This window comes from Diospyros lotus, chromosome 8 (assembly GCF_014633365.1).
Source record: "Diospyros lotus cultivar Yz01 chromosome 8, ASM1463336v1, whole genome shotgun sequence".
Classification (NCBI taxonomy): Eukaryota; Viridiplantae; Streptophyta; class Magnoliopsida; order Ericales; family Ebenaceae; genus Diospyros; species Diospyros lotus.
The window spans coordinates 25,577,398-25,649,486 of record NC_068345.1 but is presented as its reverse complement, the minus strand read 5'-3'; the positions used below and the strand labels follow the sequence as shown (position 1 = coordinate 25,649,486).

The following is a 72,089-nucleotide window of genomic DNA, read 5'->3' as shown; positions in this document are numbered from 1 at the left end:
CCACCCCAAGTCTAATTTTGGACTGTGTCCCTACAATATTCAAACATTCCAAGTGAGAGCAGCGGTGCCAAAGGGAACGGAATTCCTGAGGATTGACGGTAACTTGTAGGTGGATCGTAGTATGTATTTTGGATTATGATGTACTTCTATTCCGATGATGTAATGTTAAACGATGGTACGATTTTAAGGATATGTATAAGATGATTTCGGTTATGTACCATATCAGGTTTCGATCTAGCTTCCACATTTATGATGATATTACCTGTCTTAGCTTGATGATTTTAAGTTTGATGTGCTGAGAAGGTAATCGGGATTGTTGGGGAAGTTATGGATTTAAGTGTTGTGTAGTGGAAGTACATGTCTAGGAAAGTTCATGCTAAGGAAAGACTTGGTACTTAAGTGTGTCCATCTGTGACCCACCTCTTTTTCCTGGGAGCTTACCTGATGCACTATTCACGTACAGACGTTATTTCAGTATCATTCGTGGAAAAAAAATATATAGCCCCGAAATCCTTGAGTTGTTCATTTATTTATTATAACGCCACTTCGGGAAAGTGGGGCATTACAATAGTGGCTAGCACTCCCCCCACAGCTTGCGCGACCTGCTCACAGGCCACATGCGCCACGCTCTACCCGTGCACCCTCCGCAGCTAATATCTTGTGCTACAATCACGTAAGCAACCACGAGCCCCCCCCCCCCCCCCCCGAGTGCCTCAGGCAGTGGTTTGGCTCTTCCCTAGGGCGCACAATGAGTAATTAGGCTGACCCGTCTGTAGCCCAGTGTGTTTTGTGCCCTCGAGTGAGGCCCGACCAAATTGTTTGCCACTTTTTGGGCTTTTTCGATCCAATCTGTGATTGTATGACACCTATAGGCCGTGATTGAAATAAGTCAAGGTCGTTAATTGGTCGTTTTATTGATCATTGGGTTGCTAGTGTATGTTTAACATGCATTGGTTAATCCAAGGTCTGTTAAGCCTTGTTAGTTGGATTAATGAATAGGGCCCAAGCCCAAATACAATTTAAACAATTTTGTTTTCAAAAATTATGCAAATTTCAATTTATTGAAAATGAATCAATGAGATTGATTGCATGGGTTTATGATATGGATCGAGTCGACCATTTATTTTATGTTGGGACTGAATACTTGTAAATTTGGTTTTTAAAATAAGGCATGCGTGTCCTACCTCTCTTATACTCTGATGTACATTCTCTTTCCATCTCACTCCCCCCGAATGTAACTCAAGGTTTCTGATTCTATGTAATATATGTAGAATAGAATAGAGTAGTGATAGTTGTAGCTTGTATGAAGACCAAGAGATGGAGCCAAGTTGAAGACAAGATTCAGAGACCAACGAAGGCTTGAAGAATATGCTTGAGAAGCAGGTTATGATTTGTTGTTGCCAAAAATACAATAATTAAATTTTATGATGTGGGACCTACTTGAGATCGGTGTCTAGCGAAAAGTTATCGCAAGGGAGTTCGTCACAAGGATGCTCGCCACAAGGATCTCGCCTCAAGGATCATGCAATGAGGATGTTCACCGTAAGAGAAGTCACCACAAGGATATTACCTTGTTGATAATCAAAAATGGGTTAGAAGGCTCAAGGGAATCCTTGCCCGCGATGACCCTACAACGCCTAAGTCAATATCGGATGAAGATAATTGTTCACAAAAACATTAAAAATAAGGTCAATGTGTTAAAATTTTATCAAATTCGGAAGTCCATTCATTGTCCTGTAGTTGGGTATTTATAAGGCGCGATTCTCAAGGATGCTTGATACTAACATGTGTGGCTTGTTGAATGGGAGTCTTGGTCTCACTGAGAAGAGGCTCTTGTCCCGAGGTCCATGGCACCGCAAGGCCTCTTGTCGTGAGGCCCCTTACGGCAAGACCCTGGCTGTGAGGCCCCTTGTGGCAATGCCTTTACAACGAGGCCACTTGCGGCAAGGCCCATTTGTTGCGAGGTCTCTTGTAGCAAGGCCCCTGCTGCGAGGCCTCTTACGGCAAGGTCTTTATCACGAGGCCTTTTGCCGCAAAGCCTCTTACTGTGAGACCTTCTGTCGCAAGGCTCTTTTCATAAGGCTTAGAGCACACTATTGCAAGTCTTAATATTTTATTTTTTCTTTAAAAATCCATATTTTTCTCCCTCCCGATTCTCATGGCACAAGAATTGCCCCCCCCCCCCCCCCCCACTCTTCTGTTCTGTCTTTAGGAAAAAATTGAAAAGTAGGAAAATTTCATCCGAATTGGGGGTGGCGTAAAGGCACACAATCGCTAAGTTAGTTATTACCCCCGAGGTAATTTTTTCATCCCCCATCAGGCTTCCGGCACTCTCCTATAAATTCCCCTTACCTCAATAATTTACTGTGCTTTTACCCCAAACCTAGAGTCTCTTTACTGCAAGAAACTTCCAAGTACTTTCCTACCACAAGGCTTTTCCTTTGGTGTTGCCTCAAACCTTCTACTCATAGCACTTGCCGTTAGGATATTTCTTAGTTCCTGAGTCTTGCTACAAGTATCCTAGCATTTGTTGCGAGTATCCTAGCATTTGCTGCAAGGGTTCCTAGATTTCTAACCTTTGCTGCGACCCTCCTTGCCTTCATTATTGCATTCTGAGTCTTGCTGCAAGGCTCTTACCACAAGGATTCTTGCTGCAAGCTATATGCCTTTATCCATCTAGCCTTCGTGCACTCTGCCGCTAGCCTTCTCACCTTAAGCTTCGTCGTCGCGAGCTTCTTACCGCTAACCCCTTCACCGCAAGCTTCTTGCCTCTAGCCCCTTTGCCGCTAGCTTTTTGCCGCTATCTTTTTCGTTTTTTTTTCCTTTTTTACTTCTTTTTTTCCTTTCTTCTTTGGGAAACATGTCTCTTTAGTGCCAAATTCTTAGGGTTATCTTTTCTTCTTTTGAGTCTCGTATCTTTCCTATTTTGGCTTTCTTCTAGTCTTCTAGTAATCATGTCATCTAGGGGTGTATATTTTCATACCCAGGATCTTGAGGGATATGCCTGTTGATTTCTTATGGGCAGGCATTCCACACTAATAGCCGATGAGCTTGCTCAATTGTGAGCAACTATCATATCCCCTCCTCTTATTATGCCAGATTACATGAGCTGGGTGAATCCTGTGCTACTATCGTTTCGGAGGGGTGCATGGAAATTCACAAAATAAAATTTTCGCTCCACCCCTTTGGTGCAGAATTTCTTCATCAAAGCGATCTGGCTTTAGCCCAATTGCATCCCAATGGCTGGGTTCAGTTGGTGGGTTTTTTTGTTTTATGCCAAAACAGAGGGGTGTCCCCCACCGTCTACCTTCTTTTCTATTTTTATCGCTTCTGACTAGGACAGTCCCGCTATTACTTGCACGCACTTTATAGGGAGCCCGTCGAGGATTGTGAATCCTCCACCGGGAAGGTGGTACTCTCCTCGAGGTTGGCATTTGGATGGTAGAGTAGTGGCTGCACTCTCACCCTACAATTAAAACACAATAAAAACACATTAAAACTTTTATATTTTTTTCTTTATTTTGGTGAGAGGTTTATACTCGTCAGTGTACGAGTGCAGTTGTAATCCAAATTTAAATTTATATTTTCTGGATGAGTCTAGGTCGTCCACTAAAAGATTTATTTATGGCAAAAGAAAAAGAATGTCACACACACGCACACGCATTTGAATTGGCAATAAGATTTTTTATGATTTTTTAAACAACAGATACTAGGAAATAAAGCAAGACAGAGGTTGAAATAAATACTGGACGTGAGAATATAAAATTGAATAGCACTTGAGTTAAGACAATTTCAGCACCAACCCGTTGATTCCCAAATTTTAGCAGACAAGGTTAGTAACATTAATTTAATTTCAAATATGAGGGTTTGTTACTAAATGCAATTAGAGATGATGATAGTTCTAGTTTAAGCAATCCCCATACATGATATGTGAGATTCTAATTTAAGCAACTACCATAAATCCAATTACAATTAATATACAAAACAACGAAATTAATCATCCGGGTTTGGGTATGATAGCGTTTCCAGTTCTAGTAACTCCCATGCGTGACATGAAAACTCTAAGTTAGGCTTACGCTCCAATCCAAACCTAGTGATTTCCTAATAATTAAAACACACTCATACTGAAATTTAAATTAATATTACTCATTTAAAGCACAACTTTCTTTAGGAATCATTGGCGTTGGACATTGTCCTTGCCTTAACCCAAGATTAGATTTAGCTACTCATTTTCATTTAAAAGCTAATTAACAAGAATTTAAATTGCGTAATTTAAATAACAGAATTTAAATGACAAGAATTAAAATAGTATAAACTAACCGGCCATTTAGGCGGTGGATAATTAAAAGACAAAAATTAAAATTGCAGAAATTTAAAGACATAAATTAACCGGCCATTTAGGCGATGGATAATAAAGTAACAATAAATGACATAAGAATTTAAAAGAAGAAAGAAAGGAAGTATGATTACAAGAGAAAACAAGAGAGAGAATAAGAGCAATTCTCTAAGAGAAACTCTAAAAACAAAACTAAACTTTGATTCAAGTAATAACAATCTCCTCACAAATGCACCCAAGTAAGCTATTTATAGCCCACAAGATGCAATACAAACCACACAATTATTCAACTAAACATAATTATATCTAATGGGCACTCACAAAACATTCACCTAACTAATGGAAGAAAATTAGGTAAAAGACAAAAAATACCAAAGACTTTAGGTGGTGGACTACTCATAAGAATACAAAAGACTTTAGGTGGTAAATCACTTATAAAAAAAAAATACAAAACAAAGAAAAGTCTTCTACAAGTTAGGCTTTTGTTGGGCCATTGGTTGGTCTTAGGCCTTTGGTTGGATTTCATTTGATAGTTGGGCCAAGTGCACTTGAAACATCCTCTAGACTCCATAATTGGCCTTTGAATTTGAGCAATAAAAATGGGTAATCCAATGTCTTCGATTACGCCCCTAATTAATTGTAGAAACCAACTTCCTTGCTTCATCCTGAAATAATATGTAATACGAATAATTATTTACTTTAAACATAAATATAAAGCCAAAATAGGGATATAATTCATTAGGATATAGGAAATATTGACCCTTATCAAGTAGCTAAGCCGATTCTTTTCACGTCCATTCCTGACCTCCTTGAGAAATATAAAGATGAGTGGCGTTGACTCTTGCGTGGCAGTCCAGTAAACCTCCTTGACCTTCTCTTTGAGGACCGGTTGAGGAGGTTTTGCTGGGTACTCCATCCAAGAGAATCATCAAGGCGCAAGGGTCCTTTGACGTTTCCTCTGCGGCCCCCAATTCCTTCAAAAATCAACGTCCTAGCAGAATGAGAGGTCATCCCTCCACAGGAACGGTCTCTTTTTGAGGGTTTGGATCCCCTTGACTGCGTCTTCTTCTTCTTCTTCTTTAACTTGCATGCAATCTTCCTTTGTTATTTTCCCCATTTCATTTTTGCAGGTTCTAATTTGGAAAAAAAAATTGTTTATACATATGAGGCAAATGAAGATGTCTACTCATTAAAAAGTTTTTAAGGCGGCGACTCAAGCTAGACCACCACCTTTTTCTACAAGCCAACCAAAATTCCACCTCCTCCTCCTGAGGTTCATGCTCCCTAGCCCGAAGAGGGTAAAGGAAAAATGAGTGGGGCAGTCCATCGTAGAAAGAATAGAAGCTGTCAATCCCCCGCAGAGGTGGATCCTACTGCCCCCTAATCGTTAGTTAATCACCAATCTTCTACCCCCTCTTTCTCCTGTCGCTAAGCCTGCTCTCGCATTTAGTTCGTCTGGTGAACAAACTGCTTCAACTGCCATGAGTGGGGATGGTCATGACGGGATTGCCTGAGGCACTGTACGGTGCAGACGAGCCCATCATGGTGGAGCTAACAGAGGCACAACCTCAAACTGCCCGGAAGCGCAAGAGGTTTGAGGTTATGTCCCGTCTTGACCAAGCTACTGAGTTCGAGGCCCAAGGATGAAGGGATAAGTCAAAGGGACAATCCAAAGTGTATGAAGAGGCGGCTTCCTATTTCTCGAAGGCTCGGGAGAGTAACATTCATCTAACGAGAGCTCTCGTAACAGCTGAAGAACAAGTGGTGCAGACTCAACAAGAACTTGTACGAGCCCAAGCAAATGTTCCACGTGTGGAAGATGAAAGGCAATGGGACATTGAGGAAGCCGTTCAATCCTACCGCCTCTCCAATGACTATTTTCGACGCAAAGATGCTTATGAGAGTTGCTATGCTAAATATGGCTTTTATCTTGGCCGCTACCTTTTGGAATATCGACGCCTGGAAAAGTCATTTTCGGAGATGGTGTTCTCGGAAACTACTTCAATTAATCCCCTTGATTGGAGAACATATGAGCCCAATTCCCTTAGTCCTGACGAGATGGTAAGGGTTACCTTGGAGGATGACCTGGCCAACCTTTCTAGTCCTTGGAGCCCTTACGAGCTCATTCCTGAGGAATCTTTGGGGATGATCGAGGCCCTTCAACAAATCAAGGACGGGTTGGATAGACCGCTAAGAGACATGCCAGAGGAAGCCCCCTCGAGCCTGCTGCCAGAGCATCTAAAACACCTTTCTACCCCTCAAGATGCCCAAGATGACTGATGCGTTACCCTACTTTTTATGGATTCTGAATTTTAGGGGGATGCTTATCATGCCCATTTTGTATAACAAACTTGTATTTCTTTTTTGGCAAATTTGTTCGTCATATGTTCATTTTTTTTTTTTTTTTATCAATACATCATCCAGACGCGACTTATTCCTTATCTTTTTACCTGATTACGCAATGGAACAATATCATGAGGTTGCATGGCCAAATGCTCATTCTCATGCCTTCATCTCTGTAGTTGGAGTGCACGACTTGGGTTTACCAAATGACATAGCCCTTAAGCTTTTCCTGGAACCCAAGTTAGTTTAAGGGTTTGGCATCGGATCAGCCTAGGAGTCCGAGTTAGACTGGGAGCTTAGCACCAGACCAAGTTAGTTACCGTGCATAGCATTAGATTATACTAGGAAATTTGGGTTCATCATAAGACTTGGTTTTGGATCCACTTCTGGGATCTGGGTTAGCCCAAGGGCATGGCATTGGACTCCTACGGGGGATCCAAGTTAGTCTGAGGTCACAACATTAGATCATCTTAAGAGTTGATTACCTCGTTATGGCTTTACGTTATGATTCACCTGCTTGAGTCGTTCACCTTAGGGAATCTGAGTTTGCCCAAGGGCTTGGGCGTTGGGTCAACTGAGGAGTTGGGTCTAGCTTGAGGGCATAGCACCGGACTCGATCGAGGGATTCGGGTGAGCCTGTAGACATAGGCGTCAAAATACCCAAAGATCCTACGCCGGTCCTAGGTCATAGGCACCAGATTATCTTTAGGCGACTAGACCTTCAAGGACGGAGTTCATCCTTTAATTTCCCCTTTCCTTTTTATTTTTATTTTTTTGGGGCCGAGGGTCCGACCCGGGATTCCTGTAGGATGTTTGAGTTTTCGAGAGGCCTAGGCACATGATCAGTCAAGGAGTCAAGTCCAGCTTGGGGCATAGCGCCAGACTCAATCAAGGGATCTAAGTTAGCCTGCGGGCATAAGCGTCGAAGCATCCAGTGATTTCGGGATGGGCCGTGGAACACTGGTTGTTGCATCATTCATGTCCGTCTTTTAAGGTTGGTCTATCTCAAGGAATTTAGGTTTGGCCTACTGCCTGGTATGAGATTCCTATCAGGTGTCCAAGTTTGTCGGGAGGTCTTGGCACCAGATCAATCAAGGAGTCAGGACTACCCAAAATGTGTTACATCGAACTTAAGCGAAGGATCTGGGTGAGCCTGTGGGCATAGCCACCGAACTTAGCGACGAAATCCGTGACTGACAAACCGTTGCTAAAAAATAAAAGAAATTAAAAAAAAATTAAATTTAGCGACGGGTAATACACCCGTTGCTAAAAAATAAAAGAAATTATTTGTAAAACGCTAACAAATAAAAGACAAAAAAAATCAAACTAAAATTAAAATTTAGCAACGAGGGTACCCCCCATCACTAAAAAATAAAAAGAAATAAAAAAAATTAAATTTAGTGACGGGTATACCAGTCGCTAAAAATAATTAAAATAAAAAAAAAACAAATTTAGCAAGCTAAAAAATAAAAGAAAATAAAAAAATTAAATTTAGCGATGGGGCCTAAAAATAATTAAAAAAATAAAAAAACAAATTTAGCGACGAGGCTAAGCCCGTCACTAAAAAATAATTAAAAAATAAAAAAACAAATTTAGCGACGGGGCTGATCCCGTTGCTAAAACGAAAAGAAAATTAAAAAAACAAATTTAGCGAACTAAAAAATAAAAGAAAATAAAAAATAAATAAATTTACCGATGGGGTCTGTCCGTCGCTAAAAATAATTAAAAAAATAAATTTATCGACGCCGGCTGATCCCATCACTAAGAAAAAAGAAAATCAAAAAAATTCAAAAAAACAAATTTAGTGAGCTAAAAAATAAAAGAAAATAAAAAAAATTAAATTTAGCGACGGGGTCTGCCTATCGCTAAAAATAATTTAAAAAAATAAAAAACAAATTTAGCGACGGGGTGTCACCAAAAAGAAAAGAAAATAAAAAAACAAATTTAGAGAGCTAAAAATAAAAGAAAATAAAAATAAATAAATTTAGCGATGGGATTTGCCTGTCGCTAAAAATAATTAAAAAAATAAAAAACAAATTTAGCGACGGGGATTAGCCCGTCACTAAAAAATAATTAAAAAAATAAAAAAACAAATTTAGCGACAGGGCTGATCCCGTCGTTAAGAAGAAAAGAAAATCAAAAAAAATCAAAAAAACAAATTTAGTGAGCTAAAAAATAAAAAAAATTAAATTTAGCGATAGGATCTGTAACGGCCCGGCTTCTGGAGCCTTCTCGTGCACAAAGAGGATCCGTGAGAGGGTCATTAATAAAATGATACCAAACAATAACACAATTCTTATTTAGATCATAATCTTTTTTATTATAACATCTCATAATCATCTTTACAAAAATCATTCATCACTTGGGCCCACATGGGCTTACATAACATACGTCAATCTAAAAAACGTAAACATTAACCTTAACAAGACACAATAACACCTAGGATCTAGTTTCCGTAGAGCTCTGCACTTGCTACCATGACATGACGGCCTGGACCCAAACCCCGTTGAACGTACCTGCTATCACAGGCGTTTCTCTTACCTGGAATGATGTAAAACAAACGTGAGTCGCGAGACTCAGCAAGCTCATGAATGGAAGACTATAGGTTAAAGATTGGACTCTTCCCATGACACCCCATGCAATTCATGCCAATGCAACCATGCCATGCCATGTCATGAGCCATAAGTGCCTTACTTCTAAATGCATAACATAAAATTAACTGCACATAAGGAACCAGGGGCCCACATAAGTCACACATTGGCACCCAGGTCCCGTATACAAACCTGTTATAGCCTAACATAGGCTACCATTTCATCATTCTCTTGGACCCGCCTTTTCCTAACATGGTCAACCTTTCCTAACATTCAACATTTAGCTTTTCCTAATACTCGTTACATGCTCTTCCTGATACCCATCATACCCTCATATGTTCTTCCTGTCATACATCACATAATCATATACCTCCACGATCTTGGTCTTCCATCGGGCCAACCCCGAGCTAATATCTAAGCCGAGCCGAAGCTCATCGAGTCGGTACTCTCGACACTTGGCATGGTACTCCCACCCAGAATAACAGTAACAATAGAACCATGCAATGCAACGCATAAAAAATGCAATAGCTTTTGTAGCATAAACGTGATGAAAATGCGCCCATAAACCAAGCATCAGGCCCTGCTACGCCCACATAGGAATACACACATGCGGCATGCTCTAAATGCAGATGCTCACCTAAGATACCTAAGTTGGCTCTTAGACCAACCGGGTCATGCAAATGCTCACACATCCCATCACACAGAAAACATATCCCCACGTGAATGCAACCCAGCCCCCTGTAGCACACACATCATGATATGCACAAGCCAAGGCGGGAATCTGGAGTAACAGCTCTTCTGACCCGTCTAACGCTTATCGTAACAACCGATGACTGACGCCCATACATCCAACCATCAACTGCCACGACCCACGGTCTACAGTCAGTGGCTCTGTACCCATACCTTTAGATACACTTACTGACACTATTAACTTTATATCTTCTAGACTTAACATTATTTCTCCATAACTCTTCACGTACATAACCACATAACATCAGTATACCATTCTCATTCCTTCTCATTCATAGAAAATCATCTCAACATACATAATAGACTCTTAACATATTCTCATAATCCTGACCATAGCTAATTTTCTAATAACCTAACCCCAACGGGTTCGGCATCATTCCTAAGGGAAGCGGAACGATACAAAGCTCTGTGATGGTCAAAATGAAAGACACCATGACATCCTTACTTAGGTTATTCCATTAACAATAAACTCATTAATAAAATATAAGTCATAGGGTGATTACCAAGCGGAGTATTATTATTAATACGTGGAACCGAGTTACGGTGAAAGAGGGAATAAAATATGAAAAACTATGATGACTTTCACGGAAATTAAAGAACATGAGGAGAGGGTTAGGAGCTTGCCTGAAAATGGTTGATTTCGGCCTCTTTTGAGCTCCTGTTGCAAAGTAAAACGTTCTATAAAAAATAACAAGTTCACGACTCAAATTAATTGAGTTTAATCGCACAATCCACAAAATCTAACTGTGAAAAATCCATAATTTAAATATATAACACTTCTAGTAATTTAAACCACTTACTATAATATTTTAAACATCGAATATCGAATAGCCTCAAACAATCACTTAATTTCCTAACTTTTCTTCTCTTTTCTTCCAAATTCCTCCATTTTCTTCACTGTGCACGCGCTGCTTCTTCTCCCATTTTTCCCTCTGAAATCGCTGCTTGAAGAAGGCGGAAATTAGCCTTTAAATTGCCCAAAATAAAGGGCAGAAGCGCGTCCACATGGCAGCCGCTGGGTCGCGCACGTGGCCACCGCCTTTGGGTCCGAAACGACGTCGTTTCGGTGGTCCCCCCCCCCCCATTGGCTAATTAAAATCAACAAAATCCCCCAGTACGCGCACCCCATAGATCGAACTCGCGACCTCGCCCGCGCCCACAAGCCCGCATGCCACCCACGCCAGCCAGCTCCTTCATCCTATATATGCTCTAAATTAATTTTAAAGTGACTCTCAGTCACTTCCAAAAATTTACACTTAAACCCACAACTTCCCTTAATTACTCATACGCCCCAACTTTTATTTCCTTCTTATTTCACTTACACCCTAAAACTTCCAAAATTTCACTAAATTAATTTCATAAATATCCCCAAATAATTTAATTAATTACCTTATTTATCCATTTTCTCAAAATAACATAAATAAATATTTTCTTAAATCTCCAAATACCCAAATAAATTAATATTTCCTTTTTAACCCACAAATATTCAATAATCACCCAATTACGATAATTAATAATGATTAACCATTCCTCAATAATTTAATTGATTACCCTTGATTTCCTATTGTCTCAAACAAGATTAATTATTATTTTCTCTTAATTCCTCAAATATTTCTTAATGACTTCAAACACCAAAATTAATAATCAATATTTATCTCCATATTTTGGGATATTACAGGGTCTGCCCATCGCTAAAAATAATTAAAAAAACAAAAAACAAATTTAGCGACGGGGCTGAGCCTATCGCTAAAAAATAATTAAAAAAATAAAAAAAAAACAAATTTAGCGATGGGGCTGATCCCGTCGCTAAAAAGAAAAGAAAATAAAAAAATTAAAAAGAAAAAAAGAATTTAGTGAGCTAAAAAATAAAAGAAAATAAAAAAATTCAAATTCAAATTCAAATTAAAATTAAAATTTAGCGACTGGTTAACCCCATTGCTAAAAAATAAAAAAATTAAAAATTTAATTAAAAAATTTACATTTAAACATAACATAATTCTTGAATGCTAATATAATAATTAATAAAGTTTCCCTTTACTAACATTAATATTAAAAATAATATCATTAAATAAGTTTTAGAAATTTTGTTGTATAATTATAATTCTGAAAATATATGAAAGAGAATACTATAAATATATTTTATATACATCAATAAACAAGAAGACTTCCAGATTGATAGCTCGTGCGCGAAACTTGATCATAAGAGGGTTAGGGGTTCGAATCCAGTAAAGAGTCTGAGATAATAACTAGGAGTAATAGTCCAGCGCTGTCATGAAAAAGTAAATATGTTAAAAAAGAACCAAAAATATAAATTTAAAATTAAAAAATAGCAACGAGAATGCATCCGTCGCAAAAAAAGAAAAATAATATAAATTTAAAATACAAAACTTTAGCGATGAGAACGCATCTGTTACAAAACTTCGGTAGTTCGATTCAAATATGCAACACTTTTAATTATTGCTGAGATTAATATCCCAGCACTGACACGTATGCGACGCGCTGGTGAAGGGAGGGTAGGACCTGGCACGCGTTCAATTTTGGGGCATCCACTAAATTTACCAAAGGAATTCATCTCTAAAAAAATAACAAACTTTAGCAATGGAATAAATATGTCGCAAGAAAAAAAGAAAATAAAATAAAATAACTTGTAATTTCAAAACATAATTTTTACACTTTACAAAATGTGTAAAAATTCGAAAAAAAATTTAAAATATGAAATTCAAACTTTAATTTCACATTTTCGTAATTAAATTTATATTGTTGACGCAATAGTACATAAATTTATGTGTAGAAAAAAAAAAGTAATAGTACATAAATTAAAATCTAAATGTGCCCTATATACACATACATTTTTTAAAAATATTGATCTTCATTATTGAGTACTATGTTATCCTTTAACGAATACCTATTTTTTTAAATGAATAATATATAGATAAAATAAAAATAATAACCACGATATTTAGATGATACGTACGTTTCACTTGTTTTAAATTTTATTATTAACTATATGATGTCATGCTATATAATTCAGCAATTTAGTAATGTTGTTGAAATTAATGTTTAAAAAAATATTAATAAAAATTTAATTAATTGTTAATTTATAAAATATTTAAATTAAATTTAAATTTTATTTTGAAAATACAATATTTCTCAATTGAGATAATTAATATGAGAATTAAACTTCTCGGTGAAAATATTTTTCAATCGATTGAAGGCTTACAAAATAAACATATAATAATGAATGCAACAATAGTAATTGAAAAATTGTCTCAATTTAAAGCATTAGAGATAAAATATAGGAACTCGTATGTTAAAACACTTGAACACTTGTAATGAATATTCTCTAACCCATAATTAATTAATGCTGCAACATTTAAGTATTTATAGTTGACAGTTAAACTATTGAAGACAGTTGAGCTGCATTAAATGCACTTGAAAATAATAATTACTCTTTAGTATTTTATTTCTATTAATTTTTTTTCTTAATTCTTTATCTTTTATACTTATTTTATTAATTAATATGAAGTCGTAAAATCAAATATCTATAAAAGAACTATATTAATTTTAGTAGTTAAAAAAAATAAATTAATTTTTAAAAATTTATTTTCCACCGACTAACAATCACTCGGCACTAATTCTCCATCTACGATGGGTGACTGTCTGTCTCAGATGATTGTTGATTTTAGTTTCCTCTCAAAATATTTATCAATTTTAGTTTACAAAATATATGTAATTTTTAATTTAAATTAATTAGTAAAATTATATTTATTTATAACATAAATATTATTAAACATTTAAAAAATAAAAAATACATTTTATCTCTTCTTCTACAATTAATAATAAATTTACAAATTCTTAAAAAATATTGTATTTATTTTTTGGTCATATTCTTTAAATAATTGTAATTGATTTATTTTTATTAATTTTTTTATTAATTTTTTTTTTCATTTTTCTTCTCTCTTGATTGTAAAATATTTTTTTTCTTGATTAGTTTAATGTTGTAAAATTAAATAACTATAAATTAATTATATTTTAAAGTATTTTAAAAATATATATTTATTTTTAAATATATTTATTAAATTAAAATAATATATAATATATATTAAATATATTTTTTAATATATTTAACAAAAGTGGGGCACAGTACACTGCGCCCCCCCCCCCCCCCCTCCCAAGGCATGCCACTACCCGTCGCTAGCTGGGGCGGGCATTGCCCGTCCCCCACGCCCCTCCCCTCTCTGCCACATGCCCCCCCTCCCTGGCTGCCAAGTGCCCCCCTTCCCTCCCTCTCACTTTAAAGCTCCCCTCTCCCCCTTCCCCTCCGATCCTCACATCTTCTCTTCTTTTACTTCTAATTTGTTTTCCTCTGCTTTTATCTCTTCTCCATTTTTTATTGTCTCACTCTCGCTGATAGTGATTTTATTTTAGTGTGATTTACATTTGAAGCTGATCAACATTTGAAGGTATTTTTTATTTTAAGTTGTTAATTATTTAAAATTTAAATTACAGTATTGAATGTTTGTTACATAATAGGTACTATTTGATTAATTGTTAAGTTGTAAAAAGTTGTTAATGTTAGTATTTATGTTAACTGTTAATGTTAATATTTATTATAATATTAATTAACTGTTATTTATTAATGTATTATGTGATTTAATACACTAAATAATAATATTAAATCTGTTATTTATTTCTGTTATTTATTTAATAATAATAACAAATCTGTTAGTATTATTTATAACAGATTTATAAATAATCTGTTAGTATATTTTCTGTTATAATTTTAAATATTTGTTAGTATTATTTTTGTTATTATTTATAAATTATTATTATGTATTATGTGATTTAATTAAATAAATTAAATTTAAAATAATATATAATTAAAAATTGAGTGACTGTGTTGGGGGGGGGGGGGGGGGCGACTGTTAGGGGGGAAGGGTTTATTATATATTTTGTATAAATTATTGCTATGTATTTTGTGGTCTAAATAAATAAATTGAATTTAAAATAATATATAGTTCAAAACTTTGTGACTTGGGGGAGGGGCGGCTGTTAGGGGGTTAAATTAAAAATAAATGTTTAATATAAAAAATATTATATTAAATAATTAGTAAAATGATTAAAAATGTGAGAAATGAATAAAAATAAGAGTTTTATTATAAGAAATTAAATAATTTGTAAGAGTTTTAATAAAGAAAAAATTAAAGTTTCTTCTCATTGTGTCTTTTATACGTTAGATTTTAGATTATAAGGAAGATAAGAAATGAATAAAAATAGATAGATGATATTTTAAATAGATAAAAAAATTGTAAATCAATAAATATAAGAGTTTTTTGTAATTATTATTTTTAATATCAAAAATAATTATTCAATCTAAAAATAGATATAAATTTTATAATGATTTTAAACAAATTAAAAAAAATAAAATTTTTGAGTAAATTTTCGTTTGGAATTTTTTTTTGTTTCTAAGTTAAAACATATTTTTTTTTTAATTTTTTTGTGGATGAAACTATTTTTAATTTCATTTTTTTGACACATAGAATGAATAATAAGAATAGGAGTTTTAATTTTTAATAATATATGTATATTAGGTGATTTTGTTTATTTTTTAAGTCATTGAAAGTTTAATCAATATTATTTTGGCAAATTAGAATTAAAGAAAAAACAAAACATTAGATATTAGAATTAAAATGAAAACATTAAATGAGTGGATTCTTGAATGTTTTAATTTAGAATTTATGACGTGATTTAATTTGTAGCTCAAAAATAATTTAATTTGTGATGTGATCATTTAATTCAATGCTCTAGCCATTGGCACGACAAGCACTGGAATCAAACATGGAATATTCCATGTTGATCCCACTATAATTGCAATTACTTGCACAAAATTCATAAATTAATTTATGTTTGGCATTAGGTGTGAAGTTTCATTTATTTTTGACATGTTGACTCTAAGAGTTATGAGGTATCAAATTAATTTATCTAATACTCAACATTTTTAAATGCTAATGAATTGCGATGCCAAAAATTAATGGCAAAGTTTGAAGAGTTATATAATTTTCTTACATGTCTCATGTTTTGGGATATATAAGATATATGGGTTTAATTAATGTTAAATTTAAATTAAAAAATTAATTTTAATTATTAAAAAATTATAATTAAATAAGAAAATGGGGCCGGTTAGGGGTTCAGGTAGGTGAGTGTTTTAAAAATAAATTATTAATAAATTTTAAATAAAATTTTAATTTTATATTTAGTATTATTTAAAAATATTTATGTTATTAATATTAATAATATAGTTAAATAATTTTAGTAGGATTAAATAAAATTATTTTGCACAATTGGGGTTTTAAATGTATAATCTTAATAAAATTAGATAATAATATATAATTTTAATTAAATTAATAATAATCACAATTAGGGTTTTAAATGTGGTGTGGTCGGGGCTTTTGTTCACGGGTTTGGTTAATTGTAAATTTGGAATAAAATTAAAATTTGTAAAATAATTTATATTAAATTTTTATTAAGTTATATTTATTACTATAAATTTGGTTGTTAAATAATTTTTTTAGGGCCAAATCAATATTTTCTTAATTAATTTTGATATTTTGACTTTAATTTTAATTAAAATAATTATTCACAAAAAAAAAATTGTGTATTAGTATTGTTCTTAAGAATATAGCGTAATTTTCTAACTTTATTTTCTATTAAATCTCTTATTAGAAATTAAAATAATTTAATTTTTAATTTTATTAATTATATATTATAAATTTAAAATATTAAATATATGTTTTTTAATTTTTTAATAATAATGGGTGGGTTTCAAGATTTAAGCAGGGTTTAACTTTAGATTTAATGAAGATTAATCTTAACAAAATTATACAATAATACATAATTGAAATAAATAAAAACTTGTGGTCTAGTCTAGTTTAATTGAAAAAATGATTAGTTTAACGATAAATAATATATTTAAATATAACAGTTGAATGTTCGATAATATAGTTGTCGAGTTAGATATTTATTTAATATAATTTTAAAATTTTAACTACAAATATAATGTTATTAATTATTTGGTTAAACTTTTGTTACTTGGTAAAAAATTTACAGTTCTGTACGTCTGAAAGTGTAATTATAAATTACGTACTAAATGATGTTTTTGTGAATTTTAAGGATAGTTTTTTTCATCATACATATTATTTAATTTGAAATGGAAATTCCATCGCATCGTAAGTAGATTGATAATAGATGTAACCCAAGAAGAGGCAGGATTACTAGAGAATTTTATGAGGGTGTCAATAAGTTCATTCAATTTGCGTCTACTCAAGAAAGTTTTATAAAACTATAAGAAAAGTTAAAGTGTCCTTGTATGAAATGCGAGTGTCTAAGGTTTAAATCAGTCAATGAGGTGAAAAGAGATATTTGTAAACATGGATTCATGAAAGGTTATTATTATTGGACGCATCATGGTGAAGAAGTGCCCGTTGTGCATCATTCAGTTGTTGAAAATGAATATTATAGAGAAGATAATTTTAGGGATCAGTTTAATTCCTATGAACAGATAGTAATGGATGTGGCTGGACCATCAAATGTGCCATATATAATGCAAGAGACTAGTACTGGAAGTTGTTATCAGACTTACAATGTAGATGAAACACCAAATAAAAATGCGACTGGGCCATCAAATGCGCCATATATAATGCAAGAGACTGGTACTGGACGTGGTTATCAGACTTACAATGTAGATGAAGCACTGAATGAAAATGCACAAACATTTTATGACACGTTATCTACTGCACAAGCTCCATTGTATCCAAACTGCGAAGTAGAAAATGAACTTTCTACTGCAGTTAGGATGTTGAGTATAAAATCTGATTACAACATTTTCGAAGGTTGATATAATGAAATCATGTAGTTTATGCATCAAACAATGCCAACTGGTAATCGGGTGCCAACTGATTTTTATCATACCAAGAAATTGGTTTCGCAACTTGGCCTCAGTTATCAGAAGATTGATTGTTGTTCAAATAGGTGTATGTTATATTACAAGGATGATGAATCTGAGAAGAGTTGTAAGTTTTGCGGTCATCCTCGTTTTAAACCTGTAAGAAGTGGGAAAGGAAAATTTAAACAATTTTTTTATAAAAAAATGTGGTATTTGCCTCTCATACCAAGACTGCATAGAATATATGCTTCTACGGTTACAGCTGCGAGTATGAGATGGCATCATGAAAGTCGAAGGGAGTCTGGTGTTTTGTCTCACCCGTCTAACGAGGAAGCATGGAAACATTTTAATCAGAAATATCCTAACTTTGCCGCCGATCCTAGAAATGTGAGGCTTGGTCTTTGTACAGATGGATTCACTCCATATGTAATTCGGGTCGGCCGTATTCTTGTTGGCCGGTTATTGTGACACCATATAACTTGCCTCCTGAATTATGTTTAAAGAGAGAGTTTCTTTTTCTGACTGCTATTATTTCAAGTCCATCAAATCTGAAAAACAAGATAGATGTGTTCTTACAGCCTTTAATTGATGAACTAAAATTGTTGTGATACAAAAATGTTCTGACTTATGATATATCAACCAAAAATAATTTTTTCATGAAGGTTGCTCTATTGTGGACCGCCAATGATTTTTCTTCCTATGGAATGTTATCTGGTTGGATGACATCGGGTAAATTAGCGTGTCCATATTGTATGGAGAAAACTAAAGCATTCAACCTCAAGTATGGTAGAAAGACGTCTTTTTTTTTACTGTCATAGACAATTTTTGCCTATGGATCACGCCTTCCGGAGAAATACAAGTGCATTTAGAAAAAACAAAGTCAATAATTCTTCTCCACCACCACGATTAACTGGAGATACCATTTTTCAAAGAGTTTGTAATTTTTCCTCTATCCTCCAGTTACAGGACTGTGCGATGCTTAGGTATGGTGTTGAGCACAATTGGACAAAACGAAGCATTTTCTGGGAATTGCCATATTGGAAAGATAATCTGATCTGACATAACTTAGATGTCATGCATATTGAGAAAAATGTTTTTGACAATATTTTCAATACAGTTATGGATTTGAAAGGTAAAATTAAAGATAATACCAAAGCTAGAATGGACCTTAAAGAATAATGTAGGCGCAAAAAACTTGAACTAATAGACCGTGGCGGGGGCAAATATTGAAAACCTAAGGCCCAATATACGTTTTCAAGGGAACAAAAGTTAAGTGTTTTTACGTGGATAAAAGAACTTAAGCTCCCTGATGGATATGCTTCCAGATTAGGTAAGTGCGTTGATATCAGAAACACAAAGTTAGTTGGGTTGAAAAGTCATGATTGCCATGTTCTCATGGAGCGATTACTTCCAACGGCATTTGCAACATTACTAGATCGAATTTGGAATCCGGTCACTGAGTTATGCCAGTTTTTCAAAGATATTTGCTCAATAATATTGAGGATTGAACACCTAGATGTCATGGAAAAAAATATACCCATAATTTTATGCAAATTAGAGCGGGTATTTCCTCCCAGATGGTTTAACCCAATGGAGCATCTCTCAGTGCACTTAGTTTACGAAGCAAAGGTGGAAGGACCAGTACAATACAGATGGATGTATCCGTTTGAAAGGGACATCTGGTATAATTTGAATCGTTAATTTTTAACGATAATAAAATTATTTTATATTGATGAGATTTTTGAATGATTAAGGTTTCTCAACACTTTAAAGAATAAGGTCCGCAATAAAGCTCATATAGAAGGATCCATATGTGAGGTATATTTAATTGAAGAGACCTCCACATTTGGTTCATATTATTTTGCACCAAATGTTCCATCAAGAAGAACGAGAGTCCCTCGAAATGACGATGGGGGAGATTCTTCATATCCACAAATTTCCATGTTCAATTATTCAAGCCGTGCCGCGGGAGTAATGAAAATCAGGTGGATGGATGGGAAAGAGTTTGAAGCTGTCAAATTATATGTCTTGTTGAATACTCTGGAGGTCGAATCTTATATCGAGTAAAAATTAAAATTTAAATTAATATATTTATAAGTTTATTCTTGGTTCATATTAAATGATTGATATATCATTTAAATTTTTCAGCATGTATACCAATCTATTGCGTCAGCTATATTCAAATATCACAGATGTAGAAATAGACAAAGAAATCGAGAAACATTTTCCTAAGTGGTTCCATCATCAAGTATGTTACTTCATATTAGATTATTTTTTAATTAAACTTTAAAAATACATTACGTGATTCAAATATTTTCTCAGGTTAATTCGAATACTCAAGTTGTTACAGATCCATTAATTTAGAATATAGGATGGAGACCGACTCCAAATGTGTGGTATTGGCCAATGTATTTCATGAACGGATATAAATTTCATATCGTCGAATAGAGTACTAGTAGATCTACCGAAAATTTTGGTGTTTGCGTGCCTGGGACAGGGGTTGGATCCTCAAAGACCTATTATTACAGAAAAATTTTAGATATTATTGAATTGGAATATGCAGACCTACCAATCAAAATGGTAGTTATGTTCAAATGTGAATGGTACGATCCAAATCCCAAGGGAATCAAAATTCACGAAAAGTATGGTATTATCGAGGTTCGATCATCAAGAAGGTATAAGAAATATGATCCTTTCATTTTTGCTCAACAAGTTGAATAAGTGTATTACACGTTGTACCCCAACACTTGCCGTGATAAAAGTGATTGGATGGTTGTTATTAAAACAAAGGCACGACCTACAACAACGGCTCCCGAGGCTAATATAGAAGAACTTTTCCAAGATGATGAAATACTAGAACTCCCGCAAATTGATCAAAATGATGACCTTAGAGGTAGTTTACAAGATTTAGATGGGATAGTCGAGGAAATAGATGTTTCAAATATTATTCAGCAAGAAGAAGATGATGACAGAGAAAGAATCTATATCAGAAGACGACGAAGAAGAGTTATTGTCTGATGACATAGATAGTGATGAATTTGTAGAAGAATATTGATATATTTATGAATGCATGTGAATTTAAATATATATATATTATGATATAATATCGATCTTTTGTATTTTTTAATGTCTGTGACCTTGTACGTTTTATCGTGTTTTTTTGTTTTATTAATTTCAAAAACAGATGTCAGGGCATTCATCTCCCGAACCAAGCAAGGGTAGGGGTAGAGAAAGACGTCGATCTTATAGGGACACACCTTCCCCAGATCCTAGTAGTGCTAATTCACATTCTTCTCCTTCTGTCTCTACACATGTTGTTCCGTCTACTCCTTTATATCCTCAGCCATCGCACTCACATGCTTTCGTTCCCATGCCTCAGTTCCAATAACCATTCCCCTCTATGCCATATCCTATGGGTTATACTACAGTCCCACCCACATCCCACCCACTTGAGACTGCACCACATTCTGTCCCCTATCCTGTGTCTACTTTTCATCCCATAGTAGGTTCATATCCATACTCATTTATGCTGACACCACATGCACATCATTCGACATCTTTTCCTGCGTAGAATGTTGACCCGACTCCATTTGGGCCAATTAATATCGACCGAGCTGATCACCGAATAGAGTTATCCTGCAATCAGAACTGTGATCAGTGAATATCTTAATTATATTCTTTTTAATTAATTGTTTGTGATTTTTTTATATATAAATGCAATTTCTTACATGATAAATATTGGTTTTACAATTTTTTCCCCAAGGTTGGCCTACCAGGTGTACAGTCCAAGATTTGGAAGAGACGGTACACTGAATGTAACAACCCACCTCTTCAGGGCGTGTTATGCCTTAGAAAATTTGGGTCTTATACATTTTTTTTTTTTTACATTGCTCTCGAAATTTCCTAAGACCTATCTAGTGGTAGACGAGATATTTACACTAGAAAAATAAATACAAAGCGAAAGCTGAATCGAACTTGCTCATGGCAATACATACATGAATAACCGAACATAGCATTTATTACAAAGTTATTACATAAGCTTCAGAAGCTAAAACAAATGTACTTAATTCTTAAACTATTCATATTACAATGTAGCATGGCACATTTCCTCGTTTCTTGACGTCTCGTGTCACTACACATCTCCAACCTCGGTATCATCACTGCAAGTCCCGACTGGAACATCGAATGTTCCAGGGGCGAACCCAAGTTAGATGATGATCCATCTAAGTAAGGTACATAATGTTATGTCATGTGTATGCAATGTCTTTTATCGTAGGTGTCAACTGCACCCCTCATACTACCTACCATTTTTTTCGGCCACCTCTTTCGAAACCGGGGTGTATGGGTGCACCCTTGGTAGGGCAACGGTGCCAATTCGTACTTTCTACGGCCTCAAATGCATGTGATCAATGATATCAACATGTATTTATGCATTTCATATCATGGATGCAGTCTACGTGTTGGATACATATCATAGTATGTCAATATGATAAAAGCATTCTCGAAAATAAACATTCATAACCGGACTAAGCTTGAAACGATACACTTACAGCTAAGTTGTCTCGAAAGGCGTGCTAACCTCAAAAATCGTGTCAGGCAGCTATTTCTTACTCTTCTCATCCTCAAGGACTCCTAAAACATTAAACTTATTTTTAGAATATCATTTTACTATTTTTCATAATTTCATCAATTTTTCTTTTATTTCTAAGCGTTATCTCTTCAAAAATTGCATAAAAAATATCTAGACTTTCATAAAATCTAATTTCTCTTTAATAATATTCCTTAAATAATATTTCTAACATTCTGGAATTTTCTTGGAATTTTTTGAATTAAATTCCTATTTTTCCTTATTTCCATAATAGAAGAACTATTTAAATAAATGGCTAATTTAACATTTTCCAGAAATATTTTTCACAAAACATGACATAAACAAAATTCCAGATTTAATAAAAAAATTTGCAAAATTTTATTTTTTTTATTTTTATTTTTTTCTTTATTTCTTTCCTTTTCCTTTCTTTTCTTTTTCTTTGCTTTTCATTTTTTTTTATTCTTTCTGGCGAACGCGTGGGAGGCACGCGCCTTCTTCCTACTCACGGGCACGTGCATCCACGCGCCCACCTGGTTCGTCTTCTTCGGCGGCCTTCTCGCCGCCGGCGACGATGCCGAGCATCAAAGCTTTAAAAAAAGCTTCTTCTCCCCTCAATATCGACCTCCCGAACCTGATTATAGCCTTAAAATTGAGGAAAAAAACAACACAAAATACCTCGATTTAGCGTTTGAAGGCGTGGCTCCGGCGATGTTGCGATTTTCCGGCGATGCTTGGATCTCCTTCTTCACTGCTCCGTTAGCCACCAAAACCACCAGAAAGCTTGCCCACATCTCGAGGATCAAAACCCTACTTTCAAAACTTGCAAACGCTGCCTTAATCGACTGCTCTAAGAAGTAAAAATTTTTGGATGAATGGGGTTGCTTGATTGCGGCTATTTATAGCCAAACTCGGCCGCGAACGGTCAAATCGAAGGTGCCACGCGTCCCTGAGGCCATTCCTAAGGCCATCTCCCATTAATTCCCCCCCTCTCCCTGATAGCTTGTTGCAAGCGCGATCGTGAGCCTGCTCCGATTTTTTTCTAGATTTCTGGATTTTTTTTTTATATATATATATAGTATGTACATATATTTATACATATACATATGTACATATACCTATCTATTTATACTTCTTTTCATACATATACATATAACAGTAACATGCATACTATATAATAAGCATATACTATATGATTTAATTACATACAACTAAAAAATGAATTTAAACATCATAAATATTTAAAATTCCAATAATTTCTTTAGGGTCACATACCTTATATTATTAGATAAATTTCACTACATACTTACTAAAATTTTAATAATTTTTTCTAGGGCCTAAAATCAAGATTTTTACAGTATCTCAAGGTATTACATTCTCCCATCCTTACAAAAATTTCGTCCTCAAAATTTGATCATTCCTCACTCATTCTAACTACAGGGTCTTCAAATAAGTATGGAAAATTGAGCTTCATGTCTTCTTCTCATTCCAAAGTTATCTCTTCGCTCACTGGGTTTATCCACAAAACTTGTACAAGAGGAATTGACTTGCTTCTCAGGACCTGATCTCTATGATCCAAAATTCTGACTGGTTTCTCAACGTACGAGAGATTTTCTTGAATCTCAATAGCTTCAGCTGGCATTACCTGGGAGGGATCTGGCTCATGTTTACGGAGTTGCGATACATGAAATACATCGTGAAGGTTTGATAGAGCCAATGGTAGAGCAAGTCGATAAGCGACTGGTCCAATTCTTTCCACTATATCGTATGGTCCTATATACCGGGGGCTTAGCTTGCCTTTTTTCTTGTTGCTTCTAGTCACCATTCTTAGTGGAGATATCTTTAGATACACTTTCTTACCAACTTGGAACTCCAAATTCCTTCTTCTCGTATCTGCGTAGGACTTTTGACGATCCTGAGCTTCCTTGATTCTTTCTCAGATGATCTTTATCTTTTCGATTGTCTCCTGAACTATCTCGGGTACCAAGATTTGACGTTCACCTACCTTAGTCCAACATATTGGGGACCTACATTTTCGTCCATACAGGGCTTCATAGGAGGCCATTCCAATGCTGTTGTGGTAGCTGTTATTGTAAGCGAACTCTACTAATGGCAAATGCTCTTCCTAGCTACCTGGAAAATCAATAGCACAAGCTCGCAGCATATCTTCTAGGGTTTGAATGGTCATTTTTGATTGACCATCTGTCTGGGGATGATAGGCTGTACTTAGCCTAAGCTGAGTACCTAAACTCTCTTGCAGACTTCCCCAAAACCTAGAAGTGAACCTCGGGTCGCTGTCTGATACAATGCTTACAGGCACTCCATGCAATCTGACAATCTCGTTAAGATATTGCTGAGCTAACTTGCTGATTGGTTGGCTTACCTTCATAGCTAAGAAATGAGCAGACTTAGACAGTCTGTCAACGATCACCCAAATGGTATCATTTCCTTTAAAACTTCTTGGCAATCTAGTCACGAAATCCATCGTAATGTGCTCCCATTTCCACTCTGGGATTTCCAATGGTTGCAGACTCCCACCAAGTTTTTGGTGCTCAATCTTAATTCTTTGGCACGTGTCACATTGACTAACGTACCTCGCCACACTTTTCTTCATTCCGGGCCACCAATACATAGCCTTCAAGTCTTGGTACATCTTGGTGGCACCAGGGTGTATCGAGTATCTGGATCTATGGGCTTCTCTCAAAATTACTCGCCGCAATTCCCTCACACGAGGTACATATATCCTACCTTGAAAACGAATGATGTTTTCTTTTACCTCAAATTCTGGTCTCTTTACTCATCCATCCTCGTCAACCCACATTTTTATTCGAGAGTCTTCTAAGTAGGCTTGTCGTATCTGATCCATTAATTCTGGTTGTAGTGTGAGACTAGCTGCGTAGGCAGAGTTTCCTCAGGAAATTACTCCTATCGTCATCAGGCTAAAAGCTTCAACTAGCTTCCATTCTGCCACCATCATTCCGGCCACACAAGTGGTTTCTTTCCTGCTTAGAGCATCTGCTACAACGTTAGCTTTACTGGGATGGTATTGAATAGTGCAGTCGTAATCTTTTAACAGCTCCATCCATCTCCGTTGCCTCATGTTTAATTCTTTTTGCAAGAAAACGTATTGTAGACTCTTGTGATTAGTAAAAATTTTGAACCTCTCGCCATATAAATAATGCCTCCAAATCTTTAAGGCAAATACCACCGCGGCCAACTCCAAATCGTCAGTCGGGTAATTCCGCTCGTGGTTCTTGAGCTATCGGGACCCATAGGCAATAACTCTATCGTGCTGCATCAGCACACACCCCAACTAATTTCTTGAGGCGTCAATGTACACCATAAATCCTCATAATCCATTTGGCATAGCTAGTACTGGAACGGTTGTCAGCTTATCCTTAAGTGTCTGAAAACTTTCTTCGCACCATTCACTCCAATCAAACTTCACCCCCTTCTGAGTTAACTTGGTGAGGGGTATTGCAATCCTGGAAAACCCTTTCATGAACTTTCTATAATATCCAACTAATCCCAAGAAGCTCTTAACTTCGATAACCGACCGAGGTTGCTTCCGATTCTTCACAGCTGCTATCTTGGACAGGTCGACCGATATTCCTTTGGGCGATATAACATGCCCTAAAAATGCCACCTGGTATAACCAAATTCACATTTTGAGAATTTGGCATACAACTTATGTTCTTGCAACGTTTACAATACTACCCTTAAATGTGATTCATGCTCTTCTTCCAAGAGAGAGTATATCAATATGTCATCTATAAACACGATCACAAATTTGTCCAAAAATGGTCTGAAGATTCGATTCATAGTATCCATAAAAGCTACTGGGGTATTGGTTAGCCCGAACGGCATTACCAAGAATTCGTAGTGCCCGTATCAAGAATGAAAAGTTGTCTTGGGTACATCTTCTGCCTTGATCCTCAGTTGGTAATATCCTGATCTCAAGTCAATTTTCAAGAAAACCTTGGCTCCTTGTAACTGGTCAAACAGTTCCTCTATTCTGGGCAGTGGGTACTTATTCTTGACAGTTATCTTGTTTAGCTGTCGATAGTCTATACACATCCTCAGACTCCCGTCCTTTTTCTTGACAAAGAGTACTGGTGCACCCCATGGCGACATACTTGGTCTGATGAACCCCTTGTCCAACAACTCTTGAAGTTGGGTTTTTAATTCTCTTAATTCTGCAGGGGCCATTTTATACGAAGGTATTGAAACCAGACCTGCCCCTGGCACGATTTCTATCGAAAACTCAATCTCTCGCTGGGGTGGCAATCCAGGCAATTCCTCGGGAAACACATCCCCGAACTCTCTAATGATTCGCACTTCTTCGATTTTTAACGGCTCCTCGCTTTTCCTTTGGACACAAGCCAAGTATCCTTATGCTCCTTAACGTAATAGTTTCTCAACCTTTAGAGCCGAGATCCACTTCTGATCACTTGCCCTCCTTTGCCCTCGAAACTTGACGTTAGAGTCTCCGTTCTTTAGATAAACTGTTTTAGCTTTACAGTCCAATGTAGCGTTGTATTTGGTTAGGAAGTCCATTCCTAAAATCACATCAAAATCTTGAAATTCCAGAAGGATTAGATCCACCAGGAACTCAACTTCTCCTATCTGAATCTTCCTATTTTTGTATCCTGAAGAAGTTTCTAGAGACTTCCCCATTGGGGTTGCCACAATCATACAACAATTCAAGTTTTCTGATTTTTCTTCTAATACTTCAACAAATGCATGTGAAATGAATGAGTGACTTGCGCCTGAATCTATCAAAATATGCATGGAAATACCAGATAATAACATGGTACCTTCAATTACGGCTGAGTCTTCTGCCGTATCTTGTCGCGTTAGGTGAAACACCCTTCCTTGCTGCACTCTGGCATTTTCGGACGTCCCTTGAGGTTGACTCATCAGTCGCGGCTTGGGACAGTCCTTTGCAAAATGACCCGTCTGCTGGCAGTTGTAACAAGTGATTCCTCTCTTTGGACAGTTCTGGTTGAGATGTCCTATTTCTCCGCAATTGTAATAACCTTTTGTTCCAAGCTGGCACAGCTGATGTGGGAATTTATTCACACATTTATTGGTCATAATTGAATAGTATTTTTAGTATTTTATATGTGTTTTACCTTGAATTGTCTAGTATTTTGAGTTTTCTTTGAATATATTTAATTTTTAGTATTTCTTATTATTTTATAAGAATACTACTTGGTGTTTGGTTTAAAAGAAAATAAAATAAATAAAATAAAAAGAAAAAAAATTATTATAAAGTTAATTTTAAAATTAATATTATAACTTAAATAAAAAAATAAATATTATAAATAATAAGTATTATAATATAATTAAAGTTAATTTAATTAGTAATATATTAAATATTATATTTAATGTTATATATTATATTACTTATATATATGATATATTATATATTATACTATTTATGTATATATTATATAAAGTAACGTGAACATGGGTGATGTGTGTGCTTTGTGTGATATATATATATATATATATATTATATTAACTTATGAATAAAAGTGCCGTGAATGTGGAGTGAGTGAGTGCATTTTAAATTATAATATTATAATAATATAAAAGGAGATGTGGATTAGGGCTCTAGAGGGTGTGCGTGGAACTGCTTAGAGAGATATATAATAAATTGAGATGTGAAGCAGGTGAAGAAGGCTGGGCGGCGCACAGAGAATTGGAGAAATTCGACAAAGGCGCACAGGAGAAGGATTTTGGAATTGGGCAGCGCCGCACGGACTGAAGGATTGGAGCCTGAAGCCATGCACAAACTGCAAGGAAATTAAGAAGGACTTGGAGAAGTTTGTGGGGACTTCAGGAAATCAAGAAATAAAGGCTTGCGGCCCATTGGTGGAGCGACGGACAGCAGTTGGAAGCCAGATGCACGAACAAGAAGGAATTAATAGAGCCTGGTGCAGCGGACAGAGAGAAGGCAGCCACACGGAAAAGCAAAGCAACCATGAAAATCATTAACTTTGGAGAAGAATTCTCAATTAATTTTCTTGACTGTTAATTCTTTTGTTTCTGAATTAATTCTTGAATTTTAATTATATTTTTCTGGAATTTTATTATGATGATTTCTGTTATCATGGTTGGCTAAATTTATTGTTAGCTAAGGTAACGAGATAGCCACGAGACAATGTTGTGATTGATATTATTTTTGGTTAATTTGATTGATGTTTATTTCATGTGATTATGTGATATGCTTATTATTGTTTTGACAGCCTAATCACCTGTTAAATGATTTTATGAACATAGATGATACGGACCAAGTAATTTTATGTTAAACTTTGCATATCACATAACTTAGATTGAATATTGAAACGGACCAAGTATGAATATTCATCTTTGTGGTAACTTGAATTTGCTTGAATTAGTAATTTGAGTTAGTGAATTTCAAAGAACTTAATGCGTCGTTAATTAATTGATTTTACATGGACCAAGTGTAGAATTAGTGATTAGCGATAGTTTTGTTATACCTGGACCAAAGGATAATAAATAAGTTATGAAATTCCGCTTTCACATGTAAGTAAAATCTATCTAATTAACTTATTTGGTAAGAATTACAATATTCTCGTAGGTGAATCGAATACCTTAGCTATCCTATCTCTCTGTTTTAACCTGTCTGATTGTTCTTTATTTTGCTATTTCCAATACGTCATATTCTTCTTGCTTTATTTTATCTTTAGTTAATATTATCTTTAATTCGATTTTTCTGGATAAAGAATAGGATTGCTCAGTTTCGGTACTTGTTTCGGCAGTCCCCGTGGGAACGATACTTTACTCATTCACTTTATTACTTGATCGACTGGTGCACTTGCCATTGCATTTTAGGCACATCAAGTTTTTGGCGCCGTTGCCGGGGAGTGTTTGTTAACAATATTGAGATTTGCAATTCTTACTTTAATCTTGAATCAGTTTCCGTTATTTAATTTTATTAGTTTATTTATTTAATTCATTCATTTATTTATTTATTTATTTATTTTTTTAGGTGGATCCCATGGATGACCCGTGCTAGAAAATCTGAGTTGATAGATTTTGATCCGGAAATTGAAAGAACATTTCATAGATTGAATAACCAACAAAGAGAGATTATGGAAGAAGAAGATCAAAATATAGAAGCCCAGAGGTCATTGAGGGATTATGCATCACCTTCCATTGTTGGCATTGCCTCAAGTATTCGTAGGCCGACAGTACAAGCTAACAACTTTGAGATCAAGCCGGCAATCATCCAAATGATGCAAGCCACAGTTCAATTTGGTGGCTCCGTTAATGATGACCCAAACGCACACATCGCCAACTTCTTGGAGATTTGTGATACTTTCAAGCATAATGGAGTCTCTGATGATGCTATACGCCTAAGATTGTTCCCATTCTCGTTGAGAGACAAGGCGAAAGCGTGGTTGAGCTCACTTCCACCAGGTTCTATCACCACATGGGATGTCATGGCCCAGAAGTTTCTAGCAAAGTACTTCCCACCATCAAAAACTGCAAAGATGCGAAATGATATCACTACTTTTGTGCAGTTTGAGACGGAGACATTGTATGAAGCCTGGGAGCGCTTCAAGGAATTGTTAAGGAAGTGTCCACACCACCAATTACCCGTGTGGCTTCAAGTACAAACTTTTTATAATGGATTATCTTCTACTAATCGTTCTATGATTGATGCAGCTGCAGGAGGTACCATTATGAGGAAGACACCTGATGAAGCTTATGAGTTGTTGGATGAAATGGCGTCTAATAGTTATCAATGGCAAGCTGACAGGTTACCAATGAAGAGACTGATTGTAGGACATGAAGTGAGCAACATCAGTGCTTTATCCGCTCAGGTGGCTGCCCTTAATGCAAAGTTGGACAATTTATGCAATCCATCCATGCCTACCAGGAGCATCACTTGTGACTTATGTGGAGTGGTAGGACATGGTTCAGTAGAGTGCCAAATGGGGAATAATTTTGCAAATGTGCCAGAATCTGTCAACTTTGTAGGGAATTTCCATCGTCAGCAACATAATCCATACAGCAATGTTTACAATCCAGGATGGCGCAATCACCCCAATCTCTCATGGAGCAATCATAATGCCATAAACCATCAAGCACCTTCCGGATTCCAGCCACAACAAGAGAAGAAACCAAGCTTGGAGGAGTTGATGACCAAGTTTGTAAATACTGCTGAGACAAGATTCCAAGGTATGGAAACCAAATTTCAGAACCAGGAGGCATCTATTCGAAACTTGGAGGTACAGGTTGGGCAGATTGCCAAGATGCTTTCTTCTAGGCCCCAAGGTTCTCTACCAAGCAACACAGAGACCAATCCAAGAGAGCAAGCCAATGCCATCATGCTAAGGAGTGGAAAGGAGTTGCAAGATCCACCTAAAGCAATTGAACCCGTGAGCAAGCAAGAGGGGATGATCCAAAGAGAAGTGCTTCCACCAAGGGAATCTTATGAGACCAAATTAAATGAAGCTGAGACAACACAAAGAAGGCCAAACCAAATGGAAGCAAAATGTGAGTATGAGTGGTCACCAAAAATCAAGTTTTCAAATCCTAATGTCAAGCCATACATGCCACCATTGCCTTTCCCTCAAAGACTCAAGCAGCACCAAAATGAGCAATTTGCCAAGTTCTTTGAGATGTTAAAGAAGCTGCACATCAATATTCCATTTGTGGATGCTATCACACAAGTCCCTAGCTATGCTAAGTTCTTAAAAGATATTTTAGCAAACAAAAGGAAGCTAGCAGAATTTGAGACAGTCAAGCTGAGTGAAGAGTGCTCTGCCATTGTGCAAAACAAGTTGCCACAAAAGCTTAAGGATCCAGGGAGTTTTACTATACCTTGTATTATTGGTGATATTTGTTTTGATAAAGTTTTGTGTGATTTAGGAGCTAGTATTAATCTCATGCCTTTAACTATTTTCAGGAAACTAGGTTTGGGAGAACCAAAGCCTACCACAATCACTTTGCAGCTCGCGGATAGATCAATCAAGCATCCAAAAGGTATTGTGGAAGATGTTTTGGTAAAGGTAGACAAATTTATATTCCCAGTTGATTTCATTGTCTTGGATATGATTGAGGACCTGGAGCTAGCTACAGGTAAAGCTTTGATAGATGTCCAGCAAGGACAACTTGTGTTGAGGGTCCAAGATGACCAAGTAACGTTTAATGTGTTTCAGGCTCTCAAGCATCCAATAGAAGACCAAACTTGTTATAGACTTGATGTTATTGACTGTGTTGTGCATGATTGCTTCCAAGTTAACAGGTTTGAAGACCCTTTGGAGGGTTGTTTAGTAAAGCCGACTACTACAGGTGGAGAGAATGATGCATATGAGGAGATTTTCAAGATGTTGGAAGCAAATTCACCCTCATGCCAAACCTGTACTAAGCAGTATGGACCAAGATATGTGAAGCTAGAGAGACCATTGATGAAACCGCCCAAGCCATCCATTGAAGAGCCACCTTCACTTGAGCTTAAACCTCTCCCATCTCATTTGAAATATGCATTTTTAGAAGGTTCTTCATCCTTACCTGTGATTATTTCATTCTTTTTGACAGGTGACATGGAGATTAGGGTTGTTACAAGTGCTTAAGAAGCATAAAAGAGCTTTTGGTTGGACCATATCAGATATTCAAGGAATAAGCCCTTCCATTTGCACGCACAAGATACTTATGGAAGACAACTACAAACCAACTGTGCAGCCACAAAGAAGGCTCAACCCAATGATGCAAGACGTGGTTAAGAAAGAGGTGATAAAGCTTCTTGATGCAGGTATTATCTATCCCATCTCTGATAGTTCTTGGGTGAGTCCTGTTCAAGTAGTACCAAAAAAGGGTGGCATGACTGTTGTTGCAAATGAAAAGAATGAGTTGATTCCTACTAGGACAGTCACAGGATGGCGAGTGTGCATTGATTACAGGAAGCTGAATGATGCCACTAGGAAAGATCACTATCCCCTCCCTTTTATTGATCAAATGTTGGAAAGGTTAGCAGGTAGGGATTACTATTGTTTCCTAGATGGTTATTCAGGATACAACCAGATTGCCATTGCCCCTGAGGACCAGGAGAAGACTACATTCACATGCCCTTATGGTACTTTTTCATTTAGGAGGATGCCATTTGGCTTATGCAATGCACCTGCGACTTTTCAACGTTGCATGATGGCAATCTTTCATGACATGATTGAGGATTTCATGGAAATATTTATGGATGATTTTTCTGTATTTGGCTCTTCCTTTGATGATTGTTTACATAACCTGTCTTTGGTTTTACAGCGTTGTGAGGATACTAACCTAGTTTTGAACTGGGAGAAGTGTCATTTCATGGTGCAGGAGGGCATTGTGCTAGGACACAAGGTTTCCCATGAGGGAATTCAAGTGGATCGTGCCAAGGTGGAGGTGATTGAGAAGTTGCCGCCACCTACTTCTGTCAAGGCTGTGAGGAGTTTCTTAGGACATGCCGGGTTTTATCGACGTTTCATCAAGGATTTTTCCTTTATTGCTAGACCTTTATCTAACTTATTATCCAAAGATGTTCCTTTTAACCTTTCTGATGATTGTTTGCAGGCTTTTCATACCCTAAAGGAGAAGTTGATCACGGCACCTGTAATGGTAGCACCAGATTGGACACTTCCATTTGAGCTTATGTGTGATGCCAGTGATAGTGCAGTTGGAGCCGTTTTAGGCCAACGAAAGAACAAGGTGTTCCAGACCATTTATTATGCTAGTAGGACCCTCACAGAAGCGCAACAGAATTATGCCACTACAGAAAAGGAACTTCTTGCAGTAATCTTTGCAATTGACAAATTCCATTCTTATTTGATTTTATCCAAAGTTATTGTGTATACAGATCATGCGGCATTAAAGTACCTATTAGCTAAGAAAGATGCGAAACCGAGACTCATTCGATGGATCTTGCTTCTTCAAGAGTTTGATTTGGAGATTCGAGACAAGAAGGGGACTGAAAATGTTATCGCAGACCACCTCTCACGAATGGAGCATTCAACCATGGTGCAGCTGAACCCATTTCCTATTCAAGAGGAGTTCCCTGATGAACACTTATATGCAGTTAGGAGTTTAGCTTTACCATGGTATGCGGATATTGTAAATTTCTTGGTTGGTAAGGTCATTCCACCTAATTTTTCATATCAGCAAAGGAAGAAATTTCTTTCTACAGCTAAGCATTATTTGTGGGAGGAGCCTTACTTATATAAGATCTGTGCTGACCAATTAATTCGCAGGTGTGTTCCTGAGGAAGAGGTAAGTCAGATTCTACACCATTGTCATGACAAGGAGGTTGGAGGTCACTTTGGCCCTACCAAAACAGCATTTAAGGTGTTACAATCTGGTTTTTACTGGCCTACTCTTTTCAAGGATGCCCACTCTTATGTTTCTGTTTGTGACAGGTGTCAAAGAGTTGGAAATTTGTCTAGGAAGAATGAGATGCCATTGAATAATATTTTAGTTTGTGAGTTGTTTGATGTTTGGGGTATTGATTTCATGGGCCCTTTTCCTAAATCTTCTCAAAATCAATATATTCTTGTTGCGGTGGATTATGTGTCCAAATGGGTGGAGGCCATAGCTTGTCCTACTAATGATGCCAAGGTGGTAGTCAAGTTCTTAAAGAAACATATTTTTACACGTTTTGGCACACCTAGAGCCATCATTAGTGATGGTGGCACACACTTTTGTAATAAGCAATTTGATACTCTTTTGCGCAAGTATGGGGTAACCCATAAGGTGGCTACACCCTATCATCCCCAAACAAGTGGCCAGGTGGAAGTTTCCAATAGGGAGTTAAAGAGAATTCTTGAGAAAACTGTAAATGCATCTAGGAAAGATTGGTCCTTCAAGCTTGATGATGCATTATGGGCATATAGGACTGCATTTAAAACTCCTATTGGCATGTCTCCATATAGGCTAGTGTTTGGAAAAGCATGTCATCTTCCTGTTGAGTTAGAGCATAAGGCATATTGGGCTATAAAATTTCTTAACTTTGACTGGCAAGATGCAGGTACTAACAGGAGATTGCAACTTAATGAGATGGAGGAATGTCGTGAAGCGGCATATGAGAATGCACGGATCTACAAGGACAGGACTAAGAGATGGCATGATAAGCATATTAATAAGAAAGAGTTCAAGATTGGAGAGAAAGTTCTTCTCTACAATTCTAGGCTCAAGCTTTTCCCGGGCAAGTTGAAATCAAGATGGTATGGTCCTTTCACTGTTAACCAGGTACATCCTTATGGCGTTGTGGAGATTTTCAAGGACACTGAAGAACCTTTCAAGGTTAATGGACATCGCCTAAAGCACTATGAAGATGGTGGATTCGAGAAGGGCACCTCAATCCTTCAGCTGCAAGAGCCGAACTAGAGTCTCCAAGATAGTCAAGCTAATGACTATAAACAAGCGCTTCTTGGGAGGCAACCCAAGCTCTTTTTCCATTCTATTTTTATTCTTTCATTTTATTTTATTTTTTTTAATAAATATGACCAATAACCCATACTTGTGATGATGTGCAGGTTCAAAAGAAAGAAAAATGAAGCTGCTTCAATTTGGACTGGCTTGGGTATCCATAGTGTTCAATTATGTGGCCAGGGGAGTATTCATTTTTCATTCTCCTTTTTCTTTTTCTTTCACATTGAGGACAATGGGTTAAATAAGTTTGGGGGTGGAATTAATTAATTGTTGATATATGCTATTTGTTTTGCTTGGGTGTTTTTGTTGTGAAATTTTGTTTGCAAAACTTATATGAGGTGCATAAATGGCCAACCCCTAAACAAGAAAATTTGTGAAAGATAAAATAAACAGAACTTGTTATTTGGAATCATGATTTGCATTTGGGTTCTCTATTGTGTTTAACATTGAGTCTTTGATTTGGAATAGGCAATATCTTATAAACAAGATTAAGTATACTTGGGTTCTAAGATCATTAAAGTACATATTCTTTGTGAAGTTGTGTGAGTCGTGTGACTATTCATGAAAGATAACTGTAATGCTTTTCTTGTAATTGTTCCTTCTGAGCTAGGCCTAAACAGGGTTTAAGTAAATATGGTGAATAATGTTGAGCGAGATGGAGCATAAAATGCACTCATTCAGCTAAAAAAAAAAAAAAAAAAACAGAAAAACAACGAGATGGAGCATAAAATGCACTCGTTCATAAAAAAAAAAATAAATAAAGAAAAAAAAAAGCAAAGGAAAAAAAGGAATCCTACTTTGCTACCTTTGTTTGTAGTAGTGAGAAGGAATGGTTGCAAGAATGGTTGTTGCATTAGTTGATCGTGCAGGGTACATGACAAAGCATGATAGAATTTAGAATTTTGTATGGATTCTTGAACTTGAGAATGTAAGTATGCTTTGTTTTCTTTATTTGCTATTGTTGCATTTTGGATTAAGAATTTAGATGTGGGCATAATAGAGGATTTAAATGTGATGAATGATTCCGAATATAAGTTTTGTGTTTTGAGAATATGATTTCTTTTCTTTGCTTGAGGACAAGCAATAATTCAAGTTTGGGGGTATTTGATGTGGGAATTTATTCACACATTTATTGGTCATAATTGAATAGTGTTTTTAGTATTTTATATGTGTTTTACCTTGAATTGTCTAGTATTTTGAGTTTTCTTTGAATATATTTAATTTTTAGTATTTCTTATTATTTTATAAGAATACTACTTGGTGTTTGGTTTAAAAGAAAATAAAATAAATAAAATAAAAAGAAAAAAAATTATTATAAAGTTAATTTTAAAATTAATATTATAACTTAAATAAAAAAATAAATATTATAAATAATAAGTATTATAATATAATTAAAGTTAATTTAATTAGTAATATATTAAATATTATATTTAATGTTATATATTATATTACTTATATATATGATATATTATATATTATACTATTTATGTATATATTATATAAAGTAACGTGAACATGGGTGATGTGTGTGCTTTGTGTGATATATATATATATATATATTATATTAACTTATGAATAAAAGTGCCGTGAATGTGGAGTGAGTGAGTGCATTTTAAATTATAATATTATAATAATATAAAAGGAGATGTGGATTAGGGCTCTAGAGGGTGTGCGTGGAACTGCTTAGAGAGATATATAATAAATTGAGATGTGAAGCAGGTGAAGAAGGCTGGGCGGCGCACAGAGAATTGGAGAAATTCGACAAAGGCGCACAGGAGAAGGATTTTGGAATTGGGCAGCGCCGCACGGACTGAAGGATTGGAGCCTGAAGCCATGCACAAACTGCAAGGAAATTAAGAAGGACTTGGAGAAGTTTGTGGGGACTTCAGGAAATCAAGAAATAAAGGCTTGCGGCCCATTGGTGGAGCGACGGACAGCAGTTGGAAGCCAGATGCACGAACAAGAAGGAATTAATAGAGCCTGGTGCAGCGGACAGAGAGAAGGCAGCCACACGGAAAAGCAAAGCAACCATGAAAATCATTAACTTTGGAGAAGAATTCTCAATTAATTTTCTTGACTGTTAATTCTTTTGTTTCTGAATTAATTCTTGAATTTTAATTATATTTTTCTGGAATTTTATTATGATGATTTCTGTTATCATGGTTGGCTAAATTTATTGTTAGCTAAGGTAACGAGATAGCCACGAGACAATGTTGTGATTGATATTATTTTTGGTTAATTTGATTGATGTTTATTTCATGTGATTATGTGATATGCTTATTATTGTTTTGACAGCCTAATCACCTGTTAAATGATTTTATGAACATAGATGATACGGACCAAGTAATTTTATGTTAAACTTTGCATATCACATAACTTAGATTGAATATTGAAACGGACCAAGTATGAATATTCATCTTTGTGGTAACTTGAATTTGCTTGAATTAGTAATTTGAGTTAGTGAATTTCAAAGAACTTAATGCGTCGTTAATTAATTGATTTTACATGGACCAAGTGTAGAATTAGTGATTAGCGATAGTTTTGTTATACCTGGACCAAAGGATAATAAATAAGTTATGAAATTCCGCTTTCACATGTAAGTAAAATCTATCTAATTAACTTATTTGGTAAGAATTACAATATTCTCGTAGGTGAATCGAATACCTTAGCTATCCTATCTCTCTGTTTTAACCTGTCTGATTGTTCTTTATTTTGCTATTTCCAATACGTCATATTCTTCTTGCTTTATTTTATCTTTAGTTAATATTATCTTTAATTCGATTTTTCTGGATAAAGAATAGGATTGCTCAGTTTCGGTACTTGTTTCGGCAGTCCCCGTGGGAACGATACTTTACTCATTCACTTTATTACTTGATCGACTGGTGCACTTGCCATTGCATTTTAGGCACATCAACAGCCTTCTCGGGTGCTGCTTCTGGCATCTCGTGCACGGAGTACCAGGCTTGAACTTCAGCTTCTGGAGTTCCAGCTTCTTGCTTGCTTTATGACTGCTCCCTTGCTGACTTTCTCCTTGGATAGCTTCAATTCGGCTTAGGTTAGCTTCAGTGGTAAAAGCTTGCAACACCACTTCTGAATAGGACTGAGTACTTATACTACTCAACGCCCTCTGAAGCTTCAGATTCAGCCCCCCAAAAAATTTCTGAGCTTTGATTCTTTCATCCCCTTTGTAAATAGGCATATACCGGATCAATCGGTTGAAAGCATCCTCGTACTGGGCGACAGTCATGTCCCCGGTTTGCTTTAGTTCCATGAATTCTCTCTCTTTCTTCATTCTTAAATTCAGGGGAAAGTACTTCTCATTGAAGAGTTCCTTAAATCGCTCACAGGTGATGTAGGGTGCCTTAGCTCGAGGGGTCATTGCCCTCTTAACTCCCTTCCACCACCTATTTGTCTCATCTTGCAGCATGAAGGTGGCACAATTGACCTTCTCTTTTTCTCCGTAATGTAGGTGGTCTAGCAGTTTCTCGGTTTACTCGATCCAGAATTCCCCTTCATTGGGATCGGCGCCAAGTTTCCCTTAAAAGGTGGGAGGGTTCTGTCGACGGTAGAGGTCGAGCATATTGACCGAATGGCCGTCCCAGGAGTGAGTTTCTTACATGAATCCCACCATGCTTCCCAGTATTCGTTCCACTTGATTCAGTCGACTGCTCCCAGTTTCCTGACTAGAGTCACCTCTCGGGTGCCCACCTGGGTTTCCTTCTGTAGGGCCAACTTGTTGGCCGAGTGTTCTAGGTCCCATTGTCAATCTCCTTTGAGTGTTTACCATCTAAAAAGAAAGTAGCATTCTGGATTAGATAACAGAGTCTTGCCATCCGATAAGGTAAATCCTTCATTAATTCTACAAATATTATATATTCGGTTGCAAAATGTCATAGGTGCGTGCTACATAAGTCACATAGATCCTAGACAACACACTATACAGGTCACGTAGATAGTTAGAGCATTTCTTGGATATATCTATTTTGGTCCCGATGACCTCCATATCTAAACGTTCTTCTCATCTTCAGACTCGTACTGTGGTGCCTCGGGATCTTCTATCACTTCTTCAATTTCTTCCTCATCTTCGGAATCAGTGTCCTCGAACTCGAGAAGGTCATCTCCGGCCCAGAATATAGGTATGTTGTCTTCTTCTTCTTCTTTTTCTTCTGCTTCAATCAGGTCTCCCATCCCTCTTGCTTCTCCTGGCTCGATCGGGTTCTCCATATCTTCTTCCTCTTCCTCCTCGAGTGGGCCCTCCATTTCTTCGTCGGGCTCATCTGCTAGTATCGGCTCGTACAGCTCCACCAGTAGTTCACGAATCCGTGTGCAGAAAAGACGGAATTCAAGGAACTGCTCGCCTTGTCGAACCCAATCTGCGAAGTCCTGAAGGTCACCCTCCAAAACACCGACCATCATGTCTATCTGGAGCTGGACTAGATTAGGCCAAAGTCGATAACTCGGGGGTACGTCGTCAATGATTTCTTCCATTTGAACTAGGTGTTCCATAATACCCTCATTTGGTTCTGGGATCCGGTTCTCCAGACGGTGTGCCCAATGATCAACTAAGACCTGTTCCGAGAAGTTTCCAGCCATCCTGTCATCACAACTTCTGTTAGTACCCCTAGCTGTCCTCGAGTTGGTACTTCCCACCTGCTAGGCTTAGTCTAAGTTTTCCTTCTTAAGTACCCTACTTGGTTGAGCTCTGATACCAACTATAACAGCCCACTTCTTCAGGGCGTGTTATGCCTTAGGAAATTTGGGTCTTATTTTTTTTTATTTTTTTTTTTTTACATTGCTCTCGAAATTTCCTAAGACCTATCTAGTGGTAGACGAGATATTTACACTAAAAAAATAAATATAAAGCGAAAGCTGAATCGAACCTACTCATGGCAATACATACATGAATAACCGAATATAGCATTTATTACAAAGTTATTACATAAGCTTCAGAAGATAAAACAAATGTACTTAATTCTTAAACTATTCATATTACAACGTAGCATGGCACATTTCCTCATTTCTTGACGTCTCGCGTCACTACACATCTCCAACCTTGGTATCATCACTGCAAGTCCCGACTGAAACATCAAATGTTCTAGGGGCGAACCCAAGTTAGATGATGATTCATCTAAGTAAGGTACATAATGTTATGTCATGTGTGTATGCAATGTCTTTCATCGTGGGTGTCAACTGCACCCCTCATGCTACCTACCATTTTTTGCGGCCACCTCTTTCAAACCCGGACTGTATGGGTGCACCCTTGGTAGGGCAGCGGTGCCAGTTCATACTCCCTACGGCCTCAAATGCATGTGATCAATGATATCAACGTGTATTTATGCATTTCATATCATGGATGTAGTCTACGTGTTGGGTACATATCATAGTATGTCAATATGATAAAAGCATTCTCGAAGATAAACATTCTTAACCGGACTAAGCTTGAAATGGTACACTTACAGCTAAGTTGTCTCGAAAGGCGTGCCGACCTCGAAAATCATGATGGGCGGCTATTTCTTACTCTTCTCGTCCTCAAGGACTCCTAAAACATTAAACTTATTTTTAGAATATCATTTTACTATTTTTCATAATTTCTTCAATTTTTCTTTTATTTCTAAGCCTTATCTCTTCAAAAATTGCATAAACATTATCTAGACTTTCATAAAATCTAATTTCTCTTTACTAATATTCCTTAAATAATATTTCTAACATTCTGAAATTTTCTTGGAATTTCTTGAATTAAATTTCTATTTTTCCTTATTTCCATAATAGAAGAACTATTTAAATAAATGGCTAATTTAACATTTTTCAGAAATATTTTTCACAAAACATGACATAAACAAAATTCTAGATTTAATAAAAAAATTTGCAAAACTTTATTTCTTTTATTTTTATTTTTTCTTTATTTCTTTTCTTTTCCTTTCTTTTCTTTTCTTTTTTTTTTTCTATTCTTTCTGCCGGGCGCGTGGGAGGCACGCGCCTTCTTCCTACTTGTGGGCGCATGCAGCCACGCGCCCGCCTGGTTCATCTTCTCCAGCGACCTTCTCGCCGCCGGCGACGATGCTGAGCATCAAAGCTTCAAAAGAAGCTTCTTCTCCCCTCAATATCGACCTCTCGAACCCAATTATAGCCTTAAAATTGAGAAAAAACAACACGAAATACCTCGATTTAGCATTTGAAGGCGCAGCTCCGGCGATGTTGCCATTTTTCGGCGATGCTTGGATCTCCCTCTTCACAGTTCCGTTGGCCACCAAAACCACCAGAAAGCTTGCCCACACCTCGATGATCAAAACCCTACTTTCAAAACTCGCAAACGCTGCCTCAATGGGGTTGCTTGATTGTAGCTATTTATAGCCAAACTCGGCCACGAACGGTCAAATCGAAGGTGTCATGCGTCCCTGAGGCCATTCCTAAGGCCACCTCCCATTAATTCCCCCCCCCCCCCCATTTCCCTGATAGCTTGTTGCAGGCGCGATCGTGTGCCTGCTCCGATTGTTTTCAAATTTCTGGATTTTATATATATATATACATACGGTATGTACATATATTTATACATATACACATATACATATGTACATATACCTATATATTTATACTTCTTTTCATACATATACATATAACAGTAACATGCATACTATATAATAAGCATATACTATATGATTTAATTACATACAACTAAAAAACGAATTTAAACATCATAAACATTTAAAATTTCAATAATTTCTTTAGGGTCACATACCTTATATTATTTGATAAATTTCACTACATACTTACTAAAATTTTAATAATTTTTTCTAGGGCCTAAAATCAAGATTTTTACGGTATCTCAAGGTATTACAGTGAAGCTTGGCTTCATTGGGATGACGTGCCTGAATTAACACGACGGGTGTGGTTAGACGAATTTAGCGAAAGTTTAATTGCAATTCTTAATTATAGAAAGTTTTAATTTAAAATTATATACATATTTATTCATTTTTAATTTATTGTAGAAGGAGTTTAAGTGACAACCCAATGAGAGTGATCGTATATGGATCACTTGGAATAAATCTGGTCAAAGAAGTTTTAGAAATAATTTGAACAAAATTAAAGGAGGTACAGATAAGGGGGAATGGATGGATCCGATGGTGCGGCGAGCATTACAGGCCAAGTGGGATGAAGATGAATACAAGAAGAGAGTAGAACAAAACGAAAAGAATCACGCATCCGAGACTGGTGGGTCAATTCACACAAATGGATCCATTCCTTTCACAGAGAGCCGAAGAAGGATGATAATTAGGTTTTTTACTAATTAAATGTAAATTTTATAAATTTATATAATGGTTTATATTATTTTTTATTTATTTCATATATTTGTCATGCAAGCAAGGGAATTAGACCGCGAGCCCAATGAATTTGAGATTTTTAGGAGAACCCACACTCGAAAGAATGATCAAGGACAAGAAGTGTGGGTTGATAATAGATTAAAGACCGTTGCGGTAATTGTATTTTGTACAATTTAATAAATATTATAATTTAATATTATTTTTTAATTAGTTGACAACGTCAATATTTTAATTTATATAAGAGGCGTTCGAGAGATTAAGTGCAGAGGCATCTTCAGCATCAGCCGGTGGTAGTGAGTCGTCCTCTCCACCTACAATCGACGAACGTCAGATTTTTTATCAAGTTGTCTCTGGTAGGAACAAGAAAGGTCATGTCTACGGTCTCGGCTCTCAAGGTAGACAATCCTTCCCGATTGAATCTGATAGCAGTTCCAGTGATTCATATGGTTTGTTGACGGAATTAGAACAAATGAGATTAAGGGTCACCCAGCTGAACGAGGAGTTACATTCTGCTCAAACCAAGGTCGTCTGGGTGGAAAATAAGCTGCAATCCACCGAGTCTCGGATGAATGCGAGGTGACAAATGTGAGAAATGAGAATGTGCAACTGCGTCAGTGGTAGCAACAGATAATGGCGTGACAAGAGCAGATGAATAGACAAATAATGGCGTTACAACAATATGGCCCGTCTTATCAGCAACCTAGACCGTCAATTCAACCAGGACCGAGTAATCAGTTTTTTGATGATGAGAAACAAAATGATGATGATTGTAATGATAATGATTGTAACTGAATATTTATGAATTAATTAGTTTGACTTACAAATTCAATTTTGTTATGAATTTTGATATGAATTTAGTTTGACTTAATATGAATTTTGATTTTAATTTATAATAATTAATTAAAATAAATTGTTAATTATCATTAATTTCATTTATATATAAATTTTCTTTTAAATAGATATAAAAGATAAAAAAATTGAATAATAATTAAATATGAATTTTTTTATAAATATATTTTTATTTTTTGTAAATTTTTTAAATTTTATTTTTAATTTACATTAAAAATTATTTTTTTATTTTATCTATTAAAATTCTTATAGAAAATAATTTAAAAAATTTGTTTTTTTAATTTTTTAAAATTTTTGTTTGTATAAATTATTAATAATTTTAATTTACGTTTTAAATAATTTAATTTTTTTTATTTTATATTTTTTTATTTTAAAAAAGTCGCTGGTTAGTGACGGGCCCCAATCCCATCGCTGAATCCGTCACAAAACTCTTTCGTCTCTAAATTTTAGCGATGCCAACTTTAGTGACAGGTCGTTCCCCATCGTTAAATCCATCGCTAAAAAGTTTAGCGACGGATTTTAATGTTTTAGCGATGAAAAATTCCGTCACTAAAACTCTAATTTTTTGTAGTGGAAGGCTCACTAGGATGAATGAACTGGCTCTGAATGGAAGGCTACCAGGAGGAATGAATTAGCTCTGGGTGGAAGGCTCACCAAGAGGAATGAACAAGCTCTGAGTGAAATGGCCTACTGGGAGGAATGAACTAGCTCCGGGTAGAAGGCTCACCAATAGGAATGAGGTTGTTTCGGTGCAAGCTTGCTCCTTCCAGGTGAACTGTAATCACGAACAAGGGTTAGAAGATACGCATGGATCTCTCACCTACGTATACTCTCCAATTTTTAAGCTAGTAACGGATGAAGTCAAATGCTTCGGGTGGACTGCAAGGTCCTTCTGAGTGGAATGTGTGTGAAGTAAGTGTTGTAAACAAGTGAGTGTAGTGAGTAATACAAGTGAAGTCGGATTTTATCAAAAGTCCAAGATCTTTTCTTCTGTTAAGAGGTTGGGTATTTATAGGCGTGGTTCCCGATAAATTCGTATGGGCCACGTGTCACACCAAAAGGGCTACAGTTGTCGGGCGAGTCTATATGGAATTTCCCGGTAGAAACCCTCCAAGTGAAAGAAGGCCCCGCTTTGGGTGAAAATCCATTCCACCATGAGAAAATGTGCCTTCTCCTCGCTTACTCCAGGGGGAAACACGCATTTCCTTACTTTGGGTGGGAATTCATTCCACCCAGAGGAAACATGCCCTCTCCTTACTCCAAGTGGAAATTCCTTCCACTTGGAGGAAACATGCCTTCTCCTTGTTTCGGGTGAAAATTCCTTCCACTTGAGCATCCCAGATGAAGAAAAAAGAAAAAAAAAATTCCACCTCAAATAACTTGCATAACAAAAAACACAAGAATTTGAGAACATCAACTAATGAGAAAATGGGTAGTGGAAAACAATTCAATGGAATTGAGAATGCAATATAGTTAGGTGAGTAGGGTTTCATCCTTTGGGTTTGGGTAATGGCCAATGGGAAATGGGAGGGTATTGGCATATCAAGATGGGTATTATATATACATACATGCAAGACGAGTGGGGCAAGCAAATACCATGCCTCATTCCCCATTTAACTAGATTGAATTTTCAATCTTTATCTTGAATCCAATCAGCTAATATTGCTCCCGCCCCAGTTAGGGCAAGGACCCAAGGGTTGGGATCAAATTGTCATCCTCTTCTTTAAAGTCCAAGACGAATGCATATGTAGTTGACATTGTGGGTGTTCGCAATACATTCTTTTTTCCAAGGGCTTGGCAGTTGGAGTAGTCAAAATCCCCTTCACTGAATGGAGAGAGAGGCTAAAGACAAGGGTAGAGTTTGACCCAAAAGTGTCCAACCACTTTCTTCCTCAGTAGCTCAACAAATTTCTCGGGTCAGAAGCTTTCTGAGGCAACTTGGCATCAATTTTTTTGATCACTTAGAACCCTGGAAAAATTAAAGAGCCGGCAGATGTTGAGCCCGACAACTCTAAATAAGAACCCACTCCTACAACGAAAGCAACATTAACGAACTTCAGTCCAACCCTTCGAACTCAAGATTTCCTTCCAACTTCCAAGCCCAACCCTTCTTCTAGTTTTCTTCCGAAGGAGCCACAATTACAGAAAGAAAGAGAAGCAGAAAGCGTAAAGTGAAAGGGGAGGATGACAACAGGGCTCCCTTGGCCAGGAGACACATTACACTGCCTTTTATATGACAGAATATAGAGCAAAACGTGGGCAGAAAGCCTAATTCATCGACAAATCTGGATAAAATTGTTATAATCCCTATCCAGCTTTGCTTTTTCAAACCAAACAAAAAAATATTGAAATTTTTGTTGTCAAATGACAGTAGTTTTTTGGATTGGCTTTGTACTTAAAAATATGTGTCAAAACAGATTGGTAAACGAATGGAATAACAACTAGGTGTTGGATAAAGCATTAAGCATTTAGCGTCCAAATTCATTTCCAAAACTTTGTTTCTTCCCCATTTCAAGTGACCTAAACGGAAAACAGTAGATAAACAGAGAAGAAAATCGATTATTTTCTTTTCCCATTTTTTCCATCCTTTCCCCGCCTCGCATTTGCCATTCAACAAGAACTTGAACCTTGCTTCTCATAACTTCAACTCCTTCCTTTCTCATCTGTACACTACCCAAAAGTTTATTTTGGTGTATATATATATATCTATATATATATAACAAAAGTCGGGAATGTTAAGAACGACCCTTTCTCGTTGCTAAGCCTCATCTGTTCAGGTTTTCCAAGTTGGTTGGATCATCTCATCTCATCTCGTTGTTCATTCAATCGATTAATCGCTCTTGGTAATGCCAATTCGCTTCGCCACGGAATTCCTAATCGCTTCAGCTTGAAAACACATTCCATTGTGTTCAATCCCGGACATGTAGTTCCTCACTTCGTTCCTGATCATCTCCTGCATCGCAGCCAAGAATTCCTGACTGAAGAACTGTTTCTCCATCGAAGCCTCCAAATCACTGCTTCGGCCGCTTTGAATCGCCGCCTGTGGCGGGGGAGGCGGTGGCGGATCCGGCTGATTAAAGGGCCCAACCGAATCGGACCCGGGTAGGGACAGGCTGAGACTAAGGGTGGTAGGAGGATCCGGGACAGGCGACGGGACCGTTTCGATCCGCTGACCTAGAACGCCGGCTCTCGGAACCGGCCTGAAAACTGGACCGCCGGAAAGACTGGAATCGCTCAAATCAGATCCGGAAGGGCTTCCCGGGTTGAAATACGGGCCCGACAGGTTGGTGCCCGGCCCGACGCTTGCCGATCTCTTGAGAGCCGGCTGGGAAGGAGAGCCGTCGGAGAAGGCGGAATCATCAGAGACGGACGAGCACTTGCGCTTGAGAGTTGAGTTCCAGTGATTCTTGATGGCGTTGTCGGTACGACCCGAGAGGAGGCGGGCGATCGTCGCCCATTTGTTGCCCAACTCGGCGTGGGCGCGTATGATCATGTCGTCCTCCTCCGCCGTGAAGGGGCGGTGCTCCACCTGCGGCGAGAGCTGGTTGCACCAGCGCAGGCGGCACGACTTCCCCGTCCGACCGGGAATCGACTTACTGATCAGCGACCAGTTCCTGGGGCCGTGCTTCTGCACCAGGCTCTGCAAAAGCTCGTCCTCTTCGGGGCTCCACGGACCCTTGATCCGATCCATCTCCCTCCTGGACATCGCCATTTATGAGTCTTTAACGAAGAGAAGAGAGCTGCCCATGCGGGCGAAGGCAAGGCAATACTTAAATACAGAGAGAGAGGAGGGGGGTGGGGAAGAGATAAAGATGACCGGCTGAGCCGGTGGAGGTGACCGGTTATGAACCGTGAGGAGAGTGGAGCGCAAGGCAGTTACTTAGTAGCTTACAGCTGGCAGAGGAGACGCGTCAAAATATGGAGACCCAAACGAATCGAAAATCTCGGGAAAAATTTAAAGAGAGAGAGAGAGAGAGAGTTGAAATCAAATCAATCAATGAATATATCTCTCTCTCTCTCGCTCTGTTACGCAATATCACAGACGATCACCGACCGTTTTGGAAGTTAACGTGGATATATATCGCATCGCCAGGAATTTGAATAAAATGGGTAGGTAAGTGTACGGTTGGGTGGTGGGGAGGTTAGCGGATGGACTTTGACCGCTGCCAGGCTGGACGGCATTCTGAAACTGATATTTTTTAAATTAAACTCCTAACGTATTATTCCAAACCAACCCTGATTTAGTGCTCCCAATTAAGTACAAAGCCATCGTTGCCGGAATCTGCAATCCATTCATCCACGTAAGCCTTCAATTCAACTGATTTTTATTTTCATTTTAAAATTATAAAGTATAAAACCTGGCGCTGAGTAACAACTAACACGTGGGTCCACCAGCTTTAGTTTAAACGCTCTATATACGGGAGGAATTTTTAATTTCACAAGTAAATATATATTGTTGTTTTTAAATGCTATATATTGATTCAAATATAATATAATTACTAATTAGTTTATTTTCACTAAAACTGACTTTAAAATTTTATAATTGATATGTCAAGTTAAAAAAGATAAAATAAAAGAAAAAATCAATTAAATCAACTTATTAACCCAAATGAAGGAAATTAGAAGAAGGCGTGTGGAGCCATCACAACCAAATTAATTCCAGAGGACTAAAGTCGAAAATACGGCTCAAGGCCGTAAAGCCACAGCCCGCGACCATGGTCTTACCGCGATTGTGGCCGAAGCCACACCTCAAGGCCTCGGTCCGTGATCCACAACCCATGACCTATGGTCGCAACCCACGGTCTCAGTCTCGCCCTTAGCTTGTGATCTCACACAACGCATGAACTTGATAATTTCAATAATTATAAATTTTACTAAGAAAACAATAAATAATTATTCACAAGACATCTCATTTCCAAAAAATAGTGTAAGATAAATATTATTTATAAAATATAGATGTTATTCACAACAATTCTAATTTCAATCAAATTAGAATTGATTAAAATAAGTGTTATCTACAATAATTTTAATTTTGGGATGCTTTGGATCACTCCATATCTTTCTATAAGTAGGCAGACACTCATTCCAGAAAGGGTATGTCTCTGATACTAATGTAAATATTGCTCTTAAGTTTTTATCATTCTTGATGTCTAATTTAAGTATCGAAGTGCTTGTGTGAAAATCTTCCCAGACCCTTTAACTATTTTTCTTTTTATAAACTCAAGCAGTTTAATAATACCGTTTTTTAAAAATTAAATTTATTATTATTTCTTGATAACAACAATAATTAATTCATCTATTAAATAAGTACATAACTTCCTTCACACAAGTTTGGATCAAATACTCAAAATTAAAAATATATATATAATTTTTATAGTTAGAAAATATTAATATATTCAACTTTCATTCCAATTAAAATATGCTTCGACGACTTTTAAATTTTTTAATTAAACAAAACTATAGTATAAATTACTTCTTTGGAGTTTGTGATGTTCATTAAATTTATAGTAATGTTATTTGTATATTGTGTTTTAACACTATGTTTAACACTCATAAGATTGTAAATATTTTTTTAATTAATTAACATTACTTCTTCAATAAATTATTAACTATTTTTTAAAAATTATCAATACTTTAAAAATTAAAAGTGTTCTTAATTTTTGAAAATATAAACACTTTTACATAGTAAAAAGTGTATTTCTTAAAAACTATAAACACTGTTTACATAGCCCAAAACATTTATGATTTTTTTAAAGTGTTTATAATATTTTAAAAAAAAGTTGATAATTTATGAAGAAGTATGGTTGATTCCTTTAAAAATCACTTATAATTCTGTGAATGTTAAAACAATGTGTACGAATAACACTATCATTAAATTTATAATATTGATAATCTATATATTTTTATTTTAGAAAAAGTACACATAATATTCTTGATATTTGAGAAAATAGCACAAACTCCTATCATATCAAAAATAATAAATACCATACCATTAAGTTATAGTACAACTTAATTGTTTTGCGCTCATTATTTAAGTCTTCTCTTTCTCTCTCACAATTTGATTCCTTATCGTGGACAGCCCATTGTCTTTAGTGACAGTTCCTCCACCATGGTGATAACATCAAATTTGACATCTTCCACCTCTCTTCTTTCAATCTTTCTTAAAATTGAATCAAATGGGTTCAAAACAAAGTGTTAAATTTGTAGAAACAAATGGGCTTTGAACCAATCAAGCCCTTCAATTTGTAGACATATTTGTAAATCAAAGAGGTTTCATTTTCAAAAACCCTTCAATTTGTAGAGAAGAGTTTTCTTTAAAAGTCAAATCTCACATTGTTGAAGTTCAATTTGTTAGTTAATGCGACAACAAAAGAAAGATAGAAAAGTTTCATGATGTCAATAGAGATTCTTTCGAACAATGTAATAACACGTTTTTCTCTTTTAATCTCTTACTCGATAAAGTTTACAAAAGCCTCCATTGACATTTGGGTTCTCTCTTTTTCATTTTCATCTTTAAGTCGAAGTTGAGAAAAACTCATTGGTGATTGGGCTAAGAGAAATTCCATCTACTATAAGTTTCACCTCCATCTCTATTTTTTTTTTTACCAAAAAACCTAAATTTGGAACCCACTTTGTGTGTGTTGGTTTGTTAGAATAGACACAAGTTGAGTTACACTAAACCTACAATGAGAACTAACGTCAGATTATGATGAAATTATTACTTAGAACTTATCATGTATTTTTATGAATAATTTGTTGTATTTTTTTTTTGGGGGGGGGGGGGGGGTGTATTCTTGAAAGAGAGAGCAAAGAAAATGAATGGTATTTTAAGAATTTTTATAAAGTTAATAAGAGACTAGTAATATTTTAAAAATTACAAAAATAATAAATTAAATTTAAATAAAACTCAAAAGATGATTTATGAAATTTAGCCTAAAGTATATCACCATCCATGTGCCGGAAATGAAGTGGGATGAGCTCAGCCGCTAGACGACAAAGATGTACTTGCAGATGCCAATTGTAATAATTTAATTATTATTTGGAGCCTTCAAAATTCGGGTTATTTATTTATTTCTTCTTTTATGTACGTTGGTTTTGAATAAAAGTTTCGAAAATTTAAAAATCTGTTCACCTGTAGAATATATTTTTTATTGAATTCTTTAATTAAAATATAAAATTTTAATTTTAATTTCCCAACTTTATATTATAAATTCAAGAATACCAAAATAATATTTTTAAAATTTTCTAAAAATGGATACATCTATTTTTTGAAAGGTAAAATATTAGGACTTGTTTAGTTATAAAAAATAAATTAAAAATTAAAAAAATAATTAAACATGCCTTTCCTGTTTTTAGATTAGTTTTAAAACAAAGTTAAATAACTTTTTCCTACTTAAAATAAAATGCTATGAAATAATTATTTTTAAAATTATTTTTTTCTTTTTCTATAAGTACATTTCAATCCATTAAATATATGAATTTTACTTAGAGCGTTTGTTAATCAAAATATGAGGTGAAAAAGTTAAAATATAGGATGCATTCTGGATTTCTATATTCTTCAACATGTTTGTTAAGTTTATTTGATCATTCTTGAAAAAATTATTAATGATCTCTTATCTTAATTTTTCACGATATGCATATCTCTTGTCCTCTTAAGATAAATATATATCTTAGTCTCTACATATAAGAAAAAAATAATTTTTGTGTTCTTTAATATATTTTAAATAATTTAATATAAATTTTAAAATATTTTAAAATTTTATTTTAATTATTTCATTCAAAAATTATATTGGCGAGCTTATATTGATATCCTTCCCATTTTAACAAACCGTACCTAATAATATAATGTGTAGAATCTTCGGCCCCCTGCCTGCATTGCAATTTGCAATACAGAAGTGTCTCACGTGCGGAACACGCTTGCACAGCACACGTCACCTTACTCTTTGTACGATGCCGTACCCACTGCCCTGCCGTGGACTCCTGGTGACACAGCTCCCAACCCTGACCCTTCCCTTCTTTGGGTAGCAACTGGCAACTGCTCTGCTCTCACTTTCAGAAAAATAAATAATAATCAAAATTATACTTTTATATTTTATATAAAATAAAAGCATTACTGAATAATAATTATTAATGCGATTAAAAATTATACATTATTACACATGAATAAGGAATATCTCTCAAGGACACATATATATATTTTTTAAATTTAGTTTGCATAATTAATAATTATGATGTGAAAAATGGAAAACGAGGGCATTTTTGGTGGGTGAAAGTGGAAAGAAAGAAAGGAAGGAAGGAAAAAGAAGGTTGCGTGTTCGTGTTGGTGGTGGCAGTGGCCAAAGGGGAAGCAGGCAGCAGGGCCAAATGCTAGCTTTTTCCTCCTCTACACATATTTCTTTCTTGGCTTTGCAACTTCAAAACTAAAGGCAGTTGCTACAAGCAAGCAAGGAACAAGAATTAATATTTTCAAAAATTAAATTATGATAATATATATATAATATGTTTTAAAGTAAAATACTAGAGAAAGCAAAACCACGTGCAAACTGCCATTGATTTGACTTTTTTCTTTTAATTTAAAAAAATTATACGCGATATCTTTAAAGTTTGTGACAATTTGTAAAAATTATATTTGACTTCAAAAAAAGAAACAATAACTACTCTTAAAAATTTAATACAATATTACAAGTCTTGGTTTATCGTTATTAAAATAACTACTAAATTATCCTTATATATAATAAAATTCTATTTCTCTCTTTTCTCTAATTTTTTTATCCCTTATTGTTCTCTCTCTCTCTCTCTCCTCTCCAGTTGCTACCTTCGTTGCTAAGCTTTCTTTACTGCTAGCCACCACCAACCTCTCTTCACCCCGCCAATCAACACCATCTTTTGCTAATTTTCTTCCCCCTCCCCCCCAATCTCTCTCTCAAATTAGATGAAACCTAGATGATCAGGGTTTTGTATAATTTTTTTGTCTTTTCTTTCTCTCTATTTTGAAATTGATAAAACCCGAACAAATTTGGATTCCCACAACCCATTCCATCAAACCCTTCATCTCTCTCTCTCTCTTTTGAGATTCGACGGAACCTAAATTAATACATCTGCATTTCATCAAAACATAGATGGTGAAACCCTTTCGCAAAATATTTTTGTTGACAAATGTATCTCTTTTTTCTCTTAAATTTCTTTTCTTTGTATTTTTCCTCTTCTTCGAATCTAAATCTAGGTTTAAAATAAACTTAGATGATAAACGTATTGCTTAGATTGATTCACAATATGAAACCCATTGGATTCATAATAATATTGACGGTGAACATAATTGGCATCAATTTATTTTATTTTTTAATTAAATAAAAAGAGAAAAAATTAAAGATAAATTTATTATTTTACCTTTTTATTTAACAACAATGATAATTATTATTATTTATTAAATGTCAAAAATTTTCTTATAATCTTACAAAAAGTTCTTTGCAGTTTACTTTTTAATTTATGATAAGGATGAATTGTACTTTGTCTCTGTCGGTACTGTTGGTAAATTCAATCTACGAGACTAGGACTTCTGAATTTTAATTTAAAAATATTATTTACGTAACATTCTTATTTTAATAAATGTTTTAAAACCTCGTTCAATATTTAAAAAAATAATTTATATTTCAATTTTATAACTAAACATGTAATAACATTTTATGTTATAAAAATAATATTATTTATCTTTACAAAATTAAAAAAATATCAAAAAAATATGTGTTTAATTCATAATTATTAAATAAAAATTAATATTAAAAAAAATATATATATTTTTTAAATTATGTACCATCATGAGCGCCCCTCCCTTGATGCCCAAGAAAAGGAAATAAATATAATATACCCGAACAAGCAATTGCAAAGAGATTTGAAATTGAGTTTTAAATTTGAAAAGAAAAAAGAAAAAAAAAAAAAGAGGAATGTGGACTTTCAAGTTTCAACAATTGAGCGTTCGGGGAAGTAGGATTACAAGCCATCAGAGTCACTGTGTCACAGCTGTATCGTAGGTGTCTTTTCACAGTTTATTTTCCTTTTTCTTCAATTTATCTATTTCTTCCTGATTGCAACTTTGGATAGCCTTTTACATTCATGGCTAATTTGAGTTTTCCAATACTAATTTCCCAATTCATTCTCAGGGCCGGCTCAAGAGCATGGCGCTAGCAAAAACTAATTTAGGGGCAGCAAGTCTTGAAAAGGTGATGGCATGGTAGTTTGGCAGTCGGTGTTCAGCGGGCAACGGTGCGGTCAAGAGGCAGGTGAGGTGATCCTCACTACGCTCTTCGGCCGCCATCTACATCTGCACAAACGATAAATCAAGCAACGATTGCCGCCGTCTCCTTCCTCCCGTCATCTCCTTCGGTCTTCGTTGCCGCCTTCTCTTGGGTGATCGGCCGTCAATGGCCACTCGATTCTTGAAGTTGGGTTCAAAATTTTTTGGGAGCCCCCTAGTCATTCCTATCTTCGTCATAGCCTCCTCTTTAAGGAGTTCCTAGGCAATGAGGGCTATGCCATGAGACAACCCTCTTTAGTTTTTACTACTCTAAACTGTTTATTTCATTATTTAGGAGGAGCAACAACAACAACAACAATAATAATAATAATAATAATTCCATCGGTTAGTTGAAAGCAGCTAGAAAGTAGAAAGTAAAGTCTGGGCAACGTGTTGGATTGAAGAAATTAACTGGAGACAAGCACAAGCGCAATGTAGAAGAACGTCACGAGATCCGACTGAATGTGTCACTGGAATATGCATGGATTAGTAGCCCATCATGAGGACGACTCATAATAATAATTTGAGAGATTTTTTATGACCAGACCTAAAAGAACTCGTCATGTTCTTCGTTCTCAAATGATGATTTGGATTGGATTCTGGAAGGAATTTGCATGCCTCATTAATGATAGCTACCCTACCCAACTATATATAACACCACCGAAAATTATTAGTTGATGCCAGTAGTTTAACAGATCATAGATATTATCATTATTATTATTATTATTATTATTATTATGTTTTTTTCTTGTATTTTTGAACAATATTAAATATGGGCTGAGGATTGCTGACACAAACAAGCTGGCTCCTTGTCTGTTGACTTGTCTAGCTGGCGATGCTACACTTGGTTGTGGTGAAAGCAGCAAACCCCATCCAATCTAATCCTAGCCACCTAGACTCTCTCAGCTACATTCAAACCTTAGTTCCAACTGTAAACTTTATTTTTATTTTTTAAAAAAAAATAAAATTATAAATATTGATTCAATTTAATTTAATGATTTTAAACAAATTATGCATACTTTTAATTGATTCCACTACTGCATTCAAATCCTAATTCCACCAATTGTTGATAAGTGAAATCCCCCCAAACAAGTGATCAACCATTTAACCCAATCCACTGGCTAATGCTATTGCATTCCCTTACGGGAATTGATTACCTGGCTATCAGCCAACCCCCCCCCCCCCCCCTTCCCCCCCTCTCTCTCTCTCTCTCTCTCGCTGTGTAACATCCCGTTCGAGCGATAAGAAGAATCGGAACAACTTACCCTGACGAGCCTACACAAACTTCCCAGGGGAGTCACCCATCATTGGATTGCCCCAGGTCAAGCACGCTTAATTTGGGAGTTCTTTGCCAACATTCAATCCAAAAGGTATTCAGCTGGTATTGTTTCATTTCTTACATTATCCTCGATATATACTAACTTCTCTGGGCTCTCGAGTATTACATTCTCCCCCCCTTAAGCACATGACGTTCTCGTCATGCGACCTTACAACTGGTCCCAGACCTTCTTCCCTTGGAGGCTGCCATCCTAGAAGCCTGCCAGAAGCCGCTCCTTGTACAGGCCCTCAAGCCCCGACGTCACTCCCCGCCCTCATCGGACCGCCTTCGCCAAGGGTCGGCTCTGATACCATTTGTAACATCCCGCTCGAGCGATAGGAAGAACCGGAACAACTTACCCTGATGAGCCTGCACGAACTTCCCGAGGGGGTCACCCATCATTGGATTGCCCCAGGTCAAGCACGCTTAACTTGGGAGTTCTTTGCCAACATTCAGCCCAAAAGGTATCCAACTAGTGTTGTTTCCTTTCTTACACTATCCTCGATATATACTAACTTCTCTGAGCTCTCGGGGTATTACACTGTGATGCCCTCTTTGCACTTTGTTTAGTGTTTATTGTTATGACTCATTCTGACTTAAACATAATAGATGTTTGCAAATCATTGTTTAACAGATGTTTATAAATTATTCTTATGTTAGTTTTGGATAGTTTCATTGTTTTTTTATCCATGTTTTATTTTATTTTATTTTATTTTTATAGAATGCTATTTATCTTTTTTAATATTTATTTTTAACTGATCAAACTAGATAAATAAAATATTGGCTAGAAAACTGATTCGACTCACAACTAAAAATTGTTTGTCAAATAATCGATATGTTTCTACACGAACCCTGATTAAATTTGTGTCTAGTTGAACTAGTCAAGATTTTATTTTTAAAATTTACCTTTTATTTTATTTTAATATTAAAATATATAATAATTTAAAATATTTACAAAAAGTTTGACATTTATTATTTGAACATTATCTATCATTTTGATAATATATAGATATTATTTTTAATTTTTTATTTGTAATTTAAACATTTAATTTTAAATTTTACTTTAGTTTCAATGTGACGTTGTGTTAACGATTATTGTAAAATCTTTTTAGTTGTAGGAAAGTTTGTGTCACTTAATATATTTTTATTTTTTTTAAATTTATGAGATAAATATTATTTAAAAAAATTAATATCTTAATATTAATCAATATTTTTTATTTTATTTCATAAAAAATATATATAAATTTGACCTCAATTGACTACTAAATCATAAAATTCTCTCTTTTTTTATTTAATACCATGTTTTGATTTTCAAAACACTGCTAAAAAAATATTTCCTGATATTAATTCCCAAACGCACCATAAATGCCTGCATTTGGGTCATTAATTTAAGAATAGCCTTGCATAACTAAGAATACAAAAAAAGAAAAAAAAAATTCTATTAGGAGACTTAAATTTGACATTTTGAGTGATATTAGTTGATGCCTTATATAATATAAATGTATAAAATATTAAGATAAGATATTACTTAAGTATTGTTACGGGTATTTCCCGTTCTACTCTATAAGGGTTGAATTTAACTTGGTGGGTTGGCCCAACCGCTAAAGGGCCAAGAGGCCTCAAGCTAAGCCCCTCAGAGCGAGCTCGTGCATAACTGAAGCCCGGGCTAGTATAACAATACCTAGCGAGCTCCTGGTAATGCCTCCAGGTTATCAACGTATCTGGGCGAGCCCCTAGCTACGCTTTGAGCAAGCTCCCAACGATCTCGCAGTTTGCTGGCTCAGCCAACCAACTCGTATTATAAGAAGGGTATAAGCCCTGATACACTAATGGGCCAGGGATCGCCCCAGCTAGACGACTCAAGCCCATTTCCTCAGCCCATCTGGCCAGTCCATACCAGTCTCATCCTAGCCTTTTCGTGACAACATCATTACCACCATGCTCGGGTTTTCGCGCGTTCATCTTAAGATTCCATCCTCATTAATGACAGGTCCCCTCATCATTAATAACGAATTCCATCCACATTAATGGAGGTTCCATCGGCACCTTTCTGCTGCATGGACATTCTTCGTCGGCACTAGGTATTCTGTCCCATCTCCTACAGCAGACATGCTGCACATGTAGGGGGGACACCTTTTGCTATATATCGGTTAGCTCTTTTGAGAGCTAGGTAAGAGACCTTTTATCTACACCAACTTATCAAGAATCAGGACACTTACTTACTCTTTCTTTGACTTGAGCTTCGGAGTACCTTGCAGGGACGGACCAACGGTTCAGGAAATCAAACTAAACATTTCATACACATTTTTCGGATCCATAGTATCTTTACGGGCCAAAGAATTACGATCGACCAATTCTGAACGTCGACAAGTATTAAAATAATATTAATATATAAAATATTAATATAAAATGCTAAAAATGGCAAACTTAAATTTAATATATATATATATATGTATATATATGAAAAAGTGGCGCTGTCTCTGTCCTTTGCGTGCAAGAACGTTACATCCAAGTAATTGGTTGACGTTGTTTTCTTGCCCTGAATTATTGGCCCTATCCCACCATCAACCGCCCCTCAGTCTAACGAGCCGACACCACCGGCTAAATGACCCCACACGGCACCCACCAGATCATGCCTACTTAGGTTGACCTGACAAATTAATACGCTCCCCTACGCTGACGGATAAACATTAAATTAAATCGCTCCACTCCATTAAATTGTAAAATCGTTAAATTATAAAAAGTATTTATTTATCATTTAATAATTTTAAAAATTATTTAAAGTAATTTGGTTTTAGTTTTAAACTCTGTTAGACTGAAATTTTTTATTTTGACTTTTCTTACTCCCAAACATGCAAATAAGTAACTTTGATGGGCTGATTTAATTGGACTCTTTAAGTTTTTTTTTTTTTTTAATTTTTTATAAAAATAAAAAATGTCATTATTGTTAGAATACTTCTTCTTTTTTATTAATTATTATTAATTGTGATAATTAAAACAAAAAAAATTAGCTAAATTATGGTTTGAGAGATTTTAAAGATGCGGTAATTTGATTATAATTTAAAAGATTAAAAAATAATTAATATAAATTTAATTTGAAAAACACAGTCTCAGCTGACCGCACATCCCTAATACATCCATTTGGTGGGATGACGTGGCACGACCTTATTCCAACTCCCCTTTTGTCCATATTATTACCCCCTTTCATATTCGCTTAGATAGTACTGTGACATTATAAAGTAGTTAATTTTATTATATATTTAATAATTTAAAGAGTAAAGGGATTTGGCATAAATTTATTTTATTTTTGTCAAATAAATTAAAACTTTTTAGATTAAAAATAAATAGGTTTTGCTATGAATGTTTTAAAAGCATTCTTTTAAGGTACATTTAATATATTAAATATTTGATTAATTGATAAGAAATATATTATATTTTAAAATATTTACTAATTAATAAAAATATTTAAATAAAAAAAATATGTTAAAAAAGTCGATAACAAAACTCAAAATAAAGTAAGTTAATATTAAATTAATTTAAGATGCCAGACGATTAGATGGTCTTTATCAAATATATTTGTCCGCGCACAGAAGGGGAAGGGGCCATTAGTTTGTAGGACATAATAAATGAGGGCGGCCACGTCAGTGGCGTGCCAGCTATAGGCCACTCACGATTATCACGAGTCTCAATAACATCGTTTCTTTAGTTTAGAGCCGCGCTTGCTTCTCAATTCCAAATCCAAACAACAGTGAAGTTAATTTATTTATTTATAATTTTATAGTAAGGTGTCCGCCTCGTGAATATGATTTCCCGGAGCGTGCATGGGATGCCCAGTTGTCATTTTGTATTAAACGTCACAGCCCGTCCCCTGTCGGTTGCCGGTTCAAAAATATGATGAATAAGCAGCCTCCTCCTCGTGTCAGGGAGTGCAATTTTATTCACCCTAGAGTAAAAATATTATTTGGATCTCCTTCTTCTTATTCATTATTTTAATATTTTTTCTTGTCTACTCGTCCTTACTGTCTTGTCACTCATTATGCAACGACAAGATAAGACGGTAATGTAAAGTGACGGGAGAAAAGAGAGAGAAGAAAAGAGAAACAACGATGCAAGGCGAGATGTAAATCAATGAGTTGATGATAAAAAAAAAAAAGAAAAAAAAAAAATAAACTCCATAAATAAAGAGATAAAAAATAATTTTTTCATTCCAAGATAAAATCAACGAAGGTGAACAAAATCGCACTCCCGTATTAGGTGGCAGCAGTTGGGCTTCAATTTAAGATTTGTATTGTATGATTAGGAGAGAGAAAGAGAGGGGGTAAGCTCGGCGGACAATCACTCCGCTCCACGAGAAAAATAACATTAAAAAAATATGGGCAAAGATCTTCCCGGCTAAAGATTTCTAATAGGTAAAAAAAAAAATAAAAAAAAAAATTCATCCAAAGCCAATTAATACAAAGATCAGGGCCGTCTCAACAAACGATTGAGACTCCAAAAGAGCAATTATTCTTCTTTCTAGTTTTCATTTTAGTTCTATTTAATTTTTAAATTTTAATTGATTTAAAAACTAAATCAATCGGATGGACAACCCTACACACTCACTTCATCTTAAACTTTGGGTGCAAACCCTTGCAATGAAATGAATATAGTAATTTGAATTAAATTATTAGATCACATAGGATGAGGAGTGAATAGGTAACGTTGGGTATACTAATTAACAAAATACTGCAAGAGGAATCCGCCGCTGGAGCTGTCGAGCATCGCTTGCTTTTTTCTAATTTTAGCACTCAATCAACTTTGCTGGTCATTTCTGTCTTTTAATTTTTAATTTTAATTTTCGGCTTTCCCATTTCAAAAGCGTCTCTTTCCCTTTTCTTAATGGTCAAAGGAGGAGAGCAGCCAAAGGTGGGTTACAACTAGCAGATGATAGATAAGGGCAAGTTGGGTTGAATTATTATATTATTATTATTATTATTATAAGTTACAATATGGTTACGAACGTTACCAATCGAACGATTTGTCATAAGAAGAGAACAAAATCCTGTGCTTCTCCATCCTTGTATTCATCAAACCTTCTAGAATATGTTCCTTCTTCCCACACGTATAATATGCCACGTTGGGATTACGTTCTGACTAACCTAATTTCTATTTTATATCGTTAAGCTCATGATTTGCTTTGAGGTGGGCCCAATTCAGAAATTCTGATTGTAAACTTCTTTGACCCAATGGTCTCAGGCCCATGGGCTCGCTGTTTGTGCTTCACTCCCCTCTCTTGGGCCCAAGTAGAGGTGTTAAATGGGCAGACTGTTTGTGGACCAATTTTATTCGTTTGTCCAAGTCGCTTACCAGCACAACTTGTAATTATAATAAGTTGACCGTGTTGGGTTTAGGGTATGGAACCCGTGGCCTGCCGTGAACACGACTTAGTCAATTTTGGCGCGACCTGACACGACCTTTTAACCAGGCATGACACAGTTGTGGGCCAACCCATGGCATCACCCTTTTGGCCCAGTTGAAGAATTTTTTTAAAAAAAAAATTACAAAAAGTTTAATAAGTAAAGTATTCTTTATAATAATTTAAGTTTTGAAATTAATATTAGATTTAATATTTATTTAATCATTACATATTAAAATATTACACACTAATGTCATTAATAGTATTATAATAAATTTAAGTTATGCTTTTAAAATTATGGGTCTAATTTAAGAATTTATAATTCGTAGTTATGGATCCAAATTTTACTTTTACTAATATTTAGATAGTTTACATCATAAGATTGTATTTTTTTTGTTGAGGAGGAGAAACAAAAAATTAATTCTTATCAAAATATATTTTTCTTAAAAAAATCTCATAATAATAAAATTTTATAAAAGAACTAAATAAATATTTAATCATATAAAAAAATTACTTGTAGGAAATCTATAAATGTGCTGCACAACACACTCAATTGTGCTGACCACACTTGCAAGAGAAGCCCCGCAAGTATGAGTGTGTTGCTGCGCTTTGTAGGGGAATCCCTACAAATGCACTCATAGTCTCAAAGTCTCATACTGATAGGTTAGGAAATAGGGGTGAGTAAAGTTCCAATGAATCGAATTAATCGAATTGAACCGTTAAGTTCGGTTGATTCAGTTTGATTTTTTATCGGTAGTGCTTCAGTTCGGTTATTTCTTTCAAGATTTTTGGTTATTTAGTTTTGTTCGGTTATTAGTTTCAGTTCGATTCGGTTATTTTTTTTTTTCAAAAATTTCAGTTATTTAGTTTGATTTTTTTTTTTGTATTATTAACCAAAAAATCGAATTGGATCGACAAATCAGCCATCTTTTATTAGGTTCAGTTAAATTTTTTTGGTAAAAATTTCAATTCGATTTTCGGTTCAGTTATAATGGCTCAAAATTCGGTTAGTTTGGTTTCGATTATTTTGGTTAGTTTAGATAATTCGGTCGGTTCGGTTATATACCTCAATTCAGTTCGGTTTGATTAATAATTTTCAGTCAGTTCAATTTAGTTATAACCGATTGCACACTCCTATTAAAAATGCGCAATGTTCAAATTTCAAAGAGTACGTTTTGAGATAAAATATGTTTATATAAAAGTGAATTAGTTCATTTTATTCAATACTTTGGTCTCTCTCCCTTGTTATCACTCTCTTGCTCACTATATGCTTAAGTTACCTTTGATTATATATTATTTATATTTCTTCTTATTCTAACCATTAAATTCTTAATTACTTGATTAATATATTTTGTTACACAATATTTATTCACAATCATGTCTAATCTTCGTTGATCACTAATCACCCATTAAAGGCTTTTTGCACTCGAAATACACCTTCCATAGATACCCCTCAAACCATATTATATGCAAATTTCCAACCCCTCAATCTCTATTTTCACTCACCTCTGTTTTTTTTAACAAGTGGAATGACATTAAATGTGTATTTGATTGCATTACCTAGAATTAAATTCTAAGTAATATTGCTTAGAAAATAAAAACCACCATACCCTCTTAGAAAAAGAATTCCATGAAAAAAAATTTAAATGCTTGTACCATACATATTTTTTCATAAAAAGTTAAGAGTATTTGATTACTTTCCATAAAAAATGTGTAATAATTACATATTTTCTATAATAAATGTGTGCAATCAAACACACTCTAAGTGGAAGTGGATGCACCGATCACTTAATTTGACTATAAGTTAGAAATGCAATCCTTAGAATCACAAGACTAATTAATGTTTGATAACCCCCACCCCCACCAATTGAGCAACTACCACTTCTTTTCTTTACCCCTACCAATAGAGGAATCATCCACCTTGAAACATAAGCCTAGGCATAAAAGGACAAGTAACATTAATTTGGAGTGTATTTGAGATTGTTAATATAGACAATAAATGTTAAAGTGCATTATGCAAATTTTGTAAAAAACAAATTTACAAAATTAATCATCCACCTTGTATGCACTCGTATAAGATAGACTAATCATTCACCTTGTATGCACTTGATTAATTGTCAAAATTAATTGAGTAATCTGCAAAATGTACTTAAGTAAATTTTTGTTGATTTTGAATTTATAGTCGTTATAGCGCATTTAATATGTGCAATTTTTGCTTTTCAGTTCATGATTGGTTAATTAAATGTTGATTGATAATTTTCAAATGATTTATATATTAAATATGTATTTTTAATCTCTTTGTGAGCTTATTTAGAGAGAAAATATGATAGTTACAAAGAAGAATTTTTTATTCAAGAATAGATTAATTGAGCATTTAAGATGAGAACAATATATAAAGAGCTAGAGTATGAAGAAGAAAAAAGAATGAGATAGAACCAAGAAAAAAAAAAGAGCAATCTGTACTCAAAAAGTTTACTTCAAGTGTTCTTTATTTATACACATTCTTAAAAAAAAAAAAAAAAAATTAAGTGATTGTATTTAGTTGTCTTTAAAAAATTCTAATTATTCTTTTTTATAGGCTTAAACGACTTGACAATAACATTTTCAGTCAAATAAAATTATTATTGTATCTCAACAACAGCAATCACAAATGAAATTAACAAGAATTATATATTTATGTATCTTATTAATCACAAAAAGTTATATATAAAACTGATCAAAATATATGAGTATGAATTCATGTACTAAAAATATTTATTTGTAAATTAAACTAACGAAAGGACCAACATTACATGGATCTAAATGGTGAATTTCCCAACTTATTTATATTCCTTATGTATAAAAATATTATGCGTAGTACCAGTCATATATATATATATATAAATCATTTCATTGACACCTATAACTATATTTATATATGGGTGTGTATATATCTTTTTCTAAGATCTTACAACAACCACTATACTAAAATTTAATCTTTATAAATAATTAGTCTTCATCACCACCATCCATATTTATATTCTTTTAATAATATTATTATATCCCATCACTAAACAAAGAGGAATGCTAAGTCCAGACTATCAATTTCCTGATACAGCGGAGGCCCCCCCCCCCCCCCCCCCCCCCCCCCTTTTTTTTTGTTTATTTTAATCAGCCGTTTTCGGATCCATGTGAGGCTGCCTCATATTTTATAGCCAAGTCCTATGACTAAATAAAAAAATATCGATCCCATCCCAATTGGGATCACAATGAAGCTAATAAATTGTTAAGACTGCCTCTGTCAAAAAGTGGAGACATTTGCTCAAAGAATAAGGTTACGTTTCCTTCGTTGTTTTTAATTTGTTTTGAGTTTTTAATTTTATAAAATATTAAAAATATATATAATTTATTATTTTTAAAAATATATTTTTAAAATTTATAAAAAAAATTTAAAATAACTTTTTATTATTTTTGGTGTTTTCAGCCAAAACACGTTGAAAAACACCAAAACACGAAAAACACCCCATCCCCATATCTTGCACACAGATCATTCGTCTCTCTCTTTCTCTCATTTCTTCTCTTCATTCTCAAGCTGTTGTCAATCGCGCCCACCATCGCCATCATAGTCGCCGTCGACTCTTCTTTTCTTCTTCATCCTCCATTGTCGGCGGCCACATGAAGCTAGCGATGATGGCTTGATGATGTCGATGGCCAAGTAACATCCACTGCCATGGCAAGGGTAAGAAACAACGACTATGACAGAGCAATAAAGACTAACGATCATGGCGATGCATAAGGCCATGGTTTGTCAAACATGGCAGAGGCGCTCGAGAGGTCATGGTCGGAGATGATGAGTTGGAGGAGAAAATTGATGATCGATAACGACGAAAGGCACCATTCATGGCCGCTGGCTCTTGAAGTTTCCTTTTCTCATAGTTCAAAGACCAGAGAACTCCAACTCAAAGATGAACTCCAGTTGATGCAACGCGACTCTCGTGGTGTTGCTGAATATGCATGCTTTTTTCGATCATTATGTGATCAACTTAGTGCTATTGGAAAACCAGTTGATAACATAGATAAGGTACATTGGTTTCTACGTGGCCTTGGTTCTGATTTTAAAATTTTTTCCACCTCTATGTTGTCCCAGTTGCCGCTCCCCTCTTTTGCCAATTTGGTTCCGAAAGCTCTTAGCATGAGCTTTTTTCTCGGTCAATCCTGGGGGATTCTTTTTCTCAATCGGCTATGGTTGTCCACCGCGGTTCCTCTTCTGTTCGTTTCAAACCAGCCTAACCCTCACCAGCATCCGGTCAATCTGCTAAGACCTCTGCAACCACTTGCCAATGGTGAGGCAAAGAATGACACACTGCCGAGAAATGTCATAAACTTGGCAAACTATTGAAGAAAGCTAAGGCTGATGGTTTGATTGAAGCATTTGTTGCCACCTCCCTTGATGATTCTCAAGATACTGAGTGGTACACAGACACGGGCGCAACTTCTCACATGACCAATGATGTTGTTGCGCTTGATAAATCTGTTTCTTACACTGGTAATCAACGGGTTTTTGTGGGTAACGGTCAATCTTTGCCTATTTCTTGCATTGGTTCTATCTCGTCTCTTGTTGCTTCTCATCCTTTAAAAATGTCCAATGTTCTTCTTGTTCCCCACATTACTAAAAATCTATTATCCATTAGTAAGTTAACTCGTGAGAACAATTGTTTAGTGACATTTTCTTCTTCTGGTTTTACCATACAGGATCTAGCAATAAGAACGGTGGTGGGAGTCGGGCGCTATGAGAAAGGGCTCTATATTCTTAATCGTAGCCATGCAAGTTTTTTATCCAATCTGACTCTATGTAATTCTCGTGCATCTTCTGTCATTTGGCATGCACGATTAGGACACCCTTCTTTCCACATTGTTTCCTCTTTGAATAAGCATGGTGTAATCACATTTTCTGATAAAGGCAATTTTGATTCAAAACTTTGTTTTGGTTATCAATTACGAAAAAAGTCAATGCTTGCCTTTTCCAAATTTGAATCAACATTGTTCTTTTTCATTTGAATGGATTCATTGCGATTTATGGGCCCTTCACCAATTCCTTCTCCCTCCGTTTATAGATACTATTATGTCTTGATAGATGATTTCTCTCGCTTTAATTGGGTCTTCCCTTTAAAGCTTAAGTCAGATTTTTTTGACATTTTTGTCCAATTTCAGCAATATGTCATTAATCAATTTGACTGTAACATCAAATCTTTTCAATGTGATGGAGGAACGGAATTCACTAACCACCATTTTACTTCTTTTCTTCGTAAGTGTGGTATTGTGCAACACATAGCTTGTCCTTATACTCTTGATTAGAATGGTATTGCGAAGAGAAAACATCGCCACATCATAGAAACCGGTCTCACCCTAATGTTTCATTCGCATGTTCCTATTCATCTTTGGGTTGAGTCCTTTTCCACGGCATGCTATCTCATCAACCGACTCCCATCACCTATTCTTGATGGCAAGACTCCTCATGAAATTCTATATGGTAAAATTCCTTCTTATTCTTTACTTCGTACATTTGGTTATCTTTGTTTTCCCTATTTACGTGATTATATGCCCAATAAATTATCTCCTCGCTCTATCCCTTGTGTTTTCATTGGCTATAGTCCTCTTCATAAGGGTTTTTGCTGCTTGGATAAGAAAACTAACCGGGTCTACATGTCTCACCATGTTTAGTTTTTTGAGGATTATTTTCCTTATGCTACCTCCACTATTCCTTCTACGGTTGGCATTGATTATGTCACTTTTACTGATACTTGTGACAATTTTCTTCCTAGTGACAGTTCTCTCCCCATAGGTGTGACTCCCGCTTCTAGTTCGGCCCCTACTCCTTGTGTTTCTTGTGCTAACTCCAGTCCCATTCTCATGCCTCCCATCACACTCTCTCAGCCTTCTTTACCTGAACTAGTCTTGGACATCCCTCCACCTGCCTCTTCTTCTGCTATCCAACCGTCTACCTCTACTCACCCCATGATCACCCATGCTCGGGATGGTATTGTTAAGCCTCACATTATTCATTCGTTATGTGCTTTTGCTGCTCCTCCGTGGTTTCAGGTACATCTTGCGATTAAAGAGCCTCGTGGTTTTAAGTCAGCTGTCAAACATCCAGCATGGCTCTTGGCAATGGATGATGAAATTGCAGCTCTCAAGCACCATAACACATGGCGATTAGTTCCTCGTTCAGCTGATCATAATGTTGTAGGTTGCAAATGGATTTTTAAGACCAAGCTTCATGCCGACGAATCAATTGAGCGTCACAAATCCCGTCTCCTGGCGCAAGGTTTTTCACAAAAGCATGGCATTGATTTTGAAGAAACTTTTAGTCTCGCTGTTCGACCTACTTCTATTGGCATTATTTTGTCCCTTGCTGCTACGAATAATTGGCCTTTACGGCAACTTGACATAAAAAAATGCCTTCCTTCACAGGTTTCTCTCTGAGGAAGTCTATATGGAGCAACCCCCAGGCTACATTGATCCTCAATTCCCAACTCATGTCTGTCACTTACAACGCGCTCTTTATGGTCTTAAACAGGCTCCTCGAGCATGGTTTTAATGTTTCAGCCACTTTTTACTTGGTATTGGGTTTATTGCTAGTCGTGCCGATGCCTCTCTCTTTGTCTATCATAGTCCTCATGGTGTTATTTATCTTCTCCTATATGTCGACGATATGGTAATAACGGGAAGCAATTCTTTAATGTTACGTTCTCTCATTGATCGGATGGCCAAAGAATTTTCCATGAAGGATCTTGATGCTCTACACTATTTTTTTGGGATTGAAGTTGTTCGAATTTATAAGGGTCTTTCACTCAGCCAAGCTAAATATGCGCTTAATCTATTGACTCGAGAAGAAATGGCCGATTGCAAGCCTATCTCAACTCCTTTTTTGGTGGGATCTCATCTCACTGATTTGGGCACTTCCTATTTAGATGCTACACAGTTTTGTTCTCTAGCTGGCGCATTACAATATTTAACTGTTACGAGGCCAGATTTATCCTACAGTGTTAACTCTACATGTCAATATATGCATGCTCCCACCATTGATCATTTTAGAGCCTTGAAGCATATTTTACGCTATGTCAAAGGAACCTACCATTATGGCTTGCAACTCTCATGGGATTCCCCTCAGACTTTGCTTGGCTATTCTGATGCCGATTGGGCCGGTTGCCCCGTCACTCGGCATTCAACAATCGGATTTACTGTTTATCTTGGACGCAACTTAATTTCATGGTGCTCTAAAAAGCAAACTACCGTCGCATGCTCTAGTGCTGAGATCGAGTATCGTGCTCTTGCCTCTATTGTCGCAGAACTTTCATGGACACTTCAACTTCTTCGAGAACTCCAGATCACCTTCCCCTCTCCTCTGAGACTCTTCTGCGACAACAATAGTTCCATATTCATTGCTTCCAACCCAGTCACCAAATCTCGCTCCAAACATATTGATATTGACTATCATTTTGTTCGGGAACTTATTGCTTGACGGGTTATTAGTCTCGACTTTATCCCCTCACACTTACAACTGGCTGATGTTTTCACAAAAACGGTGGCAAAATTACAATTTCTATTGGTTTGTGGCAAGTTGTGTGTTTTCCTTCTTTCTACCACGCCAACTTTGAGGAGGGATATTAGAGGATAGTCTAATTCCGATAATTATGATCAAGATATCAGTGATTCCCCATAATTATAGCAGTTTATTTTCCTTGTATATTTGTTTCCATATTTATAATTGTACAACTTCCATGTATCTTCTGTCTATAAATGAATATCTCCTCACAGCATATTGGCTTGAGGCATTTCCTTTACAGTGCTTCTGAATATCAAATTTGCCACTAATTATATTGTGCGACAGGTAGTGAAGCTTTAGGACCCCTTCAAAGAACGTTTGTGTGATAGTGGCAACAATGATAGGCATACCCATGGTGAGGAAGCGTGCATTTTAGATAGTCTATCAACAACCACTATGACTATCAGGTCCGAAATTTTTCTCAACTTCGTTTTTTAACACAATCCAAATAAAACCAATCACATCTTTTCATTAAGTAGTGAAACTCAATATACATATTATTAACATCATCATTTATGTCCCATTCATTTTATAGCTTAACCTCCCATACATTTAATACAAAGGTCCACTAAATTTAATTACAAGATTAAAATACTTTCTTTTTCCCTCAAAAATACTCCCACGGACTTTTGATCGGGACTTCCCTGTACACACAACTACCCACAAAAATCAAGGTACATTAGCTTGCCCTCATCCATAGCTTTCTTGTACCTAGAATGATGCAAAATAAATATGCACCACAAGGCCCAGCAAGTATAATATAGAATAAATGGGATCAAAAATGGATGCAATAAAAATAGGATTACCTACTTACACTAATCAGCCCACTATGCCTCATAATATTATACAGTAATAGGGTAGCAAGAGGAATCAAGCTAACAGAACACTAAGAGATGGAACCACGACAAATTTACCCACTTACATTAAGCACCCCCCAATACAGCCTCTTACAAATATCATAATAATAAGAAAGCAATAGGAAGCGATATAATAGGTTTTATGTTTTTTCGTTATTAGACACAACCATGCGATGCCATTTCACATCATATACCCCTACCCTAATATACCATATCATGCACCCATGCCATAACTCATAACGTTACACTATGTTTTACAACATCACACAATCTTATGTATATGCTTTACCACATGATAACTCGTGCCATGACTCGCAACACCATGCATATCATGCACATGCTTAGTTTTTCACATATGGTCCTTGGGGCTCACTTATGACTCATCGGCACCCAAGGCCTAATAGTACATATACAATAAATATCTACTAAGAAACCATTTCATTGTGGATTGAGTCCCACTTACCGAGCTCATAGCCGTAGCTTGCCTGAGTCAAGTGCTCGTCCATCAAATTAACAATTAAACTGTGGATCGAGTCCCACTTACCAGGCTCATAATCGTAGCTCGCCCGCACCAAGCACTCGTCCACCTAACTTTGGATATCCTTTTCCCCCCACACGGAACATAGCCGCCGCAGAAAATGATAAGTGCGCTAAATAATTTATCATACACACACAATCACTTGCAAACATATATGAATCCATCCATGATCACATGCTCCCCACATCACTATGCTAATGGATGTACATTTCACTATGCTTATTGATGAACATTTCACTACACATGTCCATATATGACCAAATGACATACACACCACCATGCCCATGCTTGAACATAAATGACACACACATGATCACACCCATGTTTGTATTATGCTTTACCCCTCAAATGACGACCAATCAGTATTAAAATTTATGAATGGACTTAATAAAAATTTATCAATGATGATCAGGCAATATATAAGCAGAGAAAGAATAATCAATTGACACTAGGACGAAATGGTCGACAGATGCATCTCTATGATCAACCTCTAGTACCTAGTTTCATGATCGGTCGACAGTCATGCCCTACAGTTAACAGCCAAAGCCCATACATCTAATGATTGATAGTTGTGGCTCGGTCGATCAACCACCAGAACCCAGCAACAAGATCAACAACTGTAAGAGACCAAAAATGCACGTAAGAAAACACCAAATCTTGCATAACACTAGCCCTTAATAAAAAATGCATCATTCCTTAAGAAAAATAGGGTGAATTGAACCCCATTTAGGCTTTTAACAAAACTCAACAAACATTTTAAGAAACACAATGAGATTAAATAAGATAGAATAGCCAAGAATCATAATCTCAACCATAGGAAGAATAGCCAACACAAAAAGGATTTAAATAGGTAGAAATTTAGAAATTTTCTAGATTACGAATGGTAACTTCAAGGGCCTATTTTGGGCTCATAACGTAGTCAAATTCCATGAAAAATGTGGCTAAATTAAAGCTCAAAATCTCTAGTTTTTGAAACAACAAACGGATTCAAAATAAAAAATAACCACAAGAAGTTATTCCCAAAAATTGAAGCAAGGACAGATTACTTGCAACAGTAAAATTTTAGATTTTAGGCAGAGATTAACATGGTTGTTAATCTAGCTTACAAAGTTTAGCTTAAAACAAAGAATATAACCATAGAAAGTTTATGAAGTCTAGCTTACAAAAAAAATAAATAATTTTAAATCGAATATAACCATAGAAAGTTATACCACAAATAATACAGTATGCTCAATCTACCCGAAAATTAATAGTTCTAAATGCCAACATTACGAAATGAAAAGAATGTGTTTCTAGAATAAAAAAAGAAGTTTAGGAACTTAGAAGGAAATGGAAAATGGATAGAAGACTTACATCAAAAGAAACAAGAGAAGAGGAACTTGCATTCCAAAGGAAGAAGAAGGAAAGGAACTTGTATAAGAAAGAGAAGAGAGAAAATAGAACTTACTTAGGTAGACAATTTGCACATACATGATTTCATTCAATTATAATCTCTCCAAGCCAATGCTCAACATATATATATATATATATATCCATCATGTTGTGACATATTTTTTGATTAATGAGATAATGTGTTTGAGAAAATCCAAAATTAGAACCAAGAAATTCAATGTGTTGAAATCATGTTTCGAAATCTATGGAAAACCCAAATATGGTTTTGGTTCGAAAATTCAAAAGTTTGAAAAAATCTAAAGTTTGTGTATTATATTTCAAAACTTATGTTCTATATTTTGAAACTTCATTTAATTATGTTTCTGTGAATATTTCAAAATTCAATCGGATAAGATTTCAGATGTTTCTTTGAATATGTATGTCATGTTTCGAAACCTTAACATTATGTTTCAAAAATTCCATGGATTGGATGTGTTTTGGATGAGGTTTTGGTTTATAAATACACATTTCGAAATATGCATGCTAGATTTCAAAACCTTCGTTGCTTCTAACAGCAAGAGCAAGAAAATTTGAAATATATTTTTGTGGAATTTTGTTTAGTTGTATCTAAAAGCAATCAAATCTCTAAATTCTATTTTGGAGAAAGAAAATTCAAATTTGAATTTGTAATCATTGCAAATCTTGATTAATAAATGTTGTTGTTTTGCATTAAATGTTATCCCAGTCTTTAGGGCTAACTGTAATGGTAATATGTTTCGAAACACATGGCGTATGTTTCGAAACTTTAATGCAAATTGGGGTGTTTCGAAACCTAATTAGTTGTGTTTCGAAACTTATTTTAAAATTTTGTAAAATCTTGTCTCTAACGAGTAGAAATGGCCAAAATTTTATATTTTCATATAAATAACAGGTGTTTGAAGATAAAGAAAAAGTATAAGTGAACAAAAAGCATTTATTGAGCTCTCTAAGAAAATTCTCATACATTTATTGCGTATTGAATGTGTAAAGGAGAAGCAAGTAGAACCAAGAAATCTCATTACTTTTAGCTCTCCTTATCTCAAGCTAAAATAAGAGGTTTATACAGTCATTGATAAAGTGTTTATTGATATCAATATATTATGGTTGTAAACTCAATCTCTTTTATTTTACCATTCGGTTGTGAGGTTTGAGTTTAGCTTTAAAGACTCATTGTATGTAAAGGTTTTGCAGTGAACCTTGGTAAAACCCTTGTTATGATCTAGTGACTGAGATTGAAAATCCTTCAAGTGGAAAAACTTGAAGGTAGTGAACTAGGTTGGGTGTCAAAATCACTATAAAATACTTATGTACTCATATTTACTTTTTGTTCTGTTATTGTTCTTTACTCAAACTCTTAAAAGGATTTTTTTCATAAGTTAAAAATGACTATTTTTTATCAAAACAAATGAGCATCATTGATTGTAAGAATTCTTGTTTACTTATCATTACGAAAATTATCTTTTACAAAAGTGAGATTTCAAAACATAAGCTAAAAAATTCAAAATAGTTAAAATCAGAAACTTAGGTTACGTTCTCTTTACT

At 35.5% G+C, this 72,089-nt stretch overlaps 4 protein-coding genes and 1 non-coding gene across 5 annotated transcripts; 2 read left to right on the top strand and 3 right to left on the bottom strand.

Annotated features, from left to right (window-relative positions):
* Positions 1–30,070: 30,070 nt before the first annotated feature.
* On the bottom strand, positions 30,071–30,177 carry LOC127809032 (small nucleolar RNA R71). The gene has a single exon (XR_008025040.1). It is a non-coding gene; the product is annotated as a small nucleolar RNA R71 (small nucleolar RNA).
* Positions 30,178–30,724: 547 nt separating this feature from the next.
* On the top strand, positions 30,725–32,161 carry LOC127808586 (uncharacterized). The gene has a single exon (XM_052347159.1). The coding sequence runs from the start codon at positions 30,725–30,727 to the stop codon at positions 32,159–32,161; it is 1,437 nt and encodes a 478-aa protein (XP_052203119.1).
* Positions 32,162–37,836: 5,675 nt separating this feature from the next.
* On the bottom strand, positions 37,837–38,364 carry LOC127808585 (uncharacterized). Its single transcript, XM_052347158.1, has one exon. The coding sequence runs from the start codon at positions 38,362–38,364 to the stop codon at positions 37,837–37,839; it is 528 nt and encodes a 175-aa protein (XP_052203118.1).
* A 7,193-nt stretch (positions 38,365–45,557) lies between these two features.
* LOC127808913 (transcription factor MYB73-like) lies at positions 45,558–46,913 on the bottom strand. Its single transcript, XM_052347625.1, has one exon. It carries the CDS (start codon positions 46,863–46,865, stop codon positions 45,984–45,986), a length of 882 nt encoding a protein of 293 aa, XP_052203585.1. The 5' UTR covers positions 46,866–46,913; the 3' UTR covers positions 45,558–45,983.
* A 19,935-nt stretch (positions 46,914–66,848) lies between these two features.
* Positions 66,849–67,658, top strand: LOC127808584 (uncharacterized mitochondrial protein AtMg00810-like). The gene has a single exon (XM_052347157.1). It carries the CDS (start codon positions 66,849–66,851, stop codon positions 67,656–67,658), a length of 810 nt encoding a protein of 269 aa, XP_052203117.1.
* Positions 67,659–72,089: the final 4,431 nt, after the last annotated feature.

Excerpts from the sequence above, each read along its gene's own strand:
- LOC127808586 (XM_052347159.1), top strand. The coding sequence starts at position 30,725 with ATGACCAAGTTTGTAAATACTGCTGAGACAAGATTCCAAGGTATGGAA.
- LOC127808585 (XM_052347158.1), bottom strand. The coding sequence starts at position 38,364 with ATGACCCCTCGAGCTAAGGCACCCTACATCACCTGTGAGCGATTTAAG.
- LOC127808913 (XM_052347625.1), bottom strand. The coding sequence starts at position 46,865 with ATGGCGATGTCCAGGAGGGAGATGGATCGGATCAAGGGTCCGTGGAGC.
- LOC127808584 (XM_052347157.1), top strand. The coding sequence starts at position 66,849 with ATGGTAATAACGGGAAGCAATTCTTTAATGTTACGTTCTCTCATTGAT.